The 72089-nt window shown below is 41.8% G+C and overlaps 1 protein-coding gene across 3 annotated transcripts; it reads right to left on the bottom strand.

Annotated features, from left to right (window-relative positions):
- Positions 1-21823: 21823 nt before the first annotated feature.
- Positions 21824-66570, bottom strand: sidt2 (SID1 transmembrane family, member 2). Of its 3 annotated transcripts, XR_013962240.1 has the most exons (28): positions 65774-66570; positions 63944-64302; positions 62192-62313; positions 55196-55360; positions 54769-54814; positions 52100-52201; positions 51090-51173; positions 50828-50993; positions 49707-49800; positions 48373-48428; positions 47891-47902; positions 45650-45688; positions 45462-45539; positions 43036-43151; positions 42782-42855; positions 41220-41286; positions 40388-40461; positions 39582-39705; positions 37741-37858; positions 36746-36882; positions 33959-34067; positions 32568-32644; positions 28598-28644; positions 28290-28395; positions 27374-27484; positions 26841-26954; positions 24234-26270; positions 21824-24141 (listed from the first exon to the last, which is right to left on the bottom strand). XR_013962240.1 is itself a non-coding variant. In XM_080731240.1 (27 exons), the coding sequence occupies exons 2-27, from the start codon at positions 64283-64285 to the stop codon at positions 26208-26210; spliced, it is 2643 nt and encodes an 880-aa protein (XP_080587366.1). In that variant the 5' UTR covers positions 64286-64302; positions 65774-66570; the 3' UTR covers positions 21824-26207. The 3 variants fall into 3 exon arrangements, 2 of the variants coding, with proteins under 2 accessions (XP_080587366.1, XP_080587367.1); XM_080731240.1 differs by having other exon boundaries at positions 21824-26270; XM_080731241.1 differs by lacking the exon at positions 47891-47902 and having other exon boundaries at positions 21824-26270.
- Between the last annotated feature and the right edge of the window lie 5519 nt (positions 66571-72089).

Genomic DNA, 72089 nt, shown 5'->3' with positions numbered 1-72089 from the left:
AATCTACTCGTGCAGACTCAGAGGGCTTGCCAAAAAATAAAATGAATTAAGTGGGCGCAGGGGAACTGCTTGCGCGATGCGGTCGCACAGTAGCCTACCAATTCATATATGATTTGGGCTTTTACATCTCATTCAACCTTAATATGCAAACATGTTTTGTTTTGTTAAGACCATAGCTGGTGCAATAATCCAGCCCCTCTTTGACTACGGAGTCCACGTATGGTATCGTGACGCCCCACAAGCCCTTAAAACTAAACTCCAAACAGCCCAAAATAAACTAATTAGGGTCCTGCTTAACCTTCCCTATCAGACTCACCTCACCGCTACTCACCAGTTAAGAGTGGGGTGGCTCAGAGTAGATGACAGAGTACAGCAACTTGCAATGGGCCTGGTGTACAAGATACACTACACCACTATGATACCCAAGTACCTGTCAAAATACTTTATAAACGTTAAGGATGTCCATAATTACAACACCAGAGGCAGTGCCACAGATCACGTTCAACCCAGAGTCAACTCAAAGAAAGGGTCGAACTCGTTCTTCTGCTATACCACAAAAATGTGGAATGCCTTACCGAAGGCCATAAAGGAGTGTGGATCACTAGCATCCTTTAAAATTGCCCTGAAAAACCACTTACAGGCAGCAGCCGTTCGCAACTGGTAAAAAACCTAGCCCAACCCTACCCTCCCTGCCCCTTCCTTGTATATACTTGTATACTTGTATATTCCTTGTATATACTTACTGTTTGTTTAGATTTACTGTATATTCCTTGTATATACTTACTGTTTGTTTAGATTTACTGTTTTCTTTTCTTTTTTTCCCCCCTTTTCTTTACATATCTACTGCATAGTACTGTGTTCTATTTGTCTGTCATTCAATGTTATATGAGATACTTAAATGGTTTCCTGTTGAAATAAGCTTAGTCTTTTCATGGATCTCCTTTTAGTAGACCTTGTACCAGTGAACTGTACCGTCATGAATCTGTACATTTTCCTATGCAAACTTCTAATAAAGCCTTCAATCAATCAATCAATCAATGTTATGTCATGATGGTGCAAGCAACTTGCCTGCATCGTCACCAACTTTCACCACTTTTCTTGGCACTTAATCCATCCATTGCTGTGATCAGACAGTCACTGTTCTTTGCTCGTATCCAAGTGATTCCACGACCCATAGAAGTTTGTATCCCTGTTTTATTATCCTCAACCGGCTCCGGCTTGGTTCAGATCACGCCCGGTTCTGTTTGTCATAACAGTAAACCTAAACCCCGACTCCAAGCGAACCAAGAAGTCCCGTACACCGCGCTGATAAACTGGAGAAAATGTGCTTTGAGCCTTCGCCGTACGACGGTGTTTCTGCATATCTAAATGGCAGATATACAAGCTCTCAACCTGGCGAGTTGAGACGTGTTGTGAGCCTGTAGCTCTGATATTTTCAGCGCGCAACACCATCGTACGACAAATAGGCTGATCTATAACAGCAGCAGCAGCAAGCTGTCAGGAACCAAAGCAGGGACAGAGTCGAGTCCGAGCACGATACAAACTTTAAATGATTATGAATTTTTAATGGTTGTTCTACTTTATCGAAATAATAATAATAATAACAATTATAGGCTTAAATTATAAAATAGCCTAATAACAGCATTTTCCCAGGCGGCCACATAGCCGGTGGTCTTTATAATTAAGAGCCAATTAAATTTAACAGTCAATGGCACATATGCCTATTTATTGCAGCAAACGTGATTTGATTCTTATTAATAGACTTAATATTTATTTGTTTGTTTGTTTGTTTTTATCCCACGATTTTGTAACCCATGTTCGGTGTCAATTAATTATATTATCTAATGTAATCCTGGGCGCTACACTCCCTCTGCCAACCTGGAGACAATAACGGACTATTAGACTTACTTCTATAGCACTTTGTAACGACTGTGGATAGCATGACGTCTTCCCAGCCGTTTCGGAGGGTATCAGGATCGGGAAGACAAATTATACCCCCATCTAAAATTAGTTTGGACCTCCTCTGGTCCTCTATTTCTGTAATCTGTAGCGTATTGTTTTGGTGGTTGCAGATTTAAAATACTTGCTGCACGGCAACAGGCAACTAAATCCTTCTTTAATGCATTTGACACAACATTGTCACGGTCTAATAAATAGCGTCTTAGATGAGGAACATTTAAATTACTATATTGTTCATCTGCGTCCGTCATCCTCCAAGTCTATCATCAAACCCAATAGCGGCTCTGAGATGCGCCCCCTAGAGTTGGATGCGCATGGACCCAAACAATCCCAGAGACCTTTGCGAATACCCGGAATGCATTGCACCATATCCAAGATGGCGGTATTTGCGTACTGGGTTATGTCTTGGCCATCTGGCCAGTGATGTATATGGGATTGAGATCCATGTACTGTATATGGAGATATGCTGTGAGAGCCCAAACATGCGTACTCAGTTATTCGTTATGTGAAAAGTCCTATGATGTCTGTGACATCTGACATCATACCCTTTTATGCCCATACATGGATATTCCTGTCCGTAGAACCAGCCACACAGATGTGGGCTGTCTTGGCCTATATGGATTATGTTAGTGTGGTATGTGGCCTCCATATATGGGCATTCCCATATGAAGTCCTGTTACATGGGCTTAATATTGACGACATCAGGGAACACCATGTCAGGACATAAAAAGGGATTCTGTTAGTGTGACATTACAGTGAACATTACATTCTGTTAGAGTCGTTCCCCTGACATTACAGTGATGTCAGAGCGTCAAAAACCCATAGACCGTAAAAAAAGTGTACGTGTCCGGATGGACTGAGTCAGCATGTGCCGTTTCAGATACTAAACTGCGACCTTCGGTTCCAATTTTACATAATGCAGGAGGCAGCAGGATGTTGTGTTATTGAAAACAAGCATTTCCAAACTCCAACCACTCGGAAAAAGAATCACCTGCACAGAATTTTTTTGACAGAAAGTAGCTCATAACATGTTACGGGTGGATTTTTATGAAACAAACACTTTGCAGATAGAGGACAATTCAAGCTTTCCTTACAGCTGTAATGTTGGTGAGTTTAACATTGTTTAATACAATCAGATAGGACATTTCTGTTTGGATGTATGGGCTAGCTGTCAATGGTTGATGTTGCTATATTGAACTCTAGATTCAACACATAAAAATTTAATCTAGAGTTGCAAATTGCCACTAGGGGCACACAATTGACAATTGCGGACATTGCACTTGGTGTTTGGAGGACAATTATCTGAGGAATTCATTATTGGGTGAGTACCGAACTACCGATCTATGGCCCATGCTCAGTCTTTTATGTGAGTTCTAAAAAAAAAGTAGATAATTGGAACCCTGAAAATCGATGAAATTACAATAATAAGAACTGTATATCCATCACTCTGACATGTGTGTGAATAACAGAACAAGCTGTTGTTTTGCCTACTTTACAACTGTCTCCTAGTTTAATTGTTGTATTGTCTTATGGTAGGCTACTTTAAAGATTGAGTACCGTTTTTGTTCAATGTTTAATCATAATGTTTATAGGATGATGTATTTGCACTGTATAAAATATTGTTGACAATGTGTTGTTCTGTAGCCTACCTGCTATTTACACAGGCCTAACAACTGCTACATGACCTGTAGTCTACTGTATGCAGGACTGTTCCTTCAATATGCAACTCTCTGGTATAAAGGATTCTCTAACTGCTATTATTATTTCCATAGTGTAGCAATGTGACTAAATCTTGTCCAGGCTAAAATCGCCTATGCTAATAATACTAATACTCCCTTTATTGTTCATTCTCTCTCCTGTTGGAACAGGACCTAATGGACCTACAAAACAAACATCACATACCTGTTCTCTGTAACTTCAATTCAGGCTTCAGAATTGTTTCCAACAGTCTGTGTCCATGGTCGATCTGTCCCTCCTCTGACAATGATGACAGAGTTTTGGAGGCCATTGCCTTTCTTTTAAAAAGCACAAACAGCTCCTCTTCCGTCCATTTGGACAGTTTATATTTGAGGCACGGTGTCACCAGCTGGGCTCTGAATCTGCTTAACATGTTATCGGGTACAGCAAGGTAATGTCTTGACAAATTATTGCTAGTCTACTCTGCTGCACCTTGAACAACACCTCTTAGACAAACTGTTGGAAAGTCCAAACTATACTAGGCTCATGGCTGTCTTGTCAGCAGGCATGCGCAGATCTGGTTAATGAGAGCTAATAAGACACACCTGCTAGTGTAATTATCAGCAGTAGACTCACTCAGCTGTGTTATCCAGTCACTGGTTCTATGATAACCTCCTGTAACGTGTGCTTAGACTGCCATCCTGTGGAATAAATTGACACTGCACTAATATGACAAGTGAACTCATAGCACTTTGTCTGTAATATTTCTGTTCTTATTTTCTCCTTTCTAGCCTATTATAAAAGCTTTTCCTTTAATATTGGACAGGTGTGCAGTGTGTGTGTGTGTGTGTGTGTGTGTGTGTGTGTGTGTGTGTGTGTGTGTGTGTGTGTGTGTGTGTGCTCTGTTAACTGAATAATATATTCAGTTGGACATTCCTTTCTTGTGTCCTAATCGTAATAAACTAAGCCCATACTTACCTCCCATTTTCCTTTACTATTATTTATTTTTCCCTTGTTATAGATTTTTTTAAGACTACTTTTTTATGTTGTCCTCTTTTGTTACAGATAATTCCCTATGCAAAGTAGTGTGTTCTATCCATCCATCTTTCAATGTTATATGAGATACATAAAGTGGTTCATGTGTAAATAAGCCAAAAAGCTTAGGCTACTAGGATCTAATTTTATTTGACCTTGTACCAGTGATTTGTACTGTCATGAAACTGTACTTTTTCCTATGCAAACTTCTAATAAATTCTTCAATCAATCAATCAATCAATCAATCAATCCTGACAGGAACACTCATAATAAAAATAATTTGGTCATTTTGACGTCATCATATTGTGCATATCGTCTGTCGGGTGGAAACCTCATGTTTTAAAAAAATTACCTTTCAGGATTTGTATTTATTTTTTTCCAAGTCATGACTTTTCAGGATTTTAACAGAAAAATTGCAAAAGTAGCAGATCTACGAACTCAAATTGGGTCACTTTGTGCGTCCACCAGTACAGTGGTTCTCGTTTTATTTGCAAGGACCCCAGTAACTCTAAAGCTCTGTCCACACCGGCGAATTAGCGAAAGCGACGTGAATAAGCGAACCAAAAAGGCGAAGAATTCGCCATTCGCCCTTTTCCATACACACCAAAAAGCGACGCGAATATGCGTATAATATTCGCTTAATTCGTCTAAAAACGAGGGGGCGATATCTGCCTGCATAGCCACAGGAGAAAGGAGAAGAAAGGAGAGAGAGGAGAGGAGAGAGGAGAACGGAGACAGGGAAACAAATAAAACAATGGAAACTATATCCTCAAGTGATGATGAGACCTGGCCGTGGTTGTTAGCCTATTAAATAAGAAAAAGAACAGAAGAGACAAGTGACAACACGCGTTCTCCGTTCCCCCTCCCCTCAGCTCCGGCCGGGGGCAGAGTAGACACTAGACAGGGTCGGTCAGTGTTTTATCATGTCAATCATTATGTGTATTACCCGAGAGGACCCAAGAGGACCCGTACTGTGTGTGTACTTTCTGCTTTTTATGCAAACTGTAAAGCAATCAATCAATGTGTGTGTGTGCGCGCACGCTGTTTAACGTGTGTGCTGTGTTTAGGCTGGCCTGACCTAGGATCATGGTCTGTTAGCCGTGAGGCAGCGAGATGAATGGCTGTGTAAGGCGCTCTACAGACGGACAGCGGTTGCCGCCGGGGCTCCCGCTTGGATCTGCAGGGACCGCACCGCGGTGATACACAAACACACTCACTCTGCGAGTAAACGCTGCGCGGTATTTCACAAAGATGAACACAATCCATCTCTCGCCGCCCGCGTACGCATGCACAAACGAGCACGCTCGCGGGGATTTTCACGGGACTGCGCCCGCTCTCCTCGCCGCCCCAAAACTTCGCTGCGCGGCTGAAAAAGCCGCCCGCCTCCCATTGAAAATGAATTACTAGCAGGCGGTGACCGCGTACCGTGTGCAATCCCCTTAACAGTGAGATGATAATGCTGGTCTAGGATCAGTTTAACAGCAGGGGGAAAAGATATTGGTGCGTGGGTCAGTGACGTGACGCCCCAAAAAATGTGTTTTTAAAAAAACTTTAAATTGCAGGCATAAAAGTTATTTACTTTTGTTCTACTCACTCTCAACCTTATGGAAATACATTTTGTTTTTAGATATTTTATTGGAATCAGACTTTATTCAGCAGTTTGTTGTACTTGTGCCTAAAATCGTCATATGGTGTGACATGAAAATAATTGTTCATAAAATGAAAATGGAGTACATCTTTCTTAAGTTACTCACTTTATCAAAGTCCTTTATCATAACTAACCAGTGATCCACTATAGTTTTTTGAAAATTAATTATATCTGTATATTTTTTTCATAATCGACACTCTGTGTGAGGCCCATGTTCATGATCTTACAACATATCTTAAATGTATTCTGTCAAAACTTTCTCTAAAATTACACAAATATTTGTGACTCTTCCTGATAATATTCTCTATGTAATCCATAAACATTTTTTTGGTTTAATCATTAATAAAGGTATGATTTCTCACTATTTGGAATGTCACACCAAATGATTTAGTGTCACACCGTATGATCATATCTTCATGTGTCAAAGCAAACTGTGTTTTAACCTACCTATTAGTGAGTACTGAACTTTACTGATTGATTAAACAATTACCCAGGATAACATGGCCTTAATATTTCTGAACAGGATATTATTGTAGGGCTTTAACATGGGATAAGAAAGAATTGTAGTAGTAGATGGATGATGAGGATGTGCACAGGAATGCTACGCACACCTAAGTCTTCTGCCGGCCCACGGCAGAAGGATCCTAAAGGGACAATAAGGCGCATAGCCACACTTGGAGCCAAGGCATTGAAGGCAACATTTTATTAACACCAATTAGTGGAAACAGAACTCAGCATTCAGGTAAATTGCTTTTTTCCGAAGTCTCCTGAACTTGAACACAGCATTTTTTTGTGTTGAACAAATGTAATTAGGAATATGACATTACACCACATCTCCACTAGCTAAAGAGTGCTGGGTTGCGCAACTCCGAAAATAGCTGATCTACAAGCTCTCGCAGCACAACGTGTTGAGAGCTTGTAGATCAGCTATTTTCGCTAGTTTTGTCTCGGGTCCTACCTTAACACTGTCCACTGTCCAGTCCAGTGAGTGAAAGTACAAAAGTATTAGATCAGATTAGATTATACATTTAGACTGTATTGTACATCAGCCAGTCGTATTTGGTGAGGGTAGCAAACCGGCTGCCTTGTTGCGGTTCTGCTATGCCACAGACAACCTCCTGCTCTTCGTAGAAAATGCAGTCTCGCCCCTTTGGCTCCTCTCTCCTTGCTGGGTCATTGTTTAGTTTCTCCCTGTACTTTCTCGTTCTCTCAGCACTTGTCATTTTCCAGCTGACAAAAGAAAATGGAATGTATAGTTTAAGACAAAGAGAAAATATTGTTTAGATTGAAACAATATGTTAAGGTTTCTGTGAAGGGGTTTCTGCTCTGTCTGATGAATTTGAAGTATCACTGAATGAAGCTAAATTACATTTTATGTAAAAATGTTTAAAACAAATGTTTAAATGTACAAAAGAAACATGGAACTTTGTTATTTGTTGTTATATCTGTAGTTAAATACAGTATAAATCATATGGTGTGACAGTCAAGTCATATGGTGTGACAAGCAGACATGTCACACCATATGATTAAGTGTCACACCATATTACTGTTTTCTCCATTTAGGTTTACCTTGAGGCTACTATGTACACATTAGCATGCTAACAGCATGCTAGCTATAACAAAGCAGCCTAGATCTACATGGAAATATGACCAAAACTTCAAATAACTTAAGCTTTTTTTAAAGAAAAGGTGTCACACCAAAAGACATCCAGAATGGTGAGTTTGTCAACGTTTCAACAAGATGGCATTTCATGAAAATGTTAAAATCATAACTCACCTCAGACACCTGTCTTGCAGTTGTGCTGGGAGTGCTGAATAGCCTTACAGAAGAAGGACCTCTCTAGCCAATAGGTGTCCAAATAATTGCCTGTTTAATTTTTCCAAACTAGTGTCACACCAAATGATTTTGGGTTGGGGGACAAAATGTTTTTGATCAGAAATGACTGAAAACATTATGCTTTGACTTTGAAAAGATATAGGCTCAAAATAGATTTTTTTTTTTAGCCTAAATTCATTTTCAAATGATTTTTAGCAATTCTTTTTCTTAGTTTTATTCAAGTTCCCACTTTGAGAAACAAGGTCAGGACAGTCACACCATATGAGTTTTGCCATGTTTGGTTGAAGATTCTGAAGAAATGAGGAATGAAATGTTTTAATCTTGAGTAAGTTCACATAAAGCTTAAGGTCCTGCACAATATTCAGAAGGTTTTTGACAAATATATTTTTTATTTATACATGTTTGACACCGAGGACAGCAAAAACGTTACGTCACGTCACCCACCCGCGTGCGTAATGCATGCGTGATGCGTAGCCTGCTGCCAGGATGATGAGATAGCAGCCGCGACCGCGTACAAGTTAAACCATGACTTACCTCTCTGTAGTTAGAAAATAGCCTAAAAGTATTCCTTTTAATCTCTGGCTTTTGTTTCGATCTTAATATTATAGATTCCTTGGTAGCCTTCTTCTGCCTGTCAATCAGTTAACAGCGCACACTGCACGGCTGCAGTGAAAGAGGGTTTTAATAATGATTAAATGGTCGGGTCTCTCGGAAATAAAAGGATCTCGGTCTGTAAAAAAAGAGTCAGTGTAAAGTAACTAAAAGTAGCCTACATTTACTTGAGTAGCCTGTACTTGTAGGTATTTGTAGTCCTACTTGAGTCGAATTTCCAGTACTTTCCTTCTAATCGACTCATTTCGGATCCTATTGTAGGCTATTTAATACCCAGCGATTTATTTTTAAACATTAGTCTTTTTGCAGATATAAAGTAGCCTACAATAACAAACACATAAACCATGTTTTTACCGGTAAGACATTCGAGTAGGCTACTTTTCCCAAGCAGCCACGCAGACGAGACACGGAAAAGGAGAAAGACACTGTTCCCCTCGGCCTCAATGTAACGTGAAGGTCCCTCCACCATTCTCTCTCTCTCTCTTGAAATAGGGTAGAGTGAGGTTACTTTGATACAGAGAGAGAGAGGAATTCGCCTTTGAACGTTCGCTTAATTCGACACAAGGGCGAATAAAAAACAGACGCCTTTTCGCTTTTTCGAAATTCGCGTTTGGTGTGGATGCTTCCATTGACTTTATAAGGTTTTAAACAAAAGGCGAATAATACGCTAATTCGCTATTCGCCAATTCGCCCTCTGTGTGTACGAACCTTTAAGCTTCGTACACACCGCCGGCGAATTGGCGAATAGCGAATTAGCGTATAATTCGCCTTTTTTTAAAAACCTTATAAAGTCAATGGAAGCATCCACACCAAACGCGAATTTCGAAAAAGCGAAAAGGCGTCTGTTTTTTATTCGCCCTTGTGTCGAATTTAGCTTACGTTCAAAGGCGAATTCCTCTCTCTCTCTGTATCAAAGTAAGCTCACTCTACCCTATTTCAAGAGAGAGAGAGAGAATGGTGGAGGGACCTTCACGTTACATTGAGGCCGAGGGGAACAGTGTCTTTCTCCTTTTCCGTGTCTCGTCTGCGTGGCTGCTTGGGAAAAGTAGCCTACTCGAATGTCTTATTACTGGTAAAAGCATGGTTTATGTGTTTGTTATTGTATATCTGCAAAAAGACCAATGTTTTAAAATAAATCGCTGGGTATTAAATAGCCTACAATAGGATCCGAAATGAGTGGATTAGAAGGAAAGTACTGGAAATTCGACTCAAGTACAAATACCTACAAGTACAGGCTACTCAAGTAAATGTAGGCTACTTTTAGTTACTTTACACTGACTTTCTTTTTTTACAGACCGAAACCCGTGACATGTTGTCCCGAAATCCTTTTATTTCCGAGAGACCCGACTATTTAATCATTATTAAAACCCTCTTTCATGTAACTCACTGCAGCCTGCAGCGTGCGCTGTTAACTGATTGACAGGCAGAAGGAGGCTACCAAGGAATCTATAATATTAAGATCGAAACAAAAGCCAGAGATTAAAAGGAATACTTTTAGGCTATTTTCTAACTACAGAGAGTAAAGTCATGGTTTAACTTGTACGCGGTCGCGGCTGCTTTCTCATCATCCTGGCAGCAGGCTACGCATCACGCATGCATTACGCACGCACCATCTTTTCCCCCTGCTGTTTAAACTGATCCCAGACCAGCATTATCATCTCTCTGTTACACAGCCATTCATCTCGCTGCCTCACGGCTTACAGACCATGATCCTAGGTCAGGCCAGCCTAAACACAGCACACACGTTAAACAGAACTCCAGTAGGCTAGTTCGTTCCTTATAGCGCACGCCAGCGCGCGCACACACATTGATTGATTGCTTTACAGTTTGCATAAAAAAGCAGAAAGTACACACACAGTACGGGTCCTCTTGGGTCCTCTCGGGTAATACACATAATGATTGACAGCCCCGTATTCCGAGGGTGATGCGGTCATTCCGACCCGGCTATGATAAAACACTGACCGACCGACCCTGTCTACTCTGCCCCGGCCGGAGCTGAGGGGAGGGGAACGGAGAACGCGTGTTGTCCTTTCTCCTGTGGCTATGCAGGGCTGCAGGCAGATATTGCCCCTCGTTTTTAGGCGAATTAAGCGTATATTATACGCATATTCGCGTTGCTTTTTGGTGTGTATGGAAAAGGACGAATGGCGAATTCTTCGCCTTTTTGGTTCGCTTTTTCACGTCGCTTTCGCTAATTCGCCGGTCTGGACAGAGCTTTAGAGTTGCATATCTGGTCATCCTGGGCTCTCCCTTCGTGTTTCTGGTAAAAATTTAATTTTTACAAAAATACCTACCAAAAGCCAACATGGAAATGACCCCTGGCCAGGGCACATAGCTAAAACAAGGGATATACTGTTAAAAGGGCCTAAATATTAGTATTAATATAAGTACAGTGCAAATCAGGTCAGTTGTATTGAGCATAGAGGGGTCTAAGTGGTCAAACTGAAGTGATATTGATGAGAGGCACCCCTGGACTGGCATCAAGGCACCCACTTTGGGAAACCCTGCCTTACCTTGTAGCGACTTGTATTTGTAGACAGGTTCTGAATCATTGGACTGGTCCCTTCTCTCAGTAGTCTTTTAGATTCTCTTACAGTGGCCTCCTCTCTCCTCACCTCCGGTGGAGGGAAGGAATTAGTTGGTATCTCTGCAGACATTCCAGTTCCTGGATCAGGTGTTTTGGGAGGCCGGCCCAGACAGGTGAAGCATATTCCAGCTCTGGTCTGATGAAGGTCACGTATATCTGGGTCAACAACACATCTGGGGGGAGCTGTACCCGGGTCCGCATCAGTGTGCCGACGGGCAGGTATTCCGACACTAAAACTAACCCCAACTCTAACCCTAACCCTAACCTCAGTAACCGCAGTGAGTAACTAACCTGCCGACGCGTTAGTCGGAACAGCGGCCCGTCAGCATATTGAGCGCTCCCCGCTGTACCCACCCACCCATCTGAACGTGACTACTTTGTTAAGTGGTCCGATTTTCCAGTGGGCTATGTATACCACTGATGTATAGTATACATAGCAACACACACATGATACAAGTATGCTGTATGTAAGTGTTAATTTTGTCGACTAAGACTAAAAGACTACAAGATTTTGATATTTTGTCGATAAGACTAGACTAGACTAAAACAGTTTCAAAAGACTAAGACTGTTATTTGTGTTATTCAAAAGACTAAGACTAAATTTAAGTCTAAGACTAATGGCTGCAAAAATTGACATTGGTATGTAACTGCAATGAAATTAAAGCCAAATACATATTTTATGTATGGTTTATATTTGACCAAGTGACAGGCAGTAGAAGACAATGACTTATTCAGAGTTATGTGGTTATATTAGGCTAAAAAACGTATCCTAAAAGACGAAGACTAAAAGTCTGAGACTAATCCCAAAAGACTAAGACTAAGACTAAAATGTTTTGATATTTAGTTGACTAAGACTAGACTAGACAAAAACAATTTCAGAAGACTAGGACAGGACTAAGACTAAATGGTGTGTTATTCAAAAGACTAAGACTAAATCAAAATTTGCTGAAAAAATTAACACTGCTGTACAGGTATCAGGTGAGCACTACTAGACTAGGCAGCTCCTATGTAAATACAAGTTTATTTCAAAAATAGATCCATGAATATACAATGCACAGACCGTGCAGTTTTGAACTGTTACACTGTGAACACTGACAGGGTGGTTAGTCGAGACAAGATGGACTAAAGAGAAACCGTTACAGAGCTTTTACCACCAGACCATACAACACTTCTAAGAACCCGTCCAACTGCGTTTCCATTTGCACACGTTTTGGCACAGAATAATCTAGAGCCCGACCAATATACATGTTTGGCCGATATATCGGCGACGAGCTGTGAGCTTGTAGATTGGCTATTTTCCACAAAAAAAATGTTTTAATAGAGCTTAAGTGATTAAACAAAGTTAAGTAATTTATATTTACTTGCCCTTTTTTACTTCGAAAAAATTGGTCAGAACATGGGTGGTTTGGGACTCTCTAAAATAGGTAGCTATTGCATCGGACCCAAAATTCTGGCATCGGTCTGGCTCTAGTTTAAACATATTCATTCATTGTTTTTTTTTAGGCCCTGCGGTGGTGAAATTCCAATGCAACTGGTCGAAGCATAAACCTATTGAAATCTTTATCAGTAATGGCTGATCAATCACAGATCATTTTACCTCATTGCACTCCATGTTACTTTACGGGGCATGAACACTTTTCAGTTGTTTGACAGACTTTTTACTGTGGCGTCTGTGATTTAAGAGCTCACGCATGCATGCACACGCACACAAACACATGCGCATCTTTCATATATAACTGTAAATATCATACTACTGCACATGCCATTGCTTTTCAGTTTTATGTACAGAACAAGTACTGTCAACTTATCTAGCCACAGTCTCCTAGCAAATGAGACATTAGAGTATTGTTAACTCCATAGACACGTACAAAACAGAAAAAGTACAAAACTATGGCACCACCTCTTTAAGGGTAAAAGAAAAATCTAAATAATTATGCGCTTCTTGATTAGCATTGATCAAAAAATTATAATAATCACTACTGGTGTTTCCAGGTCCATTGGTAACGGAAACACAAAGATAACCGTTGACAGGTCTCGTTTTTCAAATACTAGAAAGAAATAGGGGGGAAAAAAACCCGTGCATCAGATCAGACCTTAAAAGAAATGTTAGGAACACAACATTAATCAAGTACAGTATACATAATGTTCAAAGGCCTCCATGGAAAAATAATGCTCTTATATTAATACAAATAAACTAGTCCTATGAGGGATTGAGCGATGAGGGATTGAATGTAGGAGTCTCAGAAGTAATGTTGGAGAACCCAGACCGGTGCCCGTTGGACAGAATAGTCACCATCGTTGTCCAGTTGTGCAATATCCGTTGTATCCATCAGTCTGGCTGGCACTCTTTTATGCCCATATATGGTGTTCTGTGTCCTGGCCAGTCTGTGATGTCATCTCCAAATGTGGGCACTGTAGTGATGTCAGTCAGTGATGTCAGTTGGGCTTTGTTGACATCAGTTGGGCATTGGTACCATGGTGGCGACACTGTTTAGTATCAGTGATGTCAGCATCCAGACAGACATTCGGTAAATTAATAGTTAGATAAAGGCCAATGATAATAACTACCTATGTATATTCAAGTAGACAACAAATTCCAGTGGAGCTCGTCCACACCAAAGCAATGATTAAGAGACCTTTGACAGTTTCCATAGCAATGGTATCACAGTCCCTCCGAGATATGGGATATGTGACAGTCCACATCAAGGCGACCACCAGAGATCATTTTAAGTTTCCAAAGCCCATCAACCAGTGTGAATAGCTTTAATGTGTCTCTTTAAGTGACTGTGACGTTTGAACCATTTCTCACACTGGTCACAGAAGTAGTAGTTCTCTGCATGCATTATCTCGTGATCTCTGAGGCCTGTGTCAGTGCTGAACCATTTCTCACACTGGTCACAGTGGTAGGGTTTTTCTCCTGTATGATGACTTCTCTGGTGACGGTTGAGATGATTCATCTGTCTGAACCTTTCCCCACACTGCTGACAGTTGTAGGGTTTCTCTCCTGTATGAATTCTCTGGTGTTGTTTGAGACTACTTCCAAGGCTGAATGTTTCTCCACACTGGTCACAGTTGTAAGGCTTTTCTCCCGAATGAATCCTCTGGTGAAGTTTGAGAGCACCTTTCTGGCTGAACTTACTCCCACAATGCTCACAGTTGTAGGGTTTCTCTCCTGTATGAATTCTCTGGTGTTTTTTGAGACTACCTTTTTGCGTGAACTTACTCCCACAATGCTCACAGTTGTAGGGTTTCTCTCCCGAATGAATCCTCTGGTGACGTTTGAGATGACCTTTTTGGCTGAACTTCCTCCCACAATGCTCACAGTGGTAGGGCTGTTCTCCTGTGTGCATTCTCTGGTGCTGTTTGAGATTACTTCCACGGCTGAACCTTCTCCCACACTGGTCACAGTTGTAGGGCTTTTCTCCTGTATGAATTCCCTGGTGACGTTTGAGATGACTTCCGCGGCTGAATGTTTTGCCACACTGGTCACAAATATGTTTCTTAACTTGGGAAGGCAAGACATCTGGGATGGAGAATGAGAGGAGAAAAAGAGACCACAAAATGATTAGAAATAACACGTTTTCTGTCTCAACAAGCGCGCGCACACACACACGCACACACACGCACACACACACACACACACACACACACACAGTGCATGAGCGCCGCGGCGGACATCAACCGCAGATCACTCCGGTGCTTCTAGGGAAGAGACAGCAGGACATGGCCGCTAAAAGCGCCCCAGAGGTTGGGAGGAGAACGTTTGTACCCTTGATACTAATATATTTCATATACACAGAATTAGAAATAAAATACATTTTCCTGTAATGTCACTTGATGTGAGATGCGTTGTCAGAACAAATCTCAATCAATCTGTGATACGGTCCCGCCCCGTTTTCAGAAAGTTTCTAGGAAAACCACATGACCTACTGTATCATAATGTTAATTTTCGGTGAATGACATAACCCCTTAAAACAACGTTAAACTCAACCACATTACAGATAGAAAGAGGATAATTCAAGCTTTCAGTACAGCTGCAAAGTGTTTGTTTCATAAAAATCCACCGTAGACATGTTATGAGCTGCTTTCTTCAATACATTCTGTGCAGGTGGTTATTTTCTAAGTGTTGGAGACTTGGAGTTTGGAAGCGCTCGTTGGAAATCACTCAATGGTCCTGCGTACCACCCGTTTCTAAACTAGTAAGACGCTCAGGGCGACAAGCAACCTCGCCCCATGTCTTGGCCATCTGGCCAGTGATGTATATCGGACCAGTTACCCATATGGAGACCCCTGGTACCCATATATGGAGATCCATGTACTGTATATGGAGATATGCTGTGAGAGCCCAAACATGCTTACTCAGTTAGTCCTGTGATGTCTATGACATCTGACATCATACCCTTTTATTAGCCGCAAATTGCAACACTAGATTTTTTTATAATCGGATGAATCTAGGGTTGCAATACCTCCCATAGGCAGCCAATGCATCAAATCAGTTTTTTGCTATCTGATTGTATTAAACGACTTCAAACTCACCAATATTGTGGCTCTATGGAAAGCTTGTAATTTACTCTTTCTATCTGCAAAGTGTTTGTTTCAGAAAAATCTACAGTAGACATGTTATGAGTTACTTTCTATCCAAGAAATTTGGTTCAGGTGATACATTTTTCTAAGTCCTGGAGTTTGGAAGCGCTCGTGGAAAATCCCTCAACGGTCCTGTGACCACCTGGTTCTAAATGTCACATAATGCAGGAGGCAGCGGCGGGACATGGCGTTATAGAAGACGAGCGCTTCCGAAGTTCAACACTTAGAAAATAAACCATGTCTTTCTTGACAGAAAATAAATCATAACAATTATACGGTGGATTTTTCAGAAACAAACACTTTGCAGATAGCAAGAGTAAATTCCAAGCTTTCCATAGAGCCGCAATATTGGTGAGTTTGACGTCGTTTAATACAATCAGATAGCAAAATAACGTTTTGATGCATTGGCTGCCTATGGGAGGTATTGCAACCCTAGATTCATCCGATTATAAAAAATCTAGTGTTGCAATTTGCGGCTACCCTTTTATGCCTATACATGGTCATGGATATTCCTGTCAGTACAGAACCAGCCACACAGATATGGGCTGTCTTGGCCATCCGTCTTGGCCATGTATGGATTCTGTTAGTGTGGAATATGGCCGATGTGGCCTCCATATATGGGCATTCCCATATGAAGTCCTGTTAAATATGGGCTTAATGTTAATGACATCAGGGAACTCCATGTATGGGCATAAAAGGGATTCTGTTAATGTGACATCACAGTGAAGCCAGAGCGTGATGTCAGAGCAGCAAACCCATTCTGTTGGAGTGGTTCCCCTGACATTACAGGCCTATATAGGCCTACACACGCAGCGCAGAGCATTTATTGCTGTGGAGTTCAGTCTGCTAACCGTGTGTGGATAGGACAGATCTATGGCTCAGCTCTGGTTTTTATAAGAGTTCTAAATATTCAAGAACATTTTAATATAATAGAATATTTGAAATATTTGAAAAAAGATATCTGAAACCCTGAAAATCTATCTCCTAGTTTAATTGTTGTATTGGCTTATGGTACTTTAAAGATTGATTACCGTTTTTATTCAATGTTTGTATTTTTGCACTGTATAAAATCTACTTTTACCATGGCAATATTATTGACAATTTGTTGTTCTGTAGCCCACCTGCTATTTACACGGGCCTAACAAATGCTACATGGCCTGTAGTCTACTGTATGCAGGACTGTTCCATGCAACTCTCTGGTATAAAGGATTCTCTGACTGCTATTATTATTTCCATAGTGTAGCAATGTGACTAAATCTTGTCCAGGCTAAAATCGCCTATGCTAATAATACTAATAATCCCTTCATTGTTCATTCTCTCTCCTGTTGGAACAGGACTTAATGGACCTACAAAACAAACATCACATACCTGTTCTCTGCAACTTCAATTCGGGCTTCAGAATTGTTTCAAACAGTCTGTGTCCATGGTCGATCTGTCCCTCCTCCGACAATGATGACAGAGTTTTGGATGCCATCGCCTTTCTTTTAAAAAGCGTAAACAGTTCCTCTTCCGTCCATTTAGACAGTTTATACTTGAGGCACGGTGTCACCAGCTGGGCTCTGAATCTGCTCAACATTTTATCTAGTAAAGTAAGGAAGTGTCTTGACAAATTATTGCTAGTTTACTCTGCTGCACCTTCAACAATACCTCCGAGGTAGACAAACTGTTGGAAAGACCAAACTATACCAGGCTCATGGCTGTCTTGTCAGCAGGCATGCGCAGATCTGGTTAATGAGAGCTAATAAGACACATGCCAGTGTAATTATCAGCAGTAGACTCACTCAGCTGTGTTATCCAGTCACTGGTTCAATGATAGCCTCCTGTAAGGTGTGCTTAGACTGCCATCCTGTGGAATAAATTGACACTGCACTAATTTGACAAGTGAACTCAGCACTTTGTAATATTTCTGTTCTTATTTTCTCCTTTCTCAACTAGCCTATTATAAAACTAAAGCTTTTAATATTGGACAGGTTTGCAGTGTAGCCTACTCTGTTAACTGAATATTTATATTCAGGTGGACATTCCTTTCTTGTGTCTTAATCGTAATAAACTAAGCCTCCCATTTTCATTTGCAAATATCTCCTATTTCACTTTATTACTATTATTTATTTTTCCCTTGTTATTTTAATTTTGCAAGACTGCCTTTTTATTTTGTCCCCTTTTGTTACTGACAATTCCCTATGCAAGGTAGGCTATCCGTCTGTCTTTCAATGTTATATGAGATACATAAAGTGGTTCATGTGTAAATAAGCCGAAAAAGCTTATTAGGATCTCCTTTTAGTTGACCTTGTACCAGTGATTTGTACTGTCATGAAACTGTACTTTTCCCTATGCAGACTTCTAATACATTCTTCAATCCATCAATCAATCAATCAATCCTGACTAGCACACACATAATAATAATAATAAAAATAATAATTTTGTCATCTTGACTATTCATGTTGACGTCATCATGTTGTGCATATCGTCTCTGTCGGGTGGAAATTTCATATTTCCAAAACTGTTACCTTTCAGGATTTATATTTATTTTTATATTTTTTCAAAGTCATGACTTTTCACGATTCAAAATTTTGCAGATCTACAAACTCAAATTGGGTCATGTAGTGCTTGTAGATCTGCTCTCCGGGTTTCCTTTAGAATTATTTAGCCTATGACACTATGGCACATTATGAGTCTACTACTAGGCTACAGTGGTTCTCGTTTTATTTTCAAGGACACCCATAACTCTCAGAGTTATTGATCCACGGATGGACCCCTCTAATGGACTTCTAATAGAAGTGTAAAAACATTTATTAGACGTCTAATCAACGTCTAGTCTAAGTTTAGACGTCTAAAAAACTTGCAAATCTAGACCTGTGTTAGACCAATATTAGACGTTCATTGGGCTGTAGCCTATAGGCCTAACTCATGAAAACCAGTGATATTGTCTTCTCTATGTTATGCCAAAAATAGCATTTAATTACCATGATGCCTGGGATTTGGTCATGGAATCTCTGAGAACATTAGACATCTACACTTGAACTCAGTTTGTTTAATGCAGTTGTCTCTTACTATTCAAGAGTTACTTTATATGATTGCCTTCAGTTAGTAAATTAAGTTAAGTTGAAACTCCAGCATTGAATAACAGGAGGTGTGGGATTTGAACAAGGACTGGTTGCATATAAAATCAGCTGCTTAGACCATTACACCACCACTCAGACACATTCTTCAGATTCATTTTAGTCCTATTCATTTGTATGTTAGTCTTCAATTATTAAAATTAAATTAAACTGCTGATTTGAAAATGGAATCTATGTGCTGTGAGTGTGATAATTACTACACCATTCAGTCACACACCTCTTAGTAATGTTGAAGTGTTCTTTAGTATGTTAGCTCTTAGTTGGTAAAGTTAAACACCCCAGCATTGAACCACAATCAACTGGGACTTGAAGTCAAGGCTCAGGGCTGAGAGTCCAATGATCAGGCCACCATACTACTGTATGCCTCAGTCATCCTTGGCTTATTTCTGTTACTGCTATACTGTTGAAGCGTTCTTTAGTTGTGTTTTATTTTTTTGAGCGGTGGTCACACCGTCTCCATAGCGTGGCCGTGTGTGTATCCGTGTGTGTCTGTCTGTCTGTCTGTCTGTCTGTCTGTAGCCTGAAGTACCTTTTTTGACCACACATGTTAAGGGAGGGGCGCTGTTGTTCAGGCCACTGAGGCCAGGCACACTCACACACATTCACATTCACACTCACATTAACGCCCGCACACACACACACACACACACACACACACACACACACACACACACACACACACACACACACACACACACACACACACACACACACACACACACACACACACACACACACACACACAGCCTCCACCGCTCAGTTCACACAAGTGTGATTTTTTTATTAACATTGAACTGTTTGTTGGAGAAGAGGGATTTGAGATCTCTGAGAGTCTGATAATAGATCAAGTGCTGTTGACCTCAAAATAGTTTTGTTGCAAGAAGTTGCATGACAAAGCATTGGTGTGGTTTGGGCTTTAGCGTTGTACGCTCCCTACCCCTACAGTATGTGTCAGGATTCTCCATGCCAAATCTCACACTTTCATCTATTTATGTAATTTGAGTGAATTCATATTTGCACTTGTACAATGTCACCAGAGACATATCTATAACAAATGGCTTTGGGGGCCCCTGACACAAAATGGCCCGAGTTAGGGGTGGTCCCTATAAATTTGTGATGGCCCTAGGCACCGGTATATGCTAACAGGAAATAATAATGGAGGAAAAAAAAGGGAATCAGGAAACATCCTTAGGGCTGTACTGGGCCTGGCTCCCGGACTAGAAGCCATCATGATGGGCGATTTGGTGATATAATCTGGTGTCTTTGATCTCTAGTGGTGCTTGTGGGTCATTGCATGGTGTTGGGTGTATACTTTCTTATGTTTCCAGCTATTTGGAGATCACATTAGTCAGCCCAGTCACATACAGATGGAAGAAAAGGTCCTTTTAAATCTCCTCTGTCAGTTGGACATTAACATCAACCCACCAACAAAAATGGAAATAATCCAAGACATTAAATCACTCAAAAACAGAAAATCCCCAGGCGAGGCACTGATAACCTAAACGCACAACTCTTTCAAATTATATTTACTCTTTCCACTATACACCAACATCTGGGTGGAAAAGAAGATACCATCAGACTGGACAAAAGGAGTGATAGTGAAGGTTCCAAAGAAAGGCGTACCATCCGACTGTAACAATTAACTGGAGGGGCATCACACTTCTTTCTGTTCCCAGCAAAATATTCTGCAAAATCATTACCCACCATATCACATCAGCAGTTGTGCTCCGCAATGAACAAGACGGTTTTAGAAAAGGAAAGGGATGCGTCGACCAGATCTTCACTCTCAGGAACATCATTGAGCAGTGCAGTGCAGTGAATGGCAACGACAGCTGTAGCCTACTGTACATAAACTTCCAGAAGGCCTTTGACGGCATCCACCTTGAGTCTCTGGAAGATCATGAGAATCTATGGAATCCCTTACCACATAGTTGACGTCACATCATCCAACAGTTCTAGGCTTTTCTTGTGTGGCAGTGAGAGTCGCAGCCCCAGCCTGAAGCCTCAAAAGTCTAGTTGCCCTCGTTCCAAAGGGATATCCATCCCTTGACGTAATGGTTAAGATATTGGACTTTCACGCGGGAGACCCGGGTTCGAAGCCAGGTGGGGAGGTTCGGATCACTTCCGTTAAATTGGTGCCGTGACCCGGATCCAGGCTTCCCTGTAGGAGGAGGTCAAAGGTGGGCGAGTGTGGCGGAGAGTCGCAGCCCCAGCCTGAAGCCTCAAAAGTCTAAAATCTGCCCTCGTTCCATAGGGAAGATATTGGACTTTCACGCGGGAGACCCGGGTTCGAAGCCGGGTGGGGAGGTTCGGATCACCTCCTTTACACTTGCTCTGTGGAAACACCAGCCACCAGCTTTCAGGTAGTATCCGGAGTTCGCCAAGGTTGTGTGATGTCAGAACCACAGAGGACAAGGCAAGAGGAATTCGATGGACCCTCTATTCTAACATTGAAGACCTGGACTTTGTGGATGACCTAGTCCTTCTGACACACACACACACACACACACACACACACACACACACACACACACACACACACACACACACACACGCGCACACACACACACCTCTTCAGGAAAAGACAGACAGACTACAACAATTTGGAATGATTGTAAACAACAATAAAACCATTCAACACCAACACATATAACAATAGATGAACAGGTCTTGGAAGGCACAGATCATTTCACATGATTTGAAATGAAATCATGTGTATTAAATGAAATGTTCATTAATAATAATAATAAAGTAAATACAACGGCTATCAGAAAAGAAAACCTTTATTCAGTAACCAAGCCTTTTTACATTACTCTCAACATTTAAATAATTGTTTATTTTATTCTATTTTATGATACAGTGCAAAAAACATAGGTTGTCATTTAGACGAGGGTGGTTTAGGAGACAGGAAATACAATCATAGCCATTTCCTCCCCGTAGGAGGGCGGGGCAGCTGGGAGGTCGAGACCAATCAGATTCAGTACAGTATCAGATTCCTTTTTTTAACGATTAGAACATTCAAGGCCACGACAATCTGAACATTGAGAAGAATGCAACACACACGCTCGCACGCTAACACACACGCAACTATCTATGTATTACTATACTTGTGGGAACATTTAATAAATACAATTGTTACAAATGTTTTGCCATTTTTTTTTATCCCTAACCGTAAAGCCTGAAACGAGCCTCGCCAATTTAATTTAATTAGGATCTGGAGAAGTCCGACGTGCAACGGTATGTAATAAATTAGTGAGCTTGTAGATCGGCTATTTGCAGTGCACAACACCAGTAGAAATCCAGCTTAAATCATATAACTGACTCGTATGGATATGAAGGATCAACTGACGGGGAGGAAACCAACGTTACCACCGCCAAATTAGTCACATTTTCACGAGAAACAGACTGCATCAAATATATGAGTGACTGACTATCATAAACAATACAGAGCCACCTCCCCGACGATACCTCAGAGACAGTTTGTTCATTTTTGGACTGCAATTATATGAGACAATTATCTAAGACGATCCGATGTTAATTCTCCATAGAGAAATTACTTCCGCAACGTCACTTATCCGTCCCGGGACGAATGAGTGACGTCGTAAACTTTGTCATCAAGTCATACAGTATCAACCAGGGACGTGCAGAGAATGTTAGAGAGGCAGGGGCTGACATTTTTAAAAGGGCATTTTGGTGAAAATGCTGAAAATAGCAGACCTCGAAGCGCTGCGATGCGTTGTGAGCTTGGAGGTCGGCTATTTTCGGTGCTTGATACCACACTGAACTAAGCATAATCTAGTCAATACTGGCGATGTGGCATAATGGATTTCTACAAAGAGAGGGCTATTCTTTCAACATAAGATGCTGCACAAGGCAATGATGCCTTCAGGTATGGCATGGAAAGAGGGGGCATTTGCATTTCTTTGCATTCATGGTCTGGAGACACTTTTTACAGATGGATAAAAGGGCGGGGGGCTCAAGCCCCCTTTGATGCCTATGTGTGCACATGCCTGATATCAACTCATTTACTGCCCAGGCCAGTTTCCCGAGCTATTGATCAATTCGATTTGATTCAAAACAATACAAAAATCGGATCGGTGCTCCGGGGTACCGGGGCAGTCAATGTGTTAATGAAATCTCTCAGGTGTGTTATGGATGATAAGTCTAACTGTTATAACCATTAAACAACCATTTCTCTTGTGAGGGCCGGGAAAAACGGTCCTCGAAAAGTCTATTTCTCACATTCTACTATTGTGGGGACATTTGGTCCACACAAGCATAGTAATACGTAGTAAGCACACGCACACGCGCGCACACACACACACACACACACGCAGACAAGCGTATATAAACTTACAGCATTATATTACAAACAACAGCGACGTTTCAAAATGCATTGTTGACATTAATGCCGGCAGTATAAAATAAGTTAATTCCAACAACCATTTTCTTTGTTTTTTTTAAGCGTTATTATCCGTATATATACTGTATATACGTGGTTATCTTTGTCGTCATCGTTAATAACGTAAACATCGATTACAACAGTTACAGCAACGGTGGCGAGGTTTCTCAACAATCGGTTCGGGGAACCGCCAGCCAGGTGGTCCAAACAGACCCTTTACGGATAGGTAACTCAGAGAGTACAGAATGGAACCAAATGCAGAACCACGTGGATTTGGTTCCATTTGTACACTCTCAGAGTTAAATAAGAAACAAGGATTTTACAGTGTATTCTGGGGGTCCAGTAAAGTATAATTCAGTGATTATAACCCTGTTTTTCATTTCAAGGACCCCCAGTTTGATATGCATTAGGTCGGACAACAGACCCCCATTTGATACAGCTTTTATCTATGGGACCTGCCAATCTACACTTGTAAAATCCTTAGTGTTAATGTATCGCTACAAATTAAACCAAATAGTTTACCCAAGAGTTACGGACCTGTAAGGGTCCATTTGGTTCCATTTGTACACTCTCAGAGTTACAGAGCTGTAAGGGTCTATTTGGTTCCATTTGTACACTCTCAGAGTTACAGACCTGTAAGGGTCCATTTGGTTCCATTTGTACACTCTCAGAGTTACAGACCTGTAAGGGTCCATTTGGTTCCATTTGTACACTCTCAGAGTTAGACCCGTAAGAGTCCATTTGGTTCCATTTGTACACTTTCAGAGTTAGACCCGTAAGGGTCCATTTGGACCCCTGGGAGGGCCCAGAACCCTATGTTGAGAAACAGTGGTCCACCGTTTAAATCTTTCTTGATTGGCACTTCAAGTGTCCATGACGGGAGGGAGAGGGGAAAAAAAGGGAGGGCTCAAGTATCTTTTCCTCACTCGTTGATTGGCTGTGAAAGGCTGAGACGCGGTTGGCGGTGGCCGCTGTGCTACGGCCAACGAGGGTTGGCCGTTTGGCCTCCGCGCATCGTTTTTTTTTGGGGGGGGAGAGGGGGGGTGGGACCGTTTGGCTGTTGTTGGCCAGCAGGAGGAGCCAGAGAGAGACAGATGGTCAGCGATAAGGCAGAAGAGGAGGAAGGACCCGCTCACACACTGGCTTCCAGACGCGACCGCGCGCTGCCTGTGCGTCCTCCTTCACTTCCTGTGGGAGGAAAAGGGGCGGGGCGTCCCGTTGCAGCGCCGCTCAGGGCTCTGCAGCGCCGGGTTGGACTTCACTGACCGGGCGCCAGCCTACAGAGCTCCACAGGGAACGCCCACTTAAAGAGAATCTCCCATTCATTCATTTACACATGCAGATGTTTCTGAAAATCCTGAGCGTTCGTTCAGTAAAAGGGGTCTCGCCGTCTTTCGAGCTCTGAAAGTGCATTTTTACGACAAAGCATGTTACGATTTATTGTAAAAGTTTTTGTAAAAAATACAAAAAACAAATACAAAATACATTAATGTGTGAGTGAGGGGGTGGGAGCTAGTGAATTATGCTGTTGTGCGATATGATGCGGAAAAAATAAATTTGTGTTTAAAATAATCATATTGCAAACCTAATATCGTGATTCGAACGTCTCGTGAGTTAAGTGAATCATAACACTTCGGGATACCAATTTTATCCAATCAGAAGAGAGAACACATACAGGATACAGGATAGAAACGTATCAGGATAGAATAGAGTGAAATTGGAAGTGATGAAACAATTAAACTAACAGACAGAACTGGAACTGTTACACTATAAAAAAAAATTACCCGTTACATTGAGTACTCTCTCCTGATTGGATGAACTTGGCAACCCACCTGAAAATGTATACCGGTATTCTGTTTATTAAAGAGACAGGGAGACCCCCTGTTACTGAACACACGCTATAGAGCAGTGGACCCTGTAAGGGTCCATTTGGTTTCATTTTACACTCTCAATAGTTAATTATTGTCATACATCTGCATTGCTTAATTGCGTAAAGTCTAAATTATTGAGAATATAGAATAATTGTTATTTTGAACAACGTTTGCCTGTTATCTCTCCTACGGTACCAACATCAATACAGCATGGAATTGTGGCCACAATCTTATCCAAAGAAAACCAAAACCAAAATAGTTTTGAGTCTGAGGGGCTAAATGTCATCAAATGGTGGCTCAAATGTCGAATAAATACTGGACGTTGGGATGTAAAGGTGTGTAAAACCACTATTCTATTAGTGGTCAGGTGCGATTTTCAGACATGCATTTTTCAGAACATTGATCGCTCATTTTATGGCTTATAATTTAAGCTGTTATTTATCGTTATCACAATTAAAACACAAGGTAGGAGAACCACTCAATTAGAGGGTTGTGACATGAAGAAATTATAATAACTAGTGGAAACCGACTATGAAGCTCTGTAGGACTGGAGGCTGAACCCCGCTCAGCAGCCATGTTTGTCTTGTAGTTCTCTTTCAGGGAGTACAACACTCCCAACGCAACGCAAGTCAAAAAACAACTACAACAGCAGAAAACCGGCACACTCGGGCCTGGTATTACTGCAAGGTAACATGGGAAATGTAGGCGTCTGTGAGTCTCGGGCTTGTCGATGCGTCGCAGACGCGTTCGATTGCAGCCGATCTGTGTGAGCGGGGGCCCTTCGAAGTGTGCTTCCCTGTAGCGGATCAGGTAGATCTCATAGGACACGGAGATCTTGTAGATCTAGACCACGTAGATCTGGTCTCTCTGGTGGATCTAGAAGACGTAGATCTTGTCTCTCTGGACGGTGTCCAGGTCATCGTCCATGGTCAACAGGACCTGTTGGGAGACAACAGGACACAGGACGTGTTTTCATTAGGGATGCACCTATTTATTGGCCACACACCGGTATCGGCCCGATGTCTGACGTTATCGGTCAATACCGGTATCGGCAAATAAAGCTGACATTAGACGGATATTTCACTTTCTTTTTTTCTTTTTTTTTCTTTTTTTTTATCGTCTAATCAGGCTTTTATGAACACCCTGAACAGTTTTTAATTTGCTTGATTCAATATTTAGATATTTGATGTAAATGTTGTCAGGCCCTCCAGGCCCAGGGCCTCTCCCCATACACATCCATTGTAACTTCATATTTCATTTTAACCACCCATTATATTAAAAACACCCATTATATTTCTGGTGAGTCATTATATCGTTCTAATACGTGAGCAGGCTGTGTTTTTTCAGTAACTTTTTTCATTAATTTGTAATAATTCTTTGGGAAAATGGAAAAAAATTAAATACAAAAAAATATATATATATATCGAAAAGATAAGATTTAAGATGTAAGATTTCTGGTGTTGCACAGTATGCACACACACATGCAAGCACGCACACAAGCACACATACCAGGAAGGATCCGAACATGGCGATGGAGGAGAGGAAGTGCCAGATGTCGTGGTCGTCGAAGAAGGACAGCAGGATGCAGTCTCTGTTGTGTTCCCGAGACTCTGCCGGCGTTTTCTAACACACAACACAATAGTGATCTTTTGAGTTGTTTTATAACCATAAATGTCCAGTTTTGTACATCTTTGTCACCGGCAAATAGGACTAATTAATGACTCTCGCCAATCTACGTCTGGGGCATTAAATGAGTTAAATCTAGCCATTCCATTATCTCTGGAACAGAAGATCCTATTTGCTCAGTTCAAAGGTTGTTGGATGCGTGACTTTGAGGACAGTAAGTGCACACCCTTTCCTGGGGTTTGGACCTAAACGTATGGTAATTGTTCGGGCCAGAGTTGAGCCTCGGGCCCCAGTAGGGCTCAGTTAGGGCCCAGCCGTCATTTTCAGGCCTGTCGAGAACTCTACCTCTATGTGACTGTGTGTGACTGTGTGTGTGTGTGTGTGTGTGTGTGTGTGTGTGTGTGTGTGAGACTGACCTGCCAGGTGCTGAGTCCCTGGAAGAAGAAGAACAGAGCGAATCCCCAAACCACCGCCGTGAACAGAATGCACACCAACGCCATGCACTGGATACGCTCTCCACTGCGGAGCTGTATACACACACACACACACACACACACACACACACACACACACACACACACACACACACACACACACACACACACACACACACACACACACACACACACACACACACACAGTATAATGTATACAGGGTATCTGTACATTTATAAAGTTTCAATTTAATGGCTTAATGCTGCATTCACGGGCTCAGGCAGAGCGGTAGCCGGCAAACTGGAAGTAATTTTAGTGGACCGCAGTAGGGCGGCAAGCGGGACCCGGCAGCACAGTGGCCCGGCAGTCGGAGACGGCATGCCATCCTGACTTTTTCATTTTCTACCGTGCCATGCCAGCAGTTGGTGCCGTTTGCCGTCTCCCCCCTAGCTTGCCTGAGCCTTTCTGAACCCAGCATTAGACCTTTTAAATACAGAAATAGTAATACAGAAAATGAATGAGAATGAGTGTATGAGTTAATGCTAGAAGCTTTAAAGGACCACTTCACCTCTGGGACAACCAGATCTTATGTTATTGTTGTTTGGGACATGATCAACACAATCCTGAGTTATTTTTTGTGTTCAATCTGTGTTTTTAGATATTTTAGTATTTCAGCATGCTGTTCATATGATACAAAATACATCATATGACCAGTTGTTGCATGCAGTTGTTGCATGCTGATATTAAAATATCTAAAAACGCAGATTGAACACAAAAAATAACTCAGGATTGTGTTGATCCCACACAACAATAAAATAAGATCTGGTTGCCCCAGAGGTGAAGTGGTCCTTTAATAGCACTGGATATAAAATGGGGAAGTTCAGCACACACACCCACCTTCATGATGATGTAGAAGGCAAAGTACAGCAGCAGGTTACAGATGGCGATGGCCAACAGGTAGGAGGCAAAGTCACTGGGCCTCTCTATGAGGCCATAGGCACACCTGGAGAGAGAGAGAGAGAGAGAGAGTTACTAGGTTTCTCTATCAAAACATATTTATATATCGTCATACGACACTCTCCGAAAACCTAAAATCGACATGCTCACAACACTTCACGCGAGCGACGTGTTGTGAGTTTGGTTCTTTTGGCTCATTGAGCGACACTCCTGCGTAAAATAACGACATAACAGCCAGAGGAACTTACAGAGACCAGTTCACTATGTTCCCCATCACCAACAGCACCGCACGGTCCTAATGCACACACACACACACACACACACACACACACACACACACACACACACACACACACACACACACACACACACACACACACACACACACACACACACACACACACACACACACACACACACACACACACACACACACAGAGAGAGAGAGAGGACCAGGTTATGTAAGGCAGTAATGCTCTGTGCTGTACAAAAACCATTACTCAACAGATGATGAGTAATGGTTTTTGTACAGCACAGAGCACTGAAGTCTGACATAATTTACCCATCCTACCTGGGTCACGTTTTTATTTCCCCCCAGTCTGAACTCTGAATTCTCATAGACGTGTTTAATATCATAATAAGAACTGTGTTCCAAAAAAGAAAAAAATCTCGATGGTTTGACTCATATGGATATGAGGCATCAACTGACGGTGGGAAAACGTACGTCGTCGCCGCCGCTGAATTAATTAAACTTTCGCCAGAAACAGACTGTATCAAATATGAGTGACTGGCTATCGTAAACAATACAGAGTCAGCTCCCTGACAATATCGCTCAGACAGTTTGTTTATTTTTGGACAACAATTCTTATGCAATATGCCATGATATTAACTATTTTACTGCTTTATTTATTATTTATTTATGTCACTGCCATCAAAGTAGCTTAAAAGTAGCTTACCTTTGCGATGTTATAAAACATTGTCCATCCATTATTTTAAAACTAATTATTTTGGAGCCACCCTGACTGCAGGGGGCAGCCAAATGCAATGAATGAGGGTGTAAATGTCCCTCGTTTGATCCAGTACTTTTGAGCACAGAAATGGATTAACTAGAAGCAGTCCATAGAAAACGTCCAGGAAGTGAATTCGACCTCCCTTGTTGTTTATGTGTGGTCGAGATTTGAGAGCAGCGTTACGGGAGCTGTTTTTACTGTACAAACCGGCACGACCCCTCATCTGCTTACAGTGCTCAAACAAGGTAAAGAACGAACGAGCGGCCGTTCGTATTGGCAACAGTAACCCGTCAGAATGGGGCGAGCGTTAACGTACATAGCGGTAACTGAGTCAAACACATATATGGGAATTCAAAAGTATGACCCAGGGGATGAGCTGTATATATGTACAATATATAAATAATGAATGGTTTGACATAGTGCTCTGGTAGTACAGTACTCACGATGTCGGGTGCATCAAAATTCAATGCAAAAAAAAATCATCTCATTCCATCTTGAACTTTGTTCCACTGTCTATACAAATGATTTTAGCAAAGTTTGGGGGAAATTCATTCATAGTTAGAGGTGCAACGCAAGTGACATTTCGGCTGCTTTTAGAGCTTTCATTTCTTGATAACATGACATGACAATTTCTCAAAAATACAACAAATAGTTTGTGAGAAGGTGTTTTTGACAAGAGAAAGCATGTTTAATCAAGAAGAAACATTTATATTTTCATTGAAAGTCACTGAAAAAGTATTGAAAATATTGAAATATTGTCCTAGTTAAGTGACATTTCGGCTGCTTTTAGAACTCTCATTTTTTGATAACATGACATGCCAATTTCTCAAAAATAGAACAAATAGTTTGTGAGGAGGTGTTTCTGCCAAGAGAAAAGGTGTTTAATCAAGAAGAAACATTTACATTTTTATTGAAAGTCACTGAAAAATATTTAAATATTGGCCTAGTCATTCACTGTGTTCAGCTTGCTCTTATAGGTGCGAATATTGGGCTGTTCACGGCGGTCATGCTCAACTGATTGCAGCACATTCTGAAGGTGTTGCTCACTTGGCTGCTGCCACAAAGTCAGATGTGAGTTTGACCCCTCACTCGGCACAGTCATTCACAACATTGATGGCACGCACATTCACCACACCTGCCTGGAATGATGCACTGGTACCCCAATCCTCTACATTGAGTGGAAGTGCTGTATCGATTTGCAACTGGTGCATACCAAACCAGCAGGTTGGGTTGGCAAGGTCGGCTAACCTGGTGGCCGGTGAGAGGACTGGAAACTTTGGCTTACCGAAACCAGTGCCAAAGTGCTACTGTGGGGCTTGCATGGGGAGGTTATCTGGTTTGTGCTCCAAGATGGCATCCGCAAGTGCATGCTGCTGATCAGCTGGCTGGCATCTTGGTGCTGAGGACTGCCAGGGGCAGCATCTAGTGGTGCTTCCTGCGCTTTCATGGCTGATGTTGCAATGCCCTCGTCAACAGACGTACTCAGTTGTTTGAGGTAATTCCGTGCGGCATCTACTGCTGTTACAGGTCAGCCACCATGTTGCGTAGATGTGCGTAATGAAGTTGGCAAATGCCAGAATCTTTGGCACCTGCTGCCGTGTGGTGATGGTGCCATGGGGATGCAAGATGTGCTGTTCCATCAAAGCCAGCTAGAGAGTGCAGAGGAGCTTGCCCATCCAGCGCGCCTTGTGCACAGTCCAGGCCGTTGGAAGTTTACTGGAGTCTACATCATCTGCACCCAGAGAAGACACAGCTGCACAAAGTCATGGTAGTCGCACTCACCTCGTCTGTAGTCTATCACTGCTGCAGCACACATGGTGAATTCAGCACTTAACTTGCCCAGGAACAATGGGCCACTGTAGTTGTGCAGCAGCAAGCTCCAGTTGTACTTTAGACACCTAAACAACCTCTGGTGAGGGTGAGGTCAGTGAAGATGTGGCTGAGGAGCACCTCACCAATGGGATGCCAGCACCCGGACAAGAGCAGTGGTCTACCAAGTGAGAGCTGGATGGCAATGCAGGCTGCTGTGAGATTGCCTGTGTTTGATGAAGTGGTGTCGAATACCATATTGACAACCTGGTCGACACAGCACCAGCCCTGTAGTAGTTTGCATGTCAGCCAGGTGATCATCTCTCCGCACGCCTCGTCTTTCCTCTTTGTGGATGGGGCACACTAGATGCTGCCCCTGGCACTCCTCAGCACCAGCTAATCAGCAGCATGCACTTGTGGATGCCATCTTGGAGCACAAACCAGTTAACCTCCCCATTCAAGCCCCACAGTAGCACTTTGGCACTGGTTTCGGTAAGCCAAAGTTTCCAGTCCCCTCACCGGCCACCAGGTTAGCCGACCTTGCCAACCCAGACTGCTGGTTCGGTATGCACCAGTTGCAAATCAATACAGCATTTCTTCCACTCAATGTAGAGGATTGGGGTACCAGTGCATCATTCCAGGCAGGTGTGGTGAATGTGCGTGCCATCAATGTTGTGAATGACTGTGCCAAGCGAGGGGTCAAACTCACATCAGACTTTGTGGCAGCAACCAAGTGAGCAACACCTTCAGAATGTGCTGCATTTAGTTGAGCATGACCGCCGTGAACAGCCCAATCTTCGCTCCTACAAGCGCAAGCTGAACACAGTGAATGACTAGGACAATATTTCAATATTTTTAAACATTTTTCAATGAAAATGTAAATGTTTCTTCTTGATTAAACACCTTGTCTCTTGGCAGAAACACCTCCTCACAAACTATTTCTTGTATTTTTTTGAGAAATTGCAGTGTCATGTTATCAAGAAATGAGTTCTAAAAGCAGCCGGAATGTCACTTAACTAGGACAATATTTCAATATTTTCAAACATTTTTCAGTGACTTTAAATGAAAATGTAAATGTTTCTTCTTGATTAAAACACCCTTTCTCTTGTCAGAAACACCTTCTCACAAACTATTTGTTGTATTTTGGAGAAATTGTCATGTCATGAAGAAATGAAAGCTCTAAAAGCAGCCGAAATGTCACTTTTCCCTAAATTTGACATGCTGCGTTGCACCTCTAACTATGAATGAATTCTCCCCAAACTTTGCTAAAATCATTTGTATAGACAGTGGAACAAAGTTCTAGATGGAATGAAATGAAATTCTGACGTTAAATATTTTGCATTGAAATTTGATGCACTAATGTACGTGTATAAATATGAATGGTTTGAACAGTACTCACTATGTACATGGGTCCACTGCATTGTCTTATGCAATCTGTGTACAAGACGTACACAATCCTACGCATGACTCCAGAATCTGTACACGCACGCACACGCACACGCACACGCACACACACACACACACACACACATTGTCTTCGTCAGTGATTTGAAATCATCGCTTCATGTCTGTGCGATCCTGCCCCGGAACAACGGTGTGACGCAGCCAGAGAACACAGCCGACCTACAGGCCCACACCTCGTTGCATCTGCGATGCGGTGTGGGCTTGCAGATCAGCTGAGGCGGCGGTACAGCTGAACTGCATGTTGGAGTTGATGGCTCCTCTACATATCAGGCTATAGTTCACATAACAGTAATATCAAACAGCCAACAGTGTGAACAATAAATCAATGCTAATTTACTGTCCTTGGACATTCATTTTTTGAGGCACTTATCCTTTGGAGAAGTACATTTCCCATTCACTTGTCTAGGTACAAAAGTCAATGTAAAAAAATAGACATTTCACAGTAAATTCTTTCTTAAATGCATGCATAGGAGTCAGACATTGAAATAGAATAAACAACAAAAGGACTTCTAACGACACCCCTTGCTCCCTCCATCCTCCACTCCATAGTCTGCATACAGCACAAAGCTGCTAGGAACGTCACAGAAAAAGTGAAACCAAGAGCCACTTGTCCAACGGAACAAGTGGTGGAAAGTACATTTTCAATGAGCTTATTACTTGTCCCGAGCAACAGGACAAGCCTTAATGTCAAGCCCTGTAGCCTATATTTTGGCTGTAATGTGAAATTTGGAGACTGCCACAAATATAAAAAAAAAAAAAAAAACTATTTTTCTTCAGCATCCCTAATTGTATTGAGACTCACCCAGCCTCCTGCAGCCCATGTAGTACAGCTGTGTCATATATTTATAGATAGTAGAGTATAGTATAATATAGTGTAGTGTAGTGTAGTGTAGTGTAGTGTAGTGTAGTGTGGTGTAGTGTGGTGTAGTGTAATGTAGTGTAGTGTAGTGTAGTGGCTCACCCAGCCTCCAGCGGCCCATGTAGTACAGCTGTGTCATATATGTATTGTATAGTATAGTATAGTATACTGTAGTATAGTATAGTATAGTATAGTATAGTATAGTATAGTGGCTCACCCAGCCTCCAGCGGCCCATGTAGTACAGCTGTGTCATATATGTATTGTATAGTATAGTATAATGTAGTATAGTATAGTATAGTATAGTATAGTATAGTATAGTAAAGTATAGTATAGTATAGTATAGTGGCTCACCCAGCCTCCAGCGGCCCATGTAGTACAGCTGTGCCATACAGTATATTTATAGATTGTATATATATTATTATATAGTATATAATATAGTATTATATACGGTAGTACAGTGACTCACCCAGCCTCCAGCGGCCCATGTAGTACAGCTGGATGCTGAGCAGCAGAGTGGCCAGGATGTGGATGACTGAGAACACGATCCAGAACGCCGTGTTTCCTCTGCCAAACACCTGCATGTGAAACATATAAACACTATTATAACACCATGTTTCCTCTGCCAAACACCTGCATGTGAAACATATAAACACTATTATAACAGCATGTTTTATCTACCAAACACCTGCATGTGAAACATATAAACACTATTATAACAGCATGTTTTATCTACCAAACACCTGCATGTGAAACATATAAACACTATTATAACAGCATGTTTTATCTACCAAACACCTGCATGTGAAACATATAAACACTATTATAACAGCATGTTTTATCTACCAAACACCTGCATGTGAAACATAACACCACGTTTCCTCTGCCAAACACCTGCATGTGAAACATATAAACACTATTATAACAGCATGTTTCCTCTGCCAAACACCTGCATGTGAAACATATAAACACTATTATAACAGCATGTTTCCTCTGCCAAACACCTGCATGTGAAACATATAAACACTATTATAACAGCATGTTTCCTCTACCAAACACCTGCATGTGAAACATATAAACACTATTATAACAGCATGTTTCCTCTACCAAACACCTGCATGTGAAACATATAAACACTATTATAACAGCATGTTTTATCTACCAAACACCTCCATGTGAAACATATAAACACTATTATAACAGCATGTTTTATCTACCAAACACCTGCATGTGAAACATATAAACACTATTATAACAGCATGTTTTATCTACCAAACACCTCCATGTGAAACATATAAACACTATTATAACAGCATGTTTCCTCTACCAAACACCTGCATGTCAACATATAATAACACCATTATAATGCCATGCTTCCTCTGCCAAACACCTGCATGTGAAACATATAAACACTATTATAACAGCATGTTTCCTCTACCAAACACCTGCATGTGAAACATATAAACACTATTATAACAGCATGTTTTATCTACCAAACACCTGCATGTGAAACATATAAACACTATTATAACAGCATGTTTTATCTACCAAACACCTGCATGTGAAACATATAAACACTATTATAACAGCATGTTTTATCTACCAAACACCTCCATGTGAAACATAACACCACGTTTCCTCTGCCAAACACCTGCATGTGAAACATATAAACACTATTATAACAGCATGTTTCCTCTACCAAACACCTGCATGTCAACATATAATAACACCATTATAATGCCATGCTTCCTCTGCCAAACACCTGCATGTGAAACATATAATAAACACCATTATAACGCCATGCTTCCTCTGCCAAACACCTGCATGTGAACATATTATAACAGCATGTTTCCGCTGCCAAACACCTGCATGTGAAACATAGCATTAGAACACTGTGTTATCTCTCCCCAAATACCTACAAGTCAACAACACGTACTAGAACCAAGTGATGTCTCTTCACAAGCACCTGCATGTGAAAAATTAGCATTAGAACGCCATCCCAAACACCTGCATGTGATCAAGTCAGAGCATGTGAGCGGAGTGGGGAGTGCGGTGGCGAGATTTTGAATTGAGCGTGGAGTGGGTTTTAAAATGGGTCAGAGCTGCTTTGGAGCGAGGACCACCTCCCACTCCATGCTGCTCCGGTCGGAGCCGCGGACCACCACATATTTGGGCATGCCTGGTCGCACGGACAGACAAAGAAATCCTCAACACTGCAGCAGAAATGCACAGCGCACGTCCATGAGCAAGATTTTAAATTTTTCAGTAATCCACACAAATATGTTCATAAATTGTGTCCGGGTAGCTCAGTCAGTAGAGCTCACGCCTTTGGACCACAAGGTCATGGGTTCGATCCCGGGCACCGCTTGAGTGTGGCAAGCCGTGGCGTATTGTAACGGGGACAAACTCCTGTGTGTTACCAGCTGATACTGACAATAAGCCACTCCCAACCAGATCAGTTTATTTATACTAGTAAGACGCCTCAGAGCTACATACGACCTCGCCCTTAATTCTTGGCCATCTGGCCAATGATGTATATCGGACCAGTTACCCATATATGGAGATCCATGTACAGTACATCCCTTTTATGCCCATACATGGAGATCCCTGTCTGAACCAGCCACACATATATGGGCTGTCTTCCTCCATATATGAACATTCCCATATGAAATCCTGTTAGATATGATGACATCAGGGATCTCCATATTTGGGCATAAAAGGGATTATGTTAGAGTGGTTCCCATGACATTACAACATACAATATATTTTATGCCCATACATGGAGATCCGTATCTGAACCAGCCACACAGATATGGGCCATGTCTTGGCCATCTGGCCAGTGATATATATTATATTGATGACATCAGGGATCTTCATATATGGGCATAAAAGGGATTCTGGGAAATACCCATATATGGACTTTTACATAGGTGTAGGTGATGTCACCTGTGATATCACCTGTGATGTCACAGTGATGTGTCAAGGGAACAACCCATAGACTGTAAAAATGTGTACACACACGTCTACACGGACGCGGACAATATGTTACATTTCTCATGGTAAACTGTGACCTTCGGTTGCAATCAACATGAGCGGCCCCCTGGAGCGAGGAGCAGCATTTCCCCCTGCTCCACTCACATGCTCTGGATCAAGTATTAGAACACAGCATTATCTCTCTGTAAACACCTGTCCTGCATATGAAAAACTAGCATTAGAACACCATCGCACACACCAAGCACGTGCATGCATTACTCACCACTCCCAGCACAGAGAAGAAGATGACTCCTGCCAGACAGGCGTACGCAGTGTAAGCACTGGCGTTGATGTCTGGATGTCTCTTCTGGTAGAGCTTCAGCATGCAGAGCCCTGCTATCATGTACATGAAGGATGTATCTGGACACAGAAACACATTTATAGCTGTTAGAAAACCCCATTAAGAAGAACTGAGGCAGATTCTACAAACGTCTTCTAAATTCTGAACAGTTTTCTGAAAACCCTATGTTTCTGTATCAGTGATGCTCAACCGCTTTCATGTCAACGACCCGCAACATTACATTTTATTTGGTCGCGGACTAGGGATGGGACGATACGCAATATTATCGTATATTGTGATAAAAACACTCAGGATAATCGTATCGTGAAAATGTAATATATCGCGATATCGTCCTCTGTCATGCACTGGGATCAATTCCCCTTTTATTTGTCGAGCTGCATATCTGGTACCATTTAAACCCTCTATAATTGGTGAAAGGTACTTATAATATCCATACTTGTTAGTCTTTTTTTCACTCTCTATCAAATGTCTTTGCCAAAAAATAGCCGATCTACAAGCTCACAACGCGTCGCAACGCGACACAATTAACGATTTAATTGTGATTTGGTCGTTGACAATTACATTTCTGTTTGGCTTATAGGCTTTGAAGTTGCACATGGCAGATATGACACAATAACTTAAATGTACAAAGAAATGACTGACATAATTGACAACTTTATACTTAAAAAAAGAACATTGATAGTGGATAAAGCAGATCTACAAGCTCTTGAATGGAAACTAGTGGAAATAGTAGATCTACATGCTCACAATGTGTCGCATCGCGATTCCACTATTTTTGAAAACATTTTTCAACATGGAAACGATTCAGACGAATATGACAAAATAATTGAGATTATGTCAAATATTGCGAGTAGACGACTATGTAATAATTGTGACAGGCTTAGGTTTGACTTGTAAATGTTTGGGAGTTTGTTTACCGAACTGGAAGTTGGTGTAGTTGGGACAGACGTGGTAGCAGGCACTGAGCAGCCCCTCCATCATCAGAGCGGTTCCCATGGCATAGAACAGACCAAAGTGCTTGGGGATGCCACACTCCTGTAGACACACAGAGAAAAAAACAATAAATAACAACATACAAGACACTGGGGAAGTGACTTGCCTTCAACTGGAGAAACTGGGGGCGCCCGCTGGCTTAGTGGCAAGTCAATAAAATGTTAGGGCAAGTTTGCTGTCAGGCTGCCCGACGGGCAAGTGTGTTCAGTCTTCATTAAATATTATTGGCTATTCATGAAGAACAATGTTACCTTTTTATAACTAGCAGTTGCACTCGTTCTGTTTTTTCAAAGTGACTGTCGCCACTCTACATTTTTGAAGTACACATTGTTTTTTTCTACAAGTGAAAAATGTTAACAATCATTCTAAAACGGTTAGTTCCAATACTTGATTCTGATTGTCTGGTTTCTGATTAGACCAATGTCTAAATCACACGATAATCCACACCTTGAATCAGTTTGGATCAAACCCAGGTGAGTTATTTCTTTCCACAGTGTTGTGAAGATCAACTAGAGAAGGGAGCGCTCGATTTGCTCTCAAATCCTGCTTCGCCTCGTGTCTCACCACGCCTCTCAGCCGTTATAAAATACAGGGTAACCAGAGGCCTCTTGTGGCTTATTGCTTACCATGACTGATGTCTGCTACAAGAATGTCAACTGTATTGTTATTCTGTCTCATAGGCACTCTGTAACTGTCTGTTCTCCTATTGTCTGAACGCACTGGCAGTGTTCCTGTCCTTTGTACAAGACATTCTTGCACTTCTGTTCATGTGGACTAGGGTTGTTCGATTAATCGATTTTTAATCGTAACCCGTTTTTTTTCCTTTGGACGATTTAAAAAAATGGAAATCGTAAAATCGATTTTCACTTTAATTAGGGAAATTCTTACTCATTGGAGCCTTGCACGCGCAAAAAGTACACAGCCCCGTCCTCCTAAAGCAGGACGACAAGGTCCGACACCAAATTAATACTACTTTCTATCTGATGTGTAATTTCTTTGATGCGCGTTTAGCGCACGTCAGACTGAGCAGAGTTCACCACCGCAATGCGCTCACTCGCGATGGTTCAAGCAGCAAACAGAACAAAACGCTGCTGAGCTGGTAAACTTACTTACTTGTTGTAGTTTGAAAGAAGCTTATTAATTCTGTGTTACCCACCTACTGACTGTAGTCTACTCCTACTGTCCATGTCACTGTGTTAATTTTGCGTCGGGAAGCGAAGCGCTTCGCCTCCGTTTACAATCAGTCAACATCTCCGTGCATGAGTGGTGCAGGGCAGGGGCGTAGCCAGGAATTACATTTTGGTAGGCGAAATGCCTACCAAAATGCCTCACCAGCCTCCAAGAGCTGGCTTGTTTTGGCTGTTTTGTCACTCACTATTGATAATGAAACACTAAGGACGCTAAGTTGTATGTGATTGTTGCACAACTAAAGTTATTATTATTAATACCCTTATTGTTTTATTGCATTTTGCTATTTGGCTATATAAAAAAAATCAAAAAATGAAACAATAATGAAAAAAAAAATCATTTCCTTGCATTTTTTAAATGAAAACAAAATAGTTGAAACAATGTAATATTCTTTTAACAAAAAATCGAAATCGAAATCGAAAATCGGGATTTCAGAGAAAATAATCGAGATTTTATTTTTTGGCCATATCGAACAACCCTAATGTGGACATAAAGATATCTCTCACCAGTGCGTTGATGTGGTTGCGGAGCAGCGCTGTGTGTGTGTGTGTGTGTGTGTGTGTGTGTGTGTGTGTACCAGTGCGTTGATGTCGTTGCGGAACAGAGCTCGGTTGTGGACGATGTCTTTCTTCAGCACGATGAGCAGGAACAGCAGACCCAGCAGGACGTAACCCACGTTACTGAGGATGTTGTTGAACGCACTGCAAAGACAGAGAGGAGTCTGTAGCCTGTGTTCACACAAAAAAGGCCCTAAACCTAACCATTAACACATCTGGTGCCAACCCCGAGTTTCCTGAGTTTGTATAGGTACCACCCCTGTGCCAACCCCGAGTTTCCCGAGTTTGGGCCGTTTTTGAAGAACATTTTTTTTTTCAAAAAGGTTTTTTGGACCTCAAAAAACGTATTAGGCATGATTGCGATCGCGAAATTGTGTGTTTAACCCCCATACCAACCCATTCTTTCAAAAATGGCAGCCATGTTTGTTTACATCTGAAGAAAACATAATGGCTGCTAGATCATGAATGCCTGAAAGGATTTCCAAGCTGATTTTTTAGTTTGAAAGCTGTGAACAGCATCTACACACGTGGTGCATGATCTAGGCATGGGCGTGCACGATCCGTGCACTATAAATTACATGGAAGTCTATGGAGACCATGGCATTGCGGACCTTTAAAGAGACTTAATTGACTGCAACATAAGTGTTAAATGCCGAATCCTAACCCCTAATGAAAAACATGAAAACGTCAATGTCTATTTCTCAAATTCTATTGACATGTTGGCCCTCACAAGCCAGTAATACACTCACGCACACACACTCGCACTCTCTCTCTCTCTCTCTCTCTCGCTCTCTCTCTCTCTCTCACACACAAACACACACCCTACCTCAGATTTCCCAGTGGGTGAGCACAAAAGAAGTTGTAATAACAGATGTCCTGATTCCCTGTTACATTAACAACCTAGGAGGAGAGGAGAGGAGAGGAGAGGAGAGGAGAGGAGAGGAGAGGAGAGGAGAGGAGAGGAGAGGAGAGGAGAGGAGAGAAGAGAAAGGGAGATGGAGATTTTAGTCTTATAACTAGATATCATTGCGGTCAGGCAGAAACCTCTTGTAGCAACTATATAAAATATACAGTAGTTAAAGCAGAAATAAGCAGTTTTCTGCTGACATAAGCAGGAATCATGCAATTGCTTATTTTACATTTTAATTTTAATTGTATTTTATTCAGGCGGCTAACAATGCTTCCTAAAGAAATGTTGTGTGTGTGTGACACTTCCTGGGGCTACAATCTGCCTCCAAAACTATTATTTTTATCTGTGAGAAGTTCTGTCATTGGTCGATTAAACTGGGTCACCCCTCCAAAATAACAGACCAATCAGGACCGCCTCTTGTTCTTGTTCATATTGGTTGACCTGTCTGTCAATCCTTTTAGCCCCGGTCGGCTGGTTCATGCACCAATGAGCTGCTAATGACAGAGCTTCTTACAGATAAAATAATAGTTTTGGAGGTAGACTGCGGCTCCTAGAAGCGCCACAGAGACTAGATTTGTTTAGGGAGCATTGTTAGCCGCCTGAATATAATAAAATAAAAATAAAAAATAAAAATAAGCAATTGCACGATTCCTGCTTATGTCAGCAGAAAACTGCTTATTTCTGCTTTAATATTTAGTCACAAGATCTTATCTCCCTCATAGCTACTTAATGATTAATTAATAGTTACCGTCTGATAGGTGATGACCAACTGCACCACAGGCAGGGCGTAGAACACAGCGATGGTGGCGATGTTCCTGAACACACATCAATATCATTAATATTACTATTAAAACATTAAGTCATTTACTGCCCCAACCCGAGGATCCTGAGAAAAAGCCGTTGGTCGTCTCCGCCAGGCCCGAGGAACCAGAGAATTTAAAAACGCTTTAATCGATATAAAACAATTCATAATCGCCGATCGGGCTGCTCAGCGTTTCCCCGTTTGTTTACCTCCTGATTCGTCCGGTAATCCGGAACCGGAAGCCATAACCCGTAACCAGAAGAATCCGTTTAAGTTTGGCTGTAGTTCTTTCGTTTGTTTACGTTCCAAGCACTGTGGGGCTTGCTGGAGAACGGTGAATCGGATTCACATGCATTGTTTTGTGTTCACAAACGGCGAACGGCGTGAACACGAGCACACGCATGCGCCCACGTTAAAAGATAAGTAAAGTCTTGCAGTCAACTAGGGCAGTTCGATTTGGCCTAAAAATAAAATGCCAATTTATTTGTTCGAAAAATTGATTCAGATTATTTGGAAAAAAAAATTATACATTGTTTCAAATATGTTGTTTTCATTTAAAAAATGTTTTTTTTTTTTTTTTTACATTTCCGGACAAATAGCCCATGTAGCATTGGTGCCCACCATGTTTAGGTGCCCAGGCTTCCTGCACCCTTTTGCAATGTGAAATGCCATCGAATCTGTATTTTCCACGTCGTCTCTGTCTGGGAAAGCAAGCTGATAAGCTTTTATTGTGAAGCCAAAATTTTCTGAACGCCGCGAATGCGACGTGTTGTGAGCTTGTAGATCAGCTAGTTTCAGAATGCAACACAGCGCTCCCCAATGGAAAATAAACACAGTGACACAGGGACAGTAGGTGGGTAACACAGCAATACGTTTCTTTTTTCAGTGGCCCGTTTAATCAAACTTCAACAACAAGTTTACCAGCTCAGAGTTTGTTCTGTGTTTGTATCAGTGCGAGTGAGCACACATCATAGTGGTGAGGGCACATCAGAGAGAAATTTGGTGTCGGACCTTGTCGTGCTTTAGGAGGACCGGGCAGTGGAATTTTTGCCCCGTGCAAGGCTCTAATGAGTGAGATCCACTCCAGAATTACGCTAATTAAAGTGAAAATCAATTTGATGATGTTCTTCTTTTTTAAATCAACCAAAAGAAAAAATCTGATTTGGATTAAAAGTCGATTTATCAAACAGCCCTGAATAGAACTGAATAGTGTGATGATGGCAGACCCCTGACCAGTGTTGGTGGAGATCGGAGCAACGGTCCAGCTCGCAGCTCCGCACGTCACGTTTGTGACGCCCAGCCACCGTCAGTTGACCTTCTAGGCAATGTTAGCATAGAATTAGTGCTGAAGCCCTCACTGGTAACCTGTCCTGCTTCGAGGCCTAACCTTCAATTGAGTGTTTTAGATTCTTGCATCTCAGTGTATTTGATCCTTTTTTTTGTAGTTATTTAAGGTCTCCAGGCATTCTAACTGGTTAAATAAAGGATTATATAAGTGATCCACTCACCAGAAGTAGATCTGGTATTTTTTACTGAGGATCCTCTTGTCCTTGCGTGCCAGGTCAGACACACACAGGAACTTCTGGAAAGGAGAAAAACCAAGCCCACTTCAATCAACAGCAGCTTAACTCTAGAACTACAGTACTTCTATTAGGAGTGACAGTTAATCATATGTACACATACTGTATGACCTATCGTGTATAGCAGCACGATAGGAGACAGAGAACAGTGGTGTGTGTGTGTGTGTGTGTGTGTGTGTTACCTTGGTGCGTACGATGTTCTTGTCGGAGTCGATATCGGCCAGCGTATCGTAGTCGTCCTCCTCTACTGAACTCAGAGACTCTGCTCTGCTCCGCCCCACGCTGTCCAGCGAGCGCTCTGATTGGACAGACAGATACAGGTTTAAGAAAACACTAAAAACATAACATTTCTGTGCATTCGTTCAACATGAAGAGAATCATCAGCGTTCAGGTTGAAGCCAGTTGGGGATTCAATGTCTCTTTCTGTCCAATAATATCAAGGCATCTTTCGTATATTATCAATCATCTTCTTATTGGAAAGAGCAGTGGTTCTCAAACGCCTTCATGTCAAGGAGGACCCCCCCAAATTTGATAATATGTATTTGTCCGCGAATCTCCATTTGGAAATAATGTGTGCCAGGGACCCTCATAAGAGAAGATTTGTGCATATTCAAAATTCTTCCATCTTGCTATTTTCAAATAGCCCAAACTATGAAATTATGGTTGAAGTGGGTTGAACTGTTCCTCGTCTTGCTGGGGACCCCCTGGAAGAACCCACTACTCAAGGACCCCTAGGGGTCCACCAGACTTTGAGAACCACTGAATTAAGAGGAATTTCCTCTGAGATGGAGACCGATCTGTGCACGTTAAGACATTTCTTCTGGGGTTCGTCAGGCCACTGGATCATGGGAGGCTGGCCACACGTACAACTATGCACGCACGCACACACACCCCTTCATTCACATTAACCACGTTAAATCTGGTGACGTTATTTTTGGATCATTGTAGGCGAAGATTTTCAAAAGATTTCCAAAATTAAAAAACCTTAAAGGGGCATGAAACCTCAGGCTGATTTTGTATTTTTAAAATAAAACTACAGTAACTCATTTACAGGCACAGACCAGATATGATGAGAGCCATTACTTTGGCCTTGATGAGAGTCCATTGTTGGCCACTAGAGGGAGCTGTTCACCAAGCTATGGAGTCACACTTAGTTCCTGGCTTCTCTGAGACTTGATCTAACTTTACATGGGATTATCTAAACAGGGCAGTTTTCCTGATTCCATGACATCAATGTGTATCTTTTGAGACCATCGATGGCCGGATTGGATAGACAAATTATTCTATAATGTTTCAAAGGTTAGTGAAAAACTGGTAAAATGCTGGCAGAAAATGGTAAATAAACTCTGGTAATAAATTATTTAAAAACATGGCATGCTAATAAGCAACACTGCTGCCGCTAATAAAAATGAATAATGGGTGTTTGGGCGTGTTAGATTTACCGTGTCCAGAGACACTGGAGTGCCAATGTGCGCCCATGTGCCACACATAAGACAGTATTGACACTCTTAGGTGTGTCAATATAGCCAGACGGATAAACCATCCCAGTCACATGAGTTCACATCATCATGTCTTCTACGGACCATCTGAATTCACATCATCATGATGCGACGCGCTTTGAGCTTGTAGATCGGCCATTTCCACTATTTTTGAAAAGGTTTGAAAATATGAACATTTTTCAACATCAAAACGATTATGACAATTATGTCAAAAGAAAAGCAATTAGACGATGATGTAATAATTGTGTCAGGCCTACTTGGGGACCAGAGCGGTCTACAGCAGACAAATGATGTGAACTCACACGACCGGAAGAGTTTACCAGGCTACTGTCAACACACTCACCCACAGTAAGTGTATTATTTACACAGTCAATACAGCCATGTGTAATGAAACACCCGTTATTCATTTGTTCAGCTGTAGCTGTGTTGCTTACATTAGTGCTTCTCACATTCTTACATGTCAAAGTCTCTCCTTAACCCCCTAAAGGAACACATTACACCATGGTGTACTATAAGGTCATCCTCATGCAGCCTATGGTTTCATCCTCCTTTAAGTGGTTTTAAATAAAAGAGAATCATATTTGAGAGCATGATGCTGATTGGTGGGGCGTGCCGATGTGAATGATTGATTAGCATGTTGCTGATTGGTGTGCTGTGCGGAAGGGAGTGATTCTATTGGCCAGTGAGTGTCACCAATGCGGAGGGCTATGTAGTGAAGATGATTGAGGATTGGCCGTCGTTTGAACGGCTCGTGACCTATTGGATAGAAGCACACGGACGACAGCCAATGAGAGGCAACCTAATGCATTGACAACCAATGAGGAGCAACTTAAGGCACGGACAACCTAATGGACACAAACACACAGACAACCAATGACAAATGACACACAGACAAACCAATGACAGACAGTCTCAGCTGGACAGTGGGGTAGTGAGAGGCTGGGAAGACACAGTTTTAGTGATAATGGAATGCCTAACTCTGTGTGTGTGTGTGTGTGTGTGTGTGTGTGTGTGTGTGTGTGTGTGTGTGTGTGTGTGTGTGTGTGTGTGTGTGTGTGTGTGTGTGTGTGTGTGTGTGTGTGTGTGTGTGTGTGCGTGCTTGCGTGTACCCATGTATCCATAGTTGTTGTCAGTTGAAGTAGCACTGTCAGTGACGGCCTCGGAGCTTAGTATGCTGCCGTTGTCAGCTGTAGAGAGAGAAGAAAGCCTGGTCACTTTTACTGTACATGTGTTTTAACACTCAATTAAACCTTTACCTGAACTAGCGTTTTATTTCATACCAGACACAATAACTCACCGAAGGATCCATATTCGTAGGGCGAGGCTGGAGTCTTTCCTGCGGATGCAGATGATAACATCAACACCATCACAACATAAATATATATATTCACAGATGATAACATTATATCCCCATCACCGCAACGGAAACAGCATCTGACAGAGTGTTGTTTTTGACAGCAAATTTTGATTTAGTTTTAGTCATAGTCTTTTGAATAAAATGTCATAATTTAGTCACCTGAAAAGTATTAGTTTTACTCTAATTTTAGTCGACTAAATATCATACGATTTTAGTTGACTAAATCTACAGTTGATTTAGTCAACTGAAATACATTTTGACAGGCCTTGTTGGCATCGTAATGACTGATTTTACACTTGGTTGCGTGCTGAAAATAGCCGATCTACAAGCTTGCGACGCGTTGTGAGCTTGTAGATCTGCTATTTTCAGCACGCAAAACCTGAGAGCAACCAAATATAAAATTACTCTCTTCTCCACTAGTCCCTCTCTAACGTTTTAGTCTAGTTTTTTATTTTGTTGATGAAATTGTCAATATATTTAGTCTTAGTTTTAGTCATCACAGATTACTTTTTATTTAGTTTTTATTTAGTTTTCGTCAGTGAAAAAAATGCAGTCGACAAAATGTTTCGTCATAGTTTTAGTCGACGAAATCAACACTGATCTGACACAAAACTAATGTACGTACTGTACTAGGCTACTACCGCATGTTGCTGCGGTGTCGCAGAGAGACTGTATGTCATGGTTCCCCAATTAGTTTTCCCCAAGGGCCGAATTATGTCTAGGGCACCGAGCCGAGGGCCACAACATTGCAGGGGGCGACGCCGGTGTTCCCACTACTCCAGCGACAGTTCAGATATCGTCGTTGTCGGGTGAAAATCTTGTATGTCCAAAACCGTTCGTTTTGCATTTATTTATTAAATGATTTAAACTAGTGAAAACAGCCGATCTACAAGCACACAACGCCTCGCACCACGAGGCGTTGTGTGCTTGTAGATCTGCTGTTTTCACTACTTTTTTGCGACGGCCTTGTATGATTTGTGAAAGAACGTACACATTTGGAGATACAAGATTTCCACCCGACAACGACGATATACTAGTGTTGTTGCTGCTCTTATACCACCATTATTACTGGGGTTGGTGTGGGCCAGACAGTAGCCCCCCGCGGGCCGCAAATGGCCCGCGGGCTGCCTATTGGGGAACCCTGCTGTACACAGTGAAGGTTGTTGGGGACATGCAGGGATGTGAACACCACACAATGGTTAAGGTGGTTATAATGTGAAGTGACACAGATGCTTCCCAAGTCTGTAATGGTTTAAGGTAATTGTCCGTTTCTGTTGTCAATAGGCGGTAAAACATGTTTAACAACTTTCCAAAGCACGCAGGCATGAAGAGGGTCTGGAAGCATAGTTAGTAGCTTTACCCTGCAACACAGCCACACAACCTGCTACTGTATGCATCTAAACAAGTATATTTTCATCACATAAAGCATGCATGTAATGATATATAACAGATGCAGTCCGGAAGAAGGCACACACATCTGAAATATTACAACATGGTACAAGACAAGACAAGACAAGACAAAAGAATGGTTAGTCAGAAGAGAGAGTATAACCATGGACACAGTCATTTTTCAATTAATTTCTCTATTTTTTTCCTGCTCCCAAGGTGATTTAATATTTAACCTTTTTCCTCAAAGGTATGTATTTTACACAATTTCCTGATGTTCAATTAACAGCATTAAAACTGTTTCTACAAACAGCTGTCTCGCAGGGACATTGGGCCTTTGACAGAAAGAAACTGTGCCATGGAAGCACTCATAATGGTCTCTGATATTAACCCATTTAGGCCTAGACTTATTGAATGCTTGAACTATTGAAAAATATCAGATATACAAGCTCACAGCGCGGCACCGAGTGCCGCGCTGCGAGCTTGTAGATCTGCTATTTTTTTTAATCATGAGATTTTTTTGCAAGTCTTTGAATATATCTATTTAAAAGCGAACATTTGTAACTCAAATATTTGCTTCTGGGGGTCCCTGGAACAACATATTTTGAGATGGGCGTCCGTGGGTCTTTGAGGGTTCATTCTAGTTCCATGGAAAGCAGCGGAGAAAACTGTTAGTATGTACAGTAGGCACTAAAGAGTGCGTAAAATAACTGATCGATTCAGTTATTTTCACTAGGTTCTGAGGGTTAGGGTTAGGTTTAGGGCTGTTCCCTCGCTAGCATTACTGTCTCTTACCAAGTAGAGAGGCTGTGGGACGTTAGAGTAGCATGAAGGAGAGAGAGAGAGAGGGGTGGGGGACACATCAATATTATAGAAATTAATGATTAAACATGAAACATTGTTATTACATTAACAACCGTCATGTTAGGATACAGATTCAGAGAAATGAAATGTAACATTGCATTCTCCGTCTGAAAAAAAAACACAAAACAGGCTACACACTTAATCATTTTACACTTTAAAAAGTGTGGAAATAACAAACCTACAGGCTCACAGATCGTCTATTTCCACTAGTTTTGAAAACGTTTCAAAATGTATGAATATTTGCATCTGGATGAATGGAGACGATTGTGGTGATTTATGCAAAAATAACGAGCGATTTGAAGCGTAGTAACGCAAGTTAAAACAAATAGAGGATACAGCAGCACAGTAAACTTGTTTAGATTGTGGTAACGAATCAAATAACTGACATCAGGTGATTATGTAATAACTGGTACCTGTCTCTGCAGGTGACATGTCAGTAGGATTCACCAGCAGCTCTCTGTGGCTTGTTCTGTAGAACACACACGCACACGCACACACACACACACACACACACACACACACACACACACACACACACACACACACACACACACACACACAAAGATTAACACCACATCTTGTTCAATGAATGGTTAAAAATAGGGATGCCCCGATCACGTTTTTTTGCTCCCGATTCGATCCCGATCAAATATTATTGCTTCCGATTCGATCCCGATCTTTCCCGATCCGATCTTTTGGCAAGGCATTAAGAAAAAAACATTCTATTCATTCTATCACTTAGTGCAGCACTGAATCAACACATTAAAAACAAGATACAACATAATTCTATTACTTTTTTTTACAAAACAAAACAAAACAAAATATTACATTTAAATATCCTGTGTTGAACAAACTAAAATATGTCTAAAACCTCAGTAAACTTCTTCATAATCACATATAGGCCTATAACTGTCTCCAGCCACACGTCACACACAAACTATATAAAAACTGGTTAAACATTGGCCATTTTTAAAGTTGAAACAAAATAAAGTTAAGAACCAATTAACCAGTCTGCTTGAAAAGTATACATCTGTAGCAGCTAGTTGACAGTGCAGAGAGACATAATTGCCTTCCTTTGATCCATTAACAAGGGGCCGTTACTACTTATTGGCATCAGCTGCCAGCTGGACACAGAGTCTGACACAATCACCTCCCCTCTGCAGGGCTCATTTCTCCAAAAGCCCTTGAATATGATTGAAAATGATTAAGGATTACTGTGATTATGGTAAGCTTACGTTTCATATCGCATTCACCTTACCTGTAACTTTCACTATTCCAAGAAAATATTTTTTTGAAAAAAAAAAAAAAAAACTTTTTTTTTTACAATATTTTTTTTCCCGATCACCGATCTTATAAAAATGACCATATCGGCGGCCGATCCCGATCACGTGATCGGGCAACACTAGTTAAAAATGCCACTCTGAACCACAAAAACAGCTCCTGATGAGTAGGTTGGTGCCTTGCATTGTTTGCTCTGCCATTGTGTGTGTGTGTGTGTGTGTGTGTGTGTGTGTGTGTGTGTGTGTGTGTGTGTGTGTGTGTGTGTGTGTGTGTGTGTGTGTGTAGATAGATAGATAGATACCTTTATTATCCCAAGGGGGAAAATGAGTTGCCCAGAGGCAGCACAGCAGTATAAGGTTATTTACAAAGTTACAGAGAAGTGTGTATGTGTGTGTGTGTGTGTGTGTGTGTGTGTGTGTGTGTGTGTGTGTGTGTGTGTGTGTGTGTGTGTGTGTGTGTGTCTTACTTCTTGTTCTCCAGACAGGCCACCAAGAAGGTGATCAGGTAGAAAGACAGGAAGATTCCCAGACAGAACAGCATGCCCATGATGTACACCTCCGCTGGAATGATAATACATACATTATTAATACATTATGTACACCTCAGCTGTAAGATACGTCTGAGACAACCCATGCAGTCACGTTACTATAGTAACCCTACAGTGCACAGATCTACAAGCTCATAAGTTCACAGTGTGTTGCGGACACGACTCGTTGTGAACTTGTAGATCTGCCACTTTCAAAGCGTGACCCGTTGCGCTGTAGGGCGAAGTATAACTCTGGCTTATAGGACTGTGGAGCCGTTCTCACGTTATTGCATTTATAGGCGATATATCCGTCAATCTGCAAAGTTTGGGGCCGACGATGGACGATAGGAATATTTGGGCTTATCGCCCAACTCTACTTGTAAGTCTCTCTGGATAAGACCGTCTGCTAAATACCTACATTGTAAATTGTAAAAGCCAATTGTAAATTGTTGAGTCAATTTTATTTTCTTCTCTTTTACCGACAACTTCCAGAGAAGAGCGACGTTTTTCAGCCTTACAAGGATAGAGTAATAGATGTGTTCATACAATTCGATTGTGTCAGTCTTAGCTTCGGGTCAATAATCACCATGTATGAAAATCACGATAATCAACAACAACGATACATCTGTGTCGTGGTAGCAGGAAAGGTCGACCTAAAACAAAGTCGACCTCATTCGCACGACCGCGCGTTTCCCAACGTGTCTGTGGCCTTAAGCTAGATGCAGAATAGACCAAAATCAAATCTTTGCTTCTGGGGGTCCCTGGAACAAGATATTTTGTGATGGGGGTCTGTGGCCAAATACATATCATTCTGGGGGTCCTTGACATGACAAAGTTTGAGAAACAATGATAGCAAGATACGTTGTTTTTTTAGTTTTTTTTTTTTTTTTCAGAAAACTGTTAGGATTTAGAAGACATTTGTAGAATGTGCCTATCAGTGGTTAAGGACCCCCAAAATGTGTTTTTGCATTCTACATCTAGCTTAAGGCCACAGACTCGTTGGGAAACAAGTTTGTTTTAGGTCGACCTTTCCTGTATTCTGTGTTGTAACTCATACGTACAGTTGATGGCGGGGGACACGATGACGTCCACGTCCTTGGTGCGGTTCCCGGCGTCGATGAGCTTGTCGGGAAGCAGCGGGTAGAAGCTCAGCGGACCCCCGCATGCCTCGTCCTCCGTCTTCACCACCACCACCACGTAGAAGCTGTTCAGAGGGAAGTCCTTCTTCTGTGGAGACAGAGAGAGAGGTTGTTCTCTGTGCATGTGTGCGTGCCGTGCGTGCGTGCGTGCGAGTGTGTGTGTGTGGGCGTGTTGTTACCTTACCTGCACAGTGATGGCACCTTTTTTGGTCATGGTTTGGTACATTCCAATGAAGGCCACGTTGTTGTCAAGATCATACACAGGACACTGAGAGAGAGAGAGAGAGAGAGAGAGAGAGAGAGAGAGAGAGAGAGAGAGAGAGAGAGAGAGAGAGAGAGGGGGAGGGAGAGAGGGAGGGAGAGAGAGAGAGAGAGAAAAGGAAAAATGTAAGTAAAATACAAATTGTTTCTGTCCAAAGCCATTCCTTTTTTGTTTAACCGTTATTTGTAGTAGTGAAAATAGCCAATCTACAAGCTCACAACGCGTCGCATCACGATGGGTTCGAGCTTGTAGATTTGTAGATTATAAAATAGCTATTGAGTTAATTGACGGGAAAATATTTTTAAATATGAAGTAAAAGATAAAAGGTTTCTTCCCGACGCCAACAAAACTAAATTGAGTAGAATGGCTGGGCTGACATCCTCTGTAAAGGGGAACACACACCGGACGAGGAGGCGGCGCTTCAAAAAATACGGCCCCATTATTTTCAATGAACTAACCCACACTGGCGGCGTCAGACTCGCGCAGCCGCGCCGATATGCCGCTGTTCTATTTTTCCAGCGTTGCCGCGCGGTGAACATGTTCTCCCATGCTTCTCCCCACCGGGGGAAATGGATGTGCTGTGTGGCAGCGCGCCGCATCCAGTTGGGGTTACCGCGGGGCACTTCACGTGCGTCGATACCGCAACGCGACGCTGCGCAGCCGCCCGCGTCCAGTGTGTGCTCCCCTTAAGGCTCACAGTACTAAGATATGTGTGAGAGTCAGTCAGTAAACAGTACAACATCACCTTGGCCCAGCCAGCCAGAGGCCACTTAGGGTCATCAGCAGTGATACTGAAGGCTCATGTAGGGCTTGTGGAGGGTCTGGACTGGAGGCTAGGTTTTTTGGGGGGGAACAGCTTGTGGAGGTTTATAGGGTACAGTTTACAGAGGTATGGTTTGTGGAGGTACGGTGGTGTTGTGTTGGGTGTGTACCTGGATATCCTGGATGGACATGACGGAGCAGGGGAAGGCCATCTCTGAGCTGACCTTGACGATCACTGTGTCCACTCCTTCTGGGAAGACATACTTAAAGTACTGAGAGAGGAGAGGAGAGGAGAGGAGAGGAGAGGAGAGGAGAGTCAGAGAAAGAGAAAGGTGAGTCTTGCTTGGAGATAAAACATGGTACCAGTGAAGGGTGTCAGATCTCAGTGCATCACAGTGTAACAGAATTATGACAATACACGTTTCTAACCATGATTATAGTTATATCTCACAATAGTAGGCGAGCCATGTTCTCACCTGTAGCCTACCATTTCTAAATAGAGAATGTGTGACTATGTCCACTAAGCACACCTCCAGCTACCGTATTTGTGCCTGTTGTTGTGTATAAAAGAGACACAATCCTGACAATCTGGAGCTGCATTTGCATGTCTTGCAGTCTCTCTGTTTTTTTAGCTAATAAATAAATATATCGTTTCATTTCACTCTACCCTTGTGGTAATTTCATTCTATAATGAAGTAAGGTTTATAATTTCCATGATAACATTAAAACAACCACAGACAGAGTAGGTCATTATGGAACGGAACAGTAACATCCCACTTGACAAAACTAAACAAACAAAAAAGAAATAACAGCACATGAATGAATGCACTGTATGACAAACACAACATAGAGCAGTGTTTCTCAACCACTGTGCCTGGGGAACTTTGGTGTGCCCCTGAGAAGGGTCAAGTGTGCCCCTTGCTTGAAAGCCAGTATTGTATTTATCATTTTAAAAATGATTTAACCGCGAGGCGTTGTGTGCTCGTAGATCTGCTGTTTTCACTACTTTTGTGTGACAGCCTTGAATGTTGAAGCAGGGCTTTACTTTGAGAAGAAACCTACACATTTGAAACTTGGAGATACAAGGTTTCTCCCCGACAGCGATATTTACACCCCCGTATTATGTTGCTGTGCCCATGGATTCTTGGGACATGAAAAGTGTGCCCATGCAGAAAAGAAGGTTGAGAAACACTGACATAGAGGCTCCTCCTCCCGCTGCTCTGGAAGGCACAGATTAAACATTGACCCAACAAGGATGTCAATTGTCAACGCAAACTGAAGAGTCTTAACTCAACTCAACCTGACACCCTGCTGTGAAACATCACAGCTGTTTAAAACCATGTCAACCCACAGGGACGGAGGGCAAGACTACTGAGGTTTGCAATTAACACTGCATATTTGGAGCAGAATTCGATCAATAATAAATGTGCCCTGCATGTTTTTTATTGATTTTTAAAAATGTTCAGACAACATAAAATCACAAAAACAAAACACTGTTCAACAAGACAATACAGTCCTCTTTTCCAGTTCATCAACTATAATGCAATACATTTTTTTACAACACAATATTTGTTACATAGACCACTACATCTAAACCATCATACATTAAGCATCCGATTCACAGGTTTCACCCTATCCCCGAGAGGGATTCTGTCCCACCGCACTGACCTTTCGCACTGACCTTTCAGAAGGATCTGGGATATCTCAACCGGGAAATAATTTAGCATTGGGGACCATATGTTTTGAAAAGAGGCTTCGTTGCCTCTGTGCACTGCACATAATCTTTCATGGGGTAGCACCCCAAAGATCTCCCTATACCAGAGTTGTATGGTGGGGGGTTTATCTTTTATCCAGTTAATTAAGATACATTTTCTGGCTGAGAGTAAGAGTTTGTCAAATAACTTAAATTGTAGGGGTGTCAAATTGATGTCTTTTGATGGGAGAACCAAAATGAAGGCTCCCGGATCCTTCTTTATTTTAAATTTAAAAATGTCGCTTAGCTCACGTGCCACCTGGCTCCAGCACCTGGATATCCACTTACATTCCCAAAAGTAATGGTAGTAAGTTCCAAGATCAGTTTGACACTTTGACCGATCCATTTTGTTTAGTAACACAGGTGTAATGTGCAATCTATGAAGAATTTTGTATTGTGTTTCTCTTAGTCTATTGCAGGTGTAAACCTTTTTAACTGAATCGATGGCCTCCTGCCAGTCGTCCTCTATATATTCATTGTTAAGGTCCCTCTCCCACTTGCGGAACGATTGAACCTCCTGGGAATCCAAATAGTACAACATGGAGTAAAATGGCGAGATAAAGTGTGATACATTACTGCATTTATATAAAAAATCCTCTGCTTTGCTATAAAGGGAGCCATGTGGCAGTGGCAATTGTAATGAATTTATAAAGTGACGTATTTGGAAAAAACAAAAAAGCTGTTCCCTTGGGAGGTTGAATCGTGTCTGCAACTGCTGAAAAGACATCAGAACCCCTTCATTAAACAGGTCGGTCAGAAACCTAAGACCTTGGGAGTGCCAGGACTTAAAGATAACCGAGCTAGATCCTGGGCCAAATTCATGATTACTAAAGATGGGTGTTAGCATTGACCTGCGTTCTCCTCCACTAACATAGGTGGTGATCTGTCACCATACTCTGATGGAGGTGTAGATAATTGGATTACCCTTTATCTCCCTGTGAATCCCTGTGCCCTGCATGTTAATTACTCTCTCCGTCTCTCTCTCTCCTCTGACCTTTAGACCACCTTGTGAAAGGGAAGTAAATGGTTGCCTATCTCTCCTCTTCCACAAAAACACACTTTAAGATCAAGGTTCACAGTACATACCTGTGGCTGGGAGGGCGACGCGGTAAAGCTGAATTTCGTGTCTGTCCTGTAAAGACAGAATGAACATTGAACATTAATGGAAGGCACTGTATGAACAAACATCATCACAATGGCCTTCCTGTTTGCCTTGTAGGCTTTGCAAACACGTTAAAAGCTTGTTATAGCTTATAGGCCTAAATTGCTCTGGATTAAGAGCATCTGCTAAATGCCTAAATTGTAAATTGTAAACAAAAACTGCACAACTGATACATGACAAATAATAACTGAAACACACACAGAAATAACAGATAATGACCGATACCAATAACCAAAATAGATAATACATAATAATAGTGTGTGTGTGTGTGTGTGTGTGTGTGTGTGTGTGTGTGTGTGTGTGTGTGTGTGTGTGTGTGTGTGTGCGTGCGTGTGTGTGTGTGCTCCTCACTGCAGTGTAAACAGGTCCACTCTGCTGACTCTCAGCTGGTAGTGGGTCCCCAGCGTGGACAACGTGGACACGTCGATGTAGAAGAACTGCGTCTCGGAGAGGGCGTGGGACGGAGGCTGGCACAGGGTGCGAGCTACGTGGGCGTAGGGGTACTTCCTCTGGTAGCTGGACGGGACAGGGGACACGGGAACACGGGACAGAGAGACAGAGAGGTTGGGAATTAATGAAATGTATATACTGATACAGGTAATTATTGTAATTTGTCTTAACTTAATTATTTTATACTTTAGCTATTGAAAAATAGCAGATAAACAAGCTCACAGGAGTGCTGCGCTGTGAGCTTGTAGATCTGCTATTCTTGAAAATCTTTTTGCAAATCTTTGAATATCTTCTTCAACACGAACATGTGTAACTCAAGTATTTGCTTCTGGGGGGTCCCTGATGGGTTATGCCATCTCTCCGCCGTGCTGATATCAGCCCGACTCGGCCCAAATCAGCCGCAAAAGGAGTTGGATAGTCTCTCCTGCCGACAACAAGAGTTCGATAGCGTCGTGCCGATGGGTCGGGAGTCGGGACTAGTCGGACGTGGACGGCCAACCAGACCTGTTCGGTCAGGTCCCGACAGGATAAGCCCGTTGTTTGCACTGACCAATAGAGACTTTTTGTTTGGCACTGCACTATTAAGTAGTATTAATACTTGTGTTATGACGAGACAACGGTGAGACACTTACAGTATGTAGCATTGACTATTATGGATACTTTATTTGGTTAGGGTCACTTTTATGTTTGGCACTGCATTGATCCATCCATACATCTAGCCCTGGGCTGGTGAAAAGTGTTTTTTTTTGGTTGGTCCAGATACAGAGACTCCAGAGTGTTGCCAGGTTCTGTGAGTGAAAGTAAGCGGTCAGGTCTATGAAAACAAGCCCGAAAGAAGCAACCGGTGTCACCACTTGGGCCCTCAGCTATTCTCAAAAGGAATCTTGAAAACAAATAAGCAACTACACTTCAGAAACAAGCCCAAACAAAAGCGACTTTAAAGGGAAACGAGCCTAGGGTCGCTCATAATAAGCAGACCTGGCAACACGGGCAACAATGTTTGCAGACCAGAAATCATGGACAAGTGACCCTCCTTGTTTTCATTGTATGAACAGTTAATTTGGGCAACGCAGCAGAGTGGTCAGAGCACAGTGGTATAGAGATAGGTTTGTTAACATCCTTCAGCTATTATCTAGAAACATGTCACTATCTGTCACTATCTGCTAAGACCTGTTCCTCACAGCATGTCCTCTGCTTGGTGTGATGTCTGAACAGTCTGGTATGAACTGGTGAGTGGAAACTCCAAACCGAAAATGAATCAAAATTAACGTTCAATTCAGTGATTCGGAATCACAACATGTATCACTATTCAGTTCCACGCATGCGCACGTCCGATTGCACGTCCGAGCCACAAGGCTTTGTTGTAGTTTTTCTATGCATGCCGGTAGAAAAAGATTGTACAACGCGTTGCGAGGCGTTGAGAGCATGTAGATCAGCTATTTTCACAATAGCTGCCTCTAATATTTGACAATTTGTCCAATTCTAAATTTGTCATTTTAGAGGTATAGAAAGTCCTACCCTTTATATATACTTAAACTTTATATTGGTTTGTTTACAGTTGAAAGAGAAAACAATGTTGCACATTAAGTTAATCATCTGAGGACCCCCCCTCCCATCTGGGACCCCCAAAAATAATGTGGGTCCCCACCCACAGGTTGAGAACCACTGCCATAGAATGAACGGCTTCCTTTTGGCTCCCTGACAACACCAACACGAGGCCCACTTTACCTCCACTTAATCCACTAGTTATGTATTATCCCCAGTGTCTATGGGCAAGGCACTTAAAGAGGTGGTGCTATGATCCCCCCCCCCCTATAAAACATGATTATCAGGTATTATGATTATACTAGGAGAAAGATTTTTTCCAAAAACTATACAGAAAGAGTTAAAATTGGGTGTGTATATGGCCACACCCCCAGTTCATTAAGTATGCATGGGTGGCATGGTGGGTGGTGACCCAACTGATATAGCCACACCCCACAGTGTTGGGTGAATGGTAAATAGGGGAGGAGTTGATACTGTGACATACTTACTATCTGTGTTTTTTAACTGACACTTTTCACCACAAGGTGGCAGCCTCCAAGAGAAAACAAACAAATAAATACATCATTTCTCAAAAGAAACACACCAGGGGGTCTACTCTAATGACGTACTTTCAACCTCCTAGACACATGAAAAACAGAAAAAGTACAAAACTATGGCAGCACCTCTTTAAACCCTGAGTGCTCCCGCAGGCGCTCAACCTGAACAGCCCACTGCGGGGAAATGATGTCCCCTCAGGGAACAAACAGTAAAACCTAAACAACAAGGATCTGACTAAACTAGGTACAGACACACAGAACACAGTGCTCAGGTTGTCTAACTGAAGAAACAGTGCAGCAAAGACACTCTTAATCATAAGACCTTATCTAGATCAGTGGTTCTCAAAGTGTGTGTTTTTTTACTACGTTATGTAATAACTTAAAGGAGTAGTTCACCCCCAAAATGATTTTTTCCTATTGATTAGTCACACCATGGAGATGTGAATAATATTTTTAGTTTTTTGTCGCATTCCTAAGACAAAAATGTGATAACAATAAATGTACCCCCATTCGTTCCAGATGGGGACCCGTTTCGAAACGGGTCCCCATCCGGAATCAATGGGGGTAAATGTGACAAAAACCAAAAAATATTATTGAGCTCTACTCTCCATGGCATGAGTAATCAATAGAAAAAAAGTCATTTTGGGCGTGAACTACTCCTTTAAAGGACGAATTCACCACTTTTCAACCTATCTTCATATAATTGGTCCTCACTAATGTTCATGATAAAATAGCATTTTTTTTTTCCTACTTGGTCTGTCTCTCTTAGGAGAGATGTGGGCAGTTAAAAAACCTGCCAGTTTACCTGACATCATTGTTAGTCAGAATTTGTTTTAATATTTTGATTTGTATTATCACGAGAACAATGCCATTATAACATTGTAACTTCTCGGGAATAGAAAGCCTTCGGTTTCTATTAGCTTGGATTCCCCATCGATGATGTCACTGGCAGACGGGTTTCTGAACTGCCCACAGCCCTCCCATGAGACACAGACCAGGTAGAAAAGAACTGTGCACACTGAACAAGATAGGTTGAAAAGTGGTGAAGTCGTCCTTTAAGTTATTTGTCATAGAACTGGAGTTGACACTAAGGGTTGCGAACCTGTCCCTGGCAGCCGTGGCAGGTAAATAAAACATTCAAGCAGGTGGGTTTGCTTTCAGGACCTTTGGGCAAGTAGAACATGACCTGTACTTGCCCGAACGGCAAGTGCCTCTGAGACCTTAGTGTAATATATGCCCCTGTGTAATATATGCCCTGTGCACTTTTTTTTTGTTGCCTAAAAACCAAAACCAAAAATGTAATTTCTATTCATAATGTTGCTATGTTCAAGTAAAATGTCCTAATGCTGACGACAGCCCTAAATAACCAGTCCAACACAATAAAACTCCAAGGAGGAAGTGAAAGCCAAAGGTCCACAGATAGACGACAGTTACTGTACCCGAGCTGAGACTGTAAAAGTTCCACTATGAGGACAGATAGATATGAAGCTCCTCTGTTGCACAATCACTGTGTGGGAGATACCACAGCTGGCTGATAAACTGCTGACCTTCAAACCCATAAGGAAATCATATGGTCAGCATTGTTGGGTGGAGACCTCGTCCCAAAATCCAATGTAGGAGCCATGAGTTGGTTAATGAATTGGGTTTATTATTGTGATGTTATTTGGTCAATGAACTATCACTGGAATGTGTGAATGATTGGGTGACGGGCATAGGGGCGCACACGTCACTTCATAAGCACCACCTGTTCACCTGCAGAGAGGCTAGAGAGATAGAGGGGGTTCACTGGGAAGCCACGCTTTTTGTTGACCGCTTTATTTTGCTTTATTTCTCTTATTTGCCTCAGTTTATTTGCTTTATTATGAGTTTAAGTACCCTTTAAGTTCCCTTTTGTTGCTTTAATAAAACCCCTTAAACGCATTCTTTGGACCCAGCGTATGTTCTTTTGTTTGGAAGCGCGTCTCATCGCCTCTCAGTGACTTCTAAGTTAGTTCTCCTGCAGTCGCCAAAAGCTAACCTCGTGTCACCAAAAGAAAATAAATGGTGGTTGGTTCCGGTTGGCATCGCATTGTTTTTGTTCACCACATAATGTGAATCAATTTGTTCAAAGTCGCAATACGAGTTAGAATGACAAACATGCCAAACCATTATTATACCAAATTAGACCTCTTTCAAACCGGGAGAATAATTTTGGAGGTGCACGGCACTGGTGGTTCCTGCCGTCTGGTGACTACAAAAAAATACAACATGATGATACAACTTGATAAGAAGAAATCTACAATCTACAATCTCACAACAACTTGCCACGATAGATCCTTTTGTGTGACACTTGTATGTTGTAAGTAGGGCATTACTTTTCCCCCTAATAAAAGAATGACAGGTTGAAAGATGGAGACATAAGGTTTCTGCCCTATAGTTCATTGAAAACACAGTCCATATTACAGCAGTATAATTAATATGGATTGATATAGCAGTGAATCATACTTTATCTGTGTTGGTCTTATACAATAATATGCCCAGGCAACAAGCTAATCATGAACAATATATCATTACAGCACCAGTAAAGAGTAGGTTATGCGGGTTCATTGTAAAAGGGAAGCATACTCTGTGGTTAATAAGCCAGTCAGCCATTATTGAAGCATAGAGATAGTGTAATATTGTATTTAGTGAAACTCAATCTGGCTAACCGTCGTCAAAGAAAAGGGAACGCCCTCTCGGTCCGTTCCTCTTCCTTTGACTGACTTGCGTAGCATTAGAGTCTGTCTTGAGAGATTAAGTGAAACTTGACTTGTTTCCTTCAGCTCTCTGCTCTTGGACTAGGCAGGAAGAATGTACGCACACGCGCACACGCACACACACACACACACACACACACACACACACACACACACACACACACACACACACACACACACACACACACACACACACAGTACTGGGTGACACCTCAGAGGATTCGGTCTAATAAACAACTACATTAAGTGGAGGTTACGTGTTAAGTGTCATGTTGGTGTTGGGAGACGAATAGAATCAGTTCTTCTCTGGTTTTCCTCTCTCATTCATACCAGAGTCAGACCTCCAAGCAATCAGAGGACATAGTAATGTAAACTGTCATATCAGATAGTAACAGTAACATGTTTTTAGGACACGCTTGTCTTCAGTGTTATGTTATGTTCACACTGGCAGCCCAAGTCATATTATTGGCCTATTCTGAAGTAAGAACACTTTAAAGACTCTGGCAGGGGCACTCATTCAACCCCACTATGACTATGCAGTCCACGCATGGTACCGTAGCACTAGCTTGGTTTAACCATAAAATATCCATGCTGCATCGCCCTTGTGTTAGCAGTGGCAGATAAGAGCCACAAAGCCTTAAAAACAAGGATCCAAACATCCCAGAATAAACTGGTTTGACTACTGCTTGGCCTTCGATCTCAGAACCATATTGAGCCTGATGATCATTTTCAAAGTGTGGGATGGCTCAGGGTGGCTGACAGAGTCTTGCAATGGGCCTGGTCTACAAGATACACTACACCACGAAGATACCTATGTGTACATGTCAAACTACTTCCAAAACGTCAAGACGTCCACAATCACAACACCAGAGGCAGCTCCACTAATCACGTCCGTCCAACCAGCTTCAGCTCTGAGCAGCGAGCACAGTGAGCAGGGCATCGATGTTAAAAACACCAAATACATATAAGTTATTATGATGCACAGTGTGTGCTGTGTGTGTGCCTAGCGGTGGCTCTGATAGCAGCCAGGTAAACAATTAACCTAGCTTCTGTCTAAACAACATGCTATCTAAATAACATTACATTATGTACAGTACATTTGAAACTATAGTTTACCACCAGGTAAACAATGAACCCTAGCATCTGTCTAAACAACATGCTACCTAAATACAATTCTGTCTATTTGAAACTATTTTATAAAGATCTGTGCCAGTGAGTGACAGCAGTGTTGTAAGGATAGCAGAGAGAAACACAGGAGAAGGAGCTTGCATGTTGACCACAGCAGACAGTTAGTACACAAGTGATTAACTCATTTCCCGCGATCCCCGTCGAAACCGTTGATTTCCCTCTGTACCACGCTGCGATGCCCGTCGTTCCAGGAAATGTAATTAGCTTTAATCATTATGAAACGATTAAAAGTATGATCGCTGTATATAGCCGTTTCGGAGTCTTAGGCCCGCCTCCTAACTGTATCCTGACGTATTTCCGGTTCTGACCGGATCTAGGTTTCCGTATCCTGTCCAAGGCCCAATCGTAGCTTCCGTCCCATCTGTTTACATTGTAAACAGAGGAAGGAGCAGCATGGTCATTTCATCGTCTTTTATCACGCGTTCTTTTTTATTTTTTTTATTAGCTGTTTGATTCTTGTGCCCGCCTGGCATATGATCCGCGCACATATCGTCTGCTATGTGCGCGAACGTGTTACCATAGCGCACAACTGGCCGTTTCCAATGTTTTCTTATGTAACACCGGCGGATACAGCAGGGGTAACAGCCTGGCAATGGATTTGTCTATTCCAATGGATTTTTTTTTTATTCGAAAGCTGTCATCTTGTCTACCGGTCTACTACATGAGTCGCGCACAGATCATGCACTATGCGTGCACGTGCCCACGTTAAAAGGTAAGGACAATTTGGCAGCTGCTTACTACAGCTATGTTTAAAATGGCAGCAAAATTGTTAAGAGGAGGTGGAACAGCTCGCAGCCACCATGCCACAGCAACTAACACTTCGACAAGGACAGACTTCCTCTGGGTTTAACAAAGCAACAATTCTATTTGTGAGGACAATAAGAGCTACTCACAGGCCTCGGAGGATGAGCGGCACCTGGAAGGACAGCACAGCCTGCTTCTGTCTCACCACGAACAGGATGGGGCTCTCCAGACCCTGAGAGAGCACGTCCACAGACACACGCACCCCCTCTGTCTGTGGAGCAAACAGAGATACATGTTAGATATAACACAAGATACATAACAGAGATATATAGGATGGGGCTCTCCATGCCCTGTGACAGGGCGTCCACAGACACACGCACCCCCTCTGTCTGTAGACCAAACAGAGATACATGTTAGATATAACACAAGATACATAACAGAGATATATAGGATGGGGCTCTCCAGGCCCTGAGAGAGCACATCCACAGACACACTCTGTCTGTGGACCAGAGCTACATGTACAAACATAAACAAGAATAGGATGGGACTCTCCATGCCCTGTCTGAAAACCAAACAGACATACCTATAAAAGAATGGGTCTATCCAGACCCACACAGAGAGTCATAGAAAATAGTATAATACCAGGAGTAATCCCATCCCACTGAGACTAAATCTATTTTACTAAAGGGAGTTCTCCTGGCCAAGACATCAGCACAAATAAAACAGCAACATGGAAATCTATTTAAAAACACAACAGTACAGTTAGTTCAATAACAGGACATGTGAAAACAATGGACAATCTGAACCTATTCTGTTTTTAACTTAAATCCATACTGATTATGAGAAAGTCTGTTTTGATGTTGATACTACTCTGTAGCTCTCACCAAGATGAGGTGGCAAAAACATATTAAACAAATCCTATTTTCTTGTACAAAACTTGACATCTGTCCACGATAGCCTATAGTCTAATGCAGAGGTCGTCTCCAGCAGGTCCCTCAGTGGTCATCAGCGTTACTAAGAGGTTTCTGGTGTCTGCCCGACAACAACGACAAACAGATTCCAAATATGTCAAACTTGCATGAATGGAAGCTTGTACCTACTCCTCTATGTGCTGTTTGTTTGGTAAAAGAAGATACAGAACACAGAATATGTTTGTTTCATGTCGAAGTCTGGGTAACATTTGGAACCATGTCTCCGTTCTTATGTCTCAGTTTAATGTCACATTTAGAGTAGAAATGTCAGATGTAGTTTTGGGTCTTAGCACAACGCCTAGTGACAGATATAGTGTCATTATGATTTTAATAATAGCAAAACTGTCCAACTTTAGATAAAAAAATGATCACCAAAGGTTTTGTAAAGCACACAGGGTGTCTGTCTTCCTTTCAGACTTGGATCAAAATGGATCTTTTGGTGGATGAGTCTAGAGATAACAATTTTTTTCCCCTCCTTTGTACATACATTCCCCATCTCTTTGTATATTCTATTTGTATGTGTATATGTGATGTGATGTTTTTATGCATTCTTTTCTATATGCTGTGTGTGATGGAAGAGTTAGGGGTAGGGTTAGGGTAAGGGTTAGGGTAAGGATTAGGGTAGCCTCGGAAACCCAGGCTTCTTTTGGCGATCGGAAGAAAAAGAAGCCTGGGCGATCGCGTTATGATCACTGTTGGAGGAAGTGTAGAATTTCCCTAACCAATCAGAGTGCAGAGAGCGTCGCACCGAATGTGTTGACGTCATGACGCAGCAGCGTTCTCTGCGCTGAGCAGAGGGGGGTGGGGGGAGGAGAACACATGCTATTGGCCAGAGACTCGCAGAGAGACTCGCGGAGAGATTCGCCGCGCCCGCCCATCTGCCTACACTAAACTGGTCCGCGTTAGGTTAGAGTGGGGTTAGGGACTCACCTTGTTCCTGGACACAGTGTGATTGAAGGCGTAGATGGTCTGGTTGTCGCTGGTCACCGTGTCGTTGTAGAGGACGTCAAACTCTGCATCCTTCTGCACCACCGCCTTGTTCCCTGAGCAGCAGCCAATCAGACACAGCCACAGCAGCAGCACGGCAAAGACCCCGGGTCCAGACCCTCTCCCTCCCCACCACCGCCACAGCGGGGCCGGTGGTCCACAGATGGTGGAGATCCCGGTTCGAGTCCCTCCCTCCCCCCACCGCCATGGGGCCGGTGGTCCACATATGGTGGTGGTGGTGGTCTTCTTGTGTCGAGACTTCCAGCTGCAGACCCTCAATCCCATGTCTCCAAACACCAGGTCTATTAAAACACAATGTTAAAAAAGGTGCTGTAAGTTATTATGTTTTTTAGTTAAAACAAAACTTCTTTGTTTTTGTTAACAAGTTAAAGCTCTATATTCTGATAGTAGTCCAATCCAACAATAGCACGTTCGTTTGGCTTTAGTTTAAGGGGTTCCAGGGGGTCCCCAAGAAATTTGTTAATTAAACCGTATAATGTACTTAATATGCTATTCTAAAATAGCTGATCTACACTACAAGTCCAAAGAAGAGAAATCTAGAAATGTTTGCACTTGTTTCTTATAGGGGTCCCTGCCTGGCACAAGATTTTTTATTTATTTATTTTTTCAGATGGGGGTCCGTGGCCAATTAGATATTCATTTGGGGGTCCTTAAAATGAACCAGTGGCCTAGATTTTAGGACCCCAATGTAAACAAGCCATAGTGCTTTCTTGTGTTTAAATCCTATTAGTAGACCTTGTATCTGAACTGTACTGTCATGACCTTTTCCTACTGTATTCAATCAATCAATCAATCAATCAATGAATGAACTGGTATCAGAGAGAGAACAATGGGACATTTTGGGGTCCTTGTCGAGGAATTTTGATCAATCATTAATCGATGAGGGAAGTAGGAGACCAGACAATATTCTAGGTGGTGATGGTTATGCTTTATGTACATGATATCACAGGGAGAAGTACAATAACACCCATGTCAGTGGTACGGTAGTTCTGCCAGGAGGCACAAGTCAGAGATCATAGTTCTGCTATCGCTGCTTCAAGGACCAGCTGAACCATAACAAGATAGGCTGTACCAAAACAATAGCTATCAGGCCTAGACTCTTACAAGCTATCAAATATCATATTGTAGGCCTATTGTAGAAGTATCTAGTATTATAAGTGATGGTAACATATAAAGGTTAATAGTTAAACATATGCAGGCTTATCATTTCTTCCTCAGCCCTCCTTGACATGTAAAGGTGAGAGACCCACCAGCAGTGGTTCTCAACCAGTGGTCTTTGAGGGATTTCCAGGTGGTCCCCAACTAAATGATGGAGAGTATTTAACCACATCATATGGACCCTTTATTAGATCTTTGAGAGTGTAAAATGAAACCAAATGGATTTGGTTTCATTTCACACACTCAAGAATCATGTTATACATCTGCATTACTTAATTTACAAGAAGTCTACACAACTAGAGGGTAGAGGAATTGTTATTTTTGATCAACGTTTGCCTGTTATCTCTCCTATGGCACCAACATCAATACAGCATGGAATTGTGAACAGAATCTTCACAAAATATTCTAAGTTTTGGGTCTGAGAGGCTACATCTCATCAAATGGTGGTCCGTGGCTAAAAAAACGACAAATAAACAGTGAACCTTTGATAAGAAAAAGGTTGTAAACCACTGCTCTCTAGAAAATGACAACACCACTATCAGAATATATAGCTGTTCATTAATAAATAAAGACATATTGAAATAAATGACTTACCCGCAGCTTTATTCTGCTGCTGCTGAGCGAAGGTGGTAGTTGTTTACTCTTACATCCACCATTCACCAACAGCTGCCGTTTCTTTCTGTCGGGAAAAAAACTACACTTCCGGGGACACTACCGCGTTCGAAACCACTGTTCCCTACCAGCCGAGGCTCATGGGAAATGTAGTCCGTTGGGTTTTGGTCTGACTCGTTTCTAGTGTTTATTGTGTTACTCTTTGGGTAAATCAATGTCTACATTTCTCTACCTTCAGTCGATGCTTCATATACAGATAGGAGTTAGAGAGAAGACGTGGTGTGTTATATGAGGAGATCTAAGATTCCCAATTTGAGGAAATACAAAATAACATCAAGACGTGCCAGGAATGAATAAAGTTACAACATAGCTGCTACCCAGTATGTGGTAATAACCTGTGAGTGAACAGAAGCGCCTCCAACTTGCCTCGTACAGTATAAAACGTCGTCCCTTCGCCCGTTGATCAAGACATCCGAAAACGTGACTTATTTCCCAGCAACAACAGAATTCCCAACAAGTCTTTGTTTGTTCCTCTTTCCTTCCTCTCAGCTTCCACTGCAGTCACACTGCTGGTGTTATGCTAGAAGAAGGCTAGCTGTTATAAGCCACACACAGTGCAGATAAACAACACACAGCATCGTTTAAAAGAGAAAGCGATATATCCTTGGGTCCAGCACCGAACCGAACCGCATCAGACTGTGTTGTCGTTGTCGCCGATGCTTTTATGATAGTGTGTTGTAACTCAGTGTGTTCTTGTTGTTAAATACTGTATATCACTGCTGCTGCTGATGGATGGTGAAATGTGTCTGCTCTCTGGCGCCCCCTGCCTGCCTCCACGCTCACACCATGGTAAACAAAGTAACACGACGTCATGACGTCATACACTCCTGCGTCCTCGCCTCCTCCCATGTTACGGTGAAATTGGTGACCGACACGAAATATGTGACCCTTGAAATAGTAGCCTGTGCTCATACATATGAAACATATATATGGAAATACTTTATATATAGCAAGTACCTATAGAGTGTGTTACAGAAGGCCTTCTAGACCTACTGTTATACTGTAGTAGCCTATAGGCTATTGATGTTTTGTCAACAGATTATGTTTAAAATACAAATGATGCCTTAACTTTAAACCATTTTACACTAATTTTGCCAATATGAACTAATTGTTATGGCACATACAATTATGTCTTCAAACAGACTCCCATTGTGATGTAGGAACGTGAACGTATGTGAGAATAAATGCATATTGGAGCTGCTTATTATTATACTAATTATATTAGCCTCATAGCCTAGTTAAAGTAGTAGTTCATTTTGGGGGTAAAAAAGGCCTGTCCATACTTTAACCGGAAACCAACCTTTTCGGTTAAAAGGTCCGGTTCGACTACGAAATGTTGTCACTCTCGACTTCTGAAAACATTAGCCCGAATCAAAGTTCGGAAATGCACGTCGGGAAGTCCAACTAACCCAACATTTCGGTTAGTCAGACAAATAGCTCAGTACTATATAGGCTATGTCTATGATGCTAATACTGTCGCTTATACAGTACATGTTCAGTAGGCGATTATGAAACTTTATAACAACACGACAACAATATTCTCTTCTTCAGATCAGCATCTAAACACATATTCAATATATGGGTAGTGGATCAATTACATGAAAATAGAATAATATAATATGATTTATTTGTATAGCACTGGTTTACAACGTGTCACACAGTCATAAAAAACAAACAAAGCAATTCAATAAAAGAAATGAAAAAATAAAAGGGACATTGACAGAACATTAAGAGTGAAAGAAGAAAATGAAAAAAAACACTAGTAATGTATCCATTTGTTAAAAGCCATTATATAACAATGAGTTTTTAAGGGAGTTCAGGACACTGAGGTAGCATGTCTAAATTCCAAGTTTATTCCACGAAAGTGAAGCCCTTGCAGAAAATGCCTAGCTATATTGCATTCTGTTAAGCCTTGACCTAGCCTGGGGAGTGGGGACCTCGAGTAAACGTTTGTCTCCTGAACTAAGAATACAGGGGAACACAGTGATATTCCCGTGGCTGTAATATTGTAACATTACAAAAGTGCTTTAAAAAGAAAAGTTAAGTCTGAATGGAATAGAACTCCCAGAGACTCTTTGGCTCATTGGGAGCACTGCATGTAACCTTTGTGAATGAGAACAGCTGGCTCTGGAAGTTTTGGTCCAAATACAATCATTTCAGCTTTATTTTGTTTTTCCCATTATAAACTGAAAATGCTTGAGAGGCAACACTGCTTCAAAGGAGCTGTTCACCCCAAAAACAAGTTATTTTCTATAATTACACACCCCATGGAACAGGGGTTGACTCGAGGGTCTCAGAGGCACTTGCCCATCGGGCAAGACAAGTACAGGTCATGTTCTACTCACCCAAAGGTCATGCCCAAAAAGTACATTGTCCATTAAAGAATTATGCATACAATTTGCGATTATAAATCTAATTAATGTTAAATCCAATGCATAACTGCCAAGTGGCAACAGTCACTTGGCAGTATGAATGAGTGCAACTGCTAGTTGCAAAAGATGTAGCATTGTTCTATTTAAAAAACAAAACAAAAAAACTCTGTGAATTCAAGGCTTCATGGGTCGTGTAATAGATAGAAAATAATCTTTTTTTCCCCTTTTTTTTTTTACTACTCCTTCAACAGGGTTTGACCTGCTTTGAACAGCAGGTTTTGAGCTGCTCACAAGGGATAGAGCAGGAACCCGGTGAAGGTGGTGTGCTTGTCGCTGTTGTCCCAGACCCCGGTGTCCTTAGGCAGGGTCATGTAGACTGTGTGACCCTCCTGCAGCTCCATGACCAGGGCGTTGGAGATGAAGACGTTGGTGTCGTCCATTCCCACGCTGTTCCACAGGACCCGGGCCTCGTTGTGGTACAGCTTGACCGCCACGCGCTCCTGGTCGCGCACGTCGAACGCCGTGAAGGTGAAGTAATACAGACCTCTGGCCGGGGCCGTGAACACACCTGCGATCAGAGAGGAGAACAAGATTTTTATTGCGCTTTTTATCCAAGGTGCTTTACAGAGATTGTGCATTACATTCATACATTCACAGTTCACACACACATTCATACACCGATGGCGGAGGAAACCATGCAAGGCACCAATCTGCTCATCAGGAGAAACTAGGGGTTCAGAGTCTTGCTCAACACTTGACACTTCCACACTAAAGCTGGTTGCACACTGCTGTGTTTATTCGTTGCGTTTTGGAAATACGAAATCCGCAAAAAACTTTTTCAGGCAAAGTAGAGAGAGAGAGAGAGAGAGAGCAAGGGACCCAGTGGCGACAGTTGCGAAAATCGGAAAGTCCGAAAATGAATACGAAACGGGCGGCAGTGTGCAAACGTGATCTTCATAATGGGAGGTAGATTTTTGTATTTACGTGCTACGAAGCTGATATTTGTCCGGAAAAAGCAGAGTCTTTGCACAGCAGAGTGCAAAGACCTTAATTCTGGGGGAGCCCGGGATCGAACCAAGTCGCTGCTCTACCTCCTGAGCCACTTAACTGCTGCCCCCGTAACCCACATTAGTCAGCATCTAATGGTATTTCATGGTGTTTAAAAAAAATGATAACTTGATTTTCTACTTTGTTTATGATCAAAAGCATCAGCTAAATGCTTTAAGTGTAAACTGATATTTTCCCATATTACCTTTTATCAGCCTATCAAATGCATTTCATTATATTAGGCTATTTACAAGCCATGTTTTACCCAAATGAAACAGACTGACACATTATGAATTGGATACAAATATGAAGTTATGATTGTAAAGCTTGTTGTTAATACCCCATTCTGTATCTGACAAATACAAAAACATATTATTGAACTTAAGTCTCTATGGCCTGAGTAATCAATAGAAAAAAAAGTCATTTTGTGGGTGAACTACTCCTTTAATTCATTTACGTTTCTGTAAGACAAATATATAATCTCACATGGCTTCTTCAGAGAAGTAGTTTTGAGAAGGGTCAGTACCTGTATCTGAGTCGTAGGCCTGGCCCATGTTGGTCAGAACGTTCTTGAAAACCAGCCTGGTTTCAGAGTTGAAGGGTCCCACTGGTCCCGAGCCCCCCAGGGCAGCAGAGAAAGCCACCTTTCTCTCTGTGAACATCAGGAACCAGAAACTCTTTAAGTTCAGTTTCAACAAAAAGGAGAAGATTTCATTTCACTTTGAAGTATAATTGTGTTCACCATGTTTGAAGTTACTGGACTGTTGAAGAATCTAAATTTATGTTCAGATTTACTGGACCGAAACTATGTTCAGATTTACTGGACTGTTAAAGATTAAAAAACAATGTTCAGATTCACCTGAAGTCGCCTTCTTCAGTGCCGACACGTCATTCTGTAAGGCTGTAAACACATTGATTGAAACTTTTACTTTAATTTAAATGATATATATATATATATATATATATATATATATATATATATATATATATATATATATATACAGTATATATACACAGTATATATACACAGTATATATATATATATATATATATATATAGTAAACAGAGTGAGGGCAGTAGAATACTCTGTTTTGGCATTGGCAGATTCTTCATGGGCGCAACCCAGGGGTCATCGCCATGCAAAATATTACCAGAAACACACAAACTGGCCCTGAATGACCATAACAGGTCTGTAAATCTGAGACTGTTCAAATGGAACGAAATGGACCGAATCACGTACTAGTGGAGAGTCATGACTCTGATGAAGATGCACTAGCATCGTAACTTTCTTTTTATAGCATCTGAATAAAAGGCTAGAATTGTCTGAGCTGCTCCAGCGTCTCTCTCTTCTGCATACATCTGTCCCTGCTCCTGTGATGCACCAGACTGGCCGTGTAGGCTGAGGCGCGCTGTAGAACCCCTTTGTGAACATTATAATAGTGTGTAAAAAAGCCATGGACAACGGGACAAGGTCAAGTCTTTGCCACGCACACATTCTGTGTACGGACACATTGATGACCCCTGGGGCACAACGTTCACACTCAGATAACCCTTACACACCAGGCTCCATTTGAAAGAGAAATAAACAGTCGTTCCTACTGTATAAAGGTTATTGCCAAGAAACATTGTATTACAACATGATTCTACCAAACACACATTTCTGAACGTTTTGTTTTTACGTCTATTAAAGTTGACGTGAGATGAATTCACCTGAATTCTCCGTCTTCAGGGCAGAGACGTCTTTCTGTAATGCTGTAAACACACGTGGGATGCCACAGGTCAACAAGAAAATGAAAACCATCGGATAAACATAATGTTATTCTCAGTAGAAACATCTCTTAATGGTAGGGTAGGTGATTTTCTTTAGTTAAAATAATTTGTTACACAGCTCTATATTGTGATAGTAATCATTGCTATAGTGTTTGTTCAGTAACAGTGTTAAATAGCTCTATAGTGTGATAGTAATCATTGCTATAGAGTGTTTGTTCAGTAACAGCGTTAAATAGCTCTATATTGTGATAGTAATCATTGCTATAGAGTGTTTGTTCAGTAACAGTGTTAAATAGCTCTATATTGTGATTATGATAGTAATCATTGCTATTAAAGTGTTTGTTCAGTAACAAGTATTAAACTTTAGCAGGATCAACAAGGATAGAGATTAAACAAGTGAAAGTGATGACACAAAGAAATGAGCAGAATACAATTGAATTACAATGAAAAATTAAGCTGATAAATCTCCTGATTGGCTGAAATGTTGTCACCTACATGAAAATGTATTTTCTATTTATTAAAGAGCTGGAGAGAGATTTGTTTTAACATTACCTGAACTCCAGGTCTCCAGCGCTTCTATCCTGAGGTCTGCCTTGTTCAGCTGAAACTTCATCTCAAACAGCTGCGTCCACAGGTCAGAGATGTCTCCGGTCTGTCCATCCCCCTGGGTGTGCTGGGCGGCGAGGCTGGCACCTTGAACCCCTGTCCCGGACAGACACAACACCACCACCAGGTGGAAAAGCACAGTAACAGCAGCCTTCATCCTGCAAAGCTCTTTGTGTTGTGGTGGATGTGTTGTGAATGCATAGCAGCAAGGGTGGTCCAAGCTTTATATAGCTCAGCACCAGGGGTGGAAAGTAGGCTAACTAAGTACATTTACTCAACTACTGCACTTTTTAAGGACACAAGGTATTTTTACTCTACCTATGTCCAATGTTCAGTACATGTCAGAGGCAAATATTGTATCCTATACTTTTACTCTACTATAATTATTTGAAAACTTTTGTTACTAGTTAGGCCTACTGTAGCCTACTTTGTGGATTTTGATT

This window comes from Nannobrachium achirus (assembly GCF_963921795.1).
Source record: "Nannobrachium achirus genome assembly, chromosome: 8".
Taxonomy (NCBI): Eukaryota; Metazoa; Chordata; class Actinopteri; order Myctophiformes; family Myctophidae; genus Nannobrachium; species Nannobrachium achirus.
This window is presented reverse-complemented; position numbering and strand designations above follow the sequence as displayed.

Bases quoted from the DNA above. Each gene is read 5' to 3' on its own strand.
- sidt2 (XM_080731240.1), bottom strand. From the start codon at position 64,285: ATGGGATTGAGGGTCTGCAGCTGGAAGTCTCGACACAAGAAGACCACC. The intron at 36,883-37,740 runs GTAAACAAACTC...TTCTGTGTCCAG, and splicing joins CTACACCAACTTCCAGTTCG to ATACATCCTTCATGTACATG. The intron at 28,396-28,597 runs GTAAGTTCCTCT...CTCTCTCTCCAG, and splicing joins AACATAGTGAACTGGTCTCT to GTGTGCCTATGGCCTCATAG.